Source organism: Strix uralensis, chromosome 26, assembly GCF_047716275.1.
Source record: "Strix uralensis isolate ZFMK-TIS-50842 chromosome 26, bStrUra1, whole genome shotgun sequence".
In the NCBI taxonomy this organism is placed as follows: Eukaryota; Metazoa; Chordata; class Aves; order Strigiformes; family Strigidae; genus Strix; species Strix uralensis.
The window spans coordinates 2,156,779-2,219,643 of record NC_133997.1 but is presented as its reverse complement, the minus strand read 5'-3'; the positions used below and the strand labels follow the sequence as shown (position 1 = coordinate 2,219,643).

The 62,865-nt window shown below is 45.3% G+C and overlaps 2 protein-coding genes across 5 annotated transcripts; both read left to right on the top strand.

Moving 5' to 3' along the window:
- Nucleotides 1–3,097: 3,097 nt before the first annotated feature.
- BCO2 (beta-carotene oxygenase 2) lies at nt 3,098–23,125 on the top strand. Of its 3 annotated transcripts, XM_074851080.1 has the most exons (13): nt 3,098–3,245; nt 4,881–4,973; nt 9,578–9,782; nt 10,872–11,083; nt 12,573–12,688; nt 14,948–15,050; nt 16,251–16,379; nt 16,518–16,678; nt 17,247–17,414; nt 19,899–20,036; nt 20,716–20,898; nt 21,937–22,047; nt 22,428–23,125. In XM_074851080.1, exons 1-13 carry the CDS (start codon nt 3,137–3,139, stop codon nt 22,539–22,541), a joined length of 1,842 nt encoding a protein of 613 aa, XP_074707181.1. In that variant the 5' UTR covers nt 3,098–3,136; the 3' UTR covers nt 22,542–23,125. The 3 variants fall into 3 exon arrangements, with proteins under 3 accessions (XP_074707181.1, XP_074707179.1, XP_074707180.1); XM_074851078.1 differs by lacking the exon at nt 4,881–4,973; XM_074851079.1 differs by lacking the exons at nt 3,098–3,245; nt 4,881–4,973 and adding an exon at nt 5,859–5,871.
- A 3,219-nt stretch (nt 23,126–26,344) lies between these two features.
- PTS (6-pyruvoyltetrahydropterin synthase) lies at nt 26,345–31,177 on the top strand. Of its 2 annotated transcripts, XM_074851146.1 has the most exons (6): nt 26,345–26,475; nt 27,251–27,330; nt 28,725–28,747; nt 29,774–29,830; nt 30,151–30,221; nt 30,749–31,177. In XM_074851146.1, exons 1-6 carry the CDS (start codon nt 26,402–26,404, stop codon nt 30,888–30,890), a joined length of 447 nt encoding a protein of 148 aa, XP_074707247.1. In that variant the 5' UTR covers nt 26,345–26,401; the 3' UTR covers nt 30,891–31,177. The 2 variants fall into 2 exon arrangements, with proteins under 2 accessions (XP_074707247.1, XP_074707248.1); XM_074851147.1 differs by lacking the exons at nt 26,345–26,475; nt 27,251–27,330; nt 28,725–28,747 and adding an exon at nt 28,757–29,634.
- Nucleotides 31,178–62,865: the final 31,688 nt, after the last annotated feature.

The following is a 62,865-nucleotide window of genomic DNA, read 5'->3' as shown; positions in this document are numbered from 1 at the left end:
TGTCATTGCATGTTATAATTTAGACTGGGGTCTTTGTGGTGGTACGGGGATTTTAGAATTTGAAGAGACATTGGAAGTAAAGTCAGTACGTATGGCCGCAGTAACTGAGCTGAGATTATCAACAGTGTGGTTATGCTTGTTAAAGGAAAGTAATTCATAGCTTTGTAAGATTTTGAAATAGGTGTTTTAAAAAATCAGTTTTAAATTGCCAAGAGCATCAAATCTTCTGTTTTTGCTGCATGAATCTATGTGAGGATATATAAAAAAATAACTACTGACCAAGTAAAATGAATAAAATACGTAGTTTTATAAAGTTCCAGCTTAAAATGGTAAGTTCAGAAATTTTAAAACAACCATTGAAAAATAAACCAGTCTCTTTTGAAGTTAAAAAATACTTCAGCGATGGAAATACCCACTTACTGTTTGCTTTCATACATAAATATCTTCCTGTTTAAAAGGGAGCCTTCCATAATTATTTTGCTGGCTAAAAATACAGAGTTTTTCTGTTGTCTGCCCTTCAGTGTTCTGCGCAATGTCTATATATATGGGAATACTCATTACACAGTTTTTCTTCTAAACCATTAGAAAATTTTATTGTTTTCCTATTTGTCTACAGTTTGTTTACCGTGCTGAAGGTGTTTCTGCACTGATTGCCTCTCATGTATTGTGGTATTGGGAGAAACAAACCAAATTTTTTACTCTCTCCTGATGTGAAACTGAGAACTCATTCATTCCGTCTCTGAGGAATGAGCTCCACGTGAAATCCAGCTGGCACCCATCTCATCACTGTCTGCTTTCTAGTTTTACTGAAAGAGGTTTGAACAGAAAATTAATTGGCTTTAAAGCTGCCAAATCTGATAAGCAAAGCTCAGCTGTTAACTACGTTTTCTTTAAGCATCTCCTCCTGTTCTTTAAGCTGAAGTGCCTTAGTAAATTAACAAGAACGTCTAAGATGACAGATCAGTAACAGAATATAAATGGATTTTTTTTTTTCTTAAATGTGGAAACATCTTAGACAAAATTCAAGTCTTGAAGTCAAGGGGATTTTTGACAGTGACTGTCTTTGGAATTTCTGAGCTTGCTGGTGAGTACCTCCACAATCTGGAAAGCGTAAGTGATGAAAAACTAATACTCCATTCCTCTCATTGCTCTTTTATTATCTAAAAGCTAAAAATGGAAAATAACAGATAATGCAGAGACAGCTTGGGTATTCAGTGAAGAGAATTACTCCCCAAGAAAAGGCTAATTGTGATTTTATTTAAAATGAAACTGCCTTTAGCATAGATGTAGGAATGTGGATCATAATAGAAAAAGACCAAATCGAGTATGGTAATAGATGTGTTTAAGGCTCATGACATTCTGTCTAGAACTCATCAGAATTCAATTTTACTAATCATAGAATCTTTATGCTTTGTCTTTGAAAACCCGATGGTGCAGGCAGCATTGGAAAAGAGCAGAGTGGGTGTTTTACATCATCAGGGTGAATAGCCAGAAAAAAGGAGGGCAAAGAATGATAGAGCAATCAGCCCATCTCCCATTCTGTAGAGAGTCTGAAGTAAATTTCTTAACAATGACTTTATAATCACCTGGGGAACAATCAATTAAAAAAAAAAAAAAGAAGGGAATTCCCTTATCAGAATAGTTGACTTAATACGAGAAAATGACAGATGAGGTATAGCTTGATGCAAGATAACTGACACCATCCTGTATGATACTATACAAAAATGAGAGCCATCAGGACGTAGGGGCTACATGAATGAGTTAAAAAGTCAGTGAAAAGAATACTACTTTTTTCTGAAAGGCCTAGATGGCATCCTACAGTGATCTGCTTCAAGCCTTTCTTATTCCATATTATCCTGAATGATTCAGAAGGAGGACATTAGAGAACAGAATTCATTTTTTGTATGGCAGCAAGCTACCAGGGATCGCAAATGCTAGCAATAGCACACATTGAAAAGTCACTATGATCTCAATAAGATGACAGGCTAATCTGAAATCAAGATAAAATTCAAAAAAGACAAGGGAAAAGCACTGTGCTTAGCAAGGGGAATCATATGTTACTTACAAACCAGAACAATAGCTAGAGTCGGTATGATGTTATTGTGTGGTAAGAAACCAGAGCTGTGTTAGCTGTAGGATAGCAGATAAGCCATAAAAGTGTAATTGTTCTCCTTTACTCTGTGCTAGTTTGATCTTAGTTGGAGATGGGTCTGCTTATTAAAAGTGGGCAGAGTGGGAAACAGGAATAATAAAGGGTGAAGAAAACACAATCTGTGAGGAAGGGTTGAAGCAGTTGAGTTTGTTTCATTTAGAGAAAGCACAAATCAAGGGAAGGTGTGATAACAGATGAGTTATAGAAAGGAGAGCAGTCAGGTGTTCACTGTGTCTTGTAGAAAGGACAAGAAGAAATCAGCAGATTTAGGATGAGTAATAATCTGTCCCATTTTAAGGACGGTGGAATGGGCTACCTAGGGTACTGTGTATGCTGCCTTGCTGTCTCTCAAGGGATAGGACAGATTTTAAGAGCTGTTTAATATCTGCAAACTGCTAGCAGCTTCCTCCTGGCATCCTGAACGAAAGGGTCCATCTAAGTTTGACACAGCAGAGCATGGCCTGTCACTGGTCCTTCCCTATCTGATCTGATGGTCTAATCAGGTGTGGCAACCAGTATTCCTGAAGACTTGAGATTCTTTGGGGTGCCAAATGGTTACTCAGATTTTGAAACAAAACAAAGAAAAAGCATTTTTGACAGGTGAAAAAGACAAGGTGACAAACTTTTTAAAAGAATTGCCTTGAAGCCTGACTTCCTTAGTACATGGCTACATCTCCTCTTCTCCCCTTTCTTCCAATTTCTCCAGCTACAACTGGCAAATAGCGATAAAGCATTTTTTGCACCAATAGGAATGTCTATTGGAGCGCTTCAGCAACTCGCCTGGCTCAGCTGCCCAGAGGGTCCCCCTCGCCGGAGCTGTGGAGTGGAGTGGAGTGAGTGGAGGCTCATCCATCGTGCCGTGCTAGGAGAGACATTCCTGGCTTTTATTCTGAAGTGATGATGTCTGCCAGCTCTCTGTAGCCCATCCACCAGTGCACACTGTCATCCTGGCACCGGCACCTTTGCGTGACAATCTCCGATCGGATGCCTCCTTCTGAGCGGAATATGTTTTCCAAAATCCTTTCGACTGCCATCAGCCTCCTGCTTGCTAATTTGCAGCATTTCCTCTGCTCTTTGATGCAGTTCATTCCAGGTAAAGTGCATAAACAAATCCTTCTATCCCATCGTCTTGGAAAAGGGTTTTCTGTTGCTGTTAAGAGCTGCTGCTGACACAGGTTGGTAGAGTGATTTCATTTCTGTTGATCAGAAATTAGGAACTAAGCAACTTGAAGTGTTTGACAGAAGCCGAAAATTCTTGGTTATTTATTGAAAAGATAAACAGGAGAGGCACATAAATATATCGCAGAGATTCCCTCGGATTACTAGTATATACTGATGGTTTAGAGCTGGGAAACCAGAAGACAGCAGATTCTGCACGGGAACCTGCTGTGGGACGTGTAAGCGGGCTGTGCAAGGGAGAGGGTTGTTTGGAGCAGCGACATTACTGAAGCTTTGATCTGAACATACAGGTGGGAAACTACTGCAAGGGATCTTGCATCACCACTGAACTCTGCAATCTGTGCCATTGTTGCCCAACTTGAATTTTTTTTTTTGTCTTGAGAGTGAGATCTGTTATCACAAAATAGGAACCAATAAAGATCATGACTTCATTTAGCAGAATCTCTGCTTTTTAATGGTAGTGGTGTTTTTCTCCCCTTTGGAATCAAAGGATTGTTTCTGGGGTATCCAAAGATCTGAAAGGTTCTCAAACCTGCCTTGTTGTGCCACCAGAACACATGGATACAAATTTAGGAACAGTCCAGGAGGTTTCTTTTTCGCTGCACGTTACTAAATTGGTGTGTGTGTCATCAACTACATCTGTGAGATGCAAGACAGAAAATTCAGTGGCAGAGTAATTAATGCAAAATAAATGACCAAATACTAACTCTAGCATTGGGAATGTTATATGAAACAACCCATGGAATTAGCATTTCAGGGTGTGATAAGGTACTTTCCTGCTGGGAAAAAAGCCTATATGCACAAATTTATAATGCTCTTTTGATCTGCTAGCAGATTGCAGCAACTGTATAATCTTGTTTAAACTGGGGATCTTTGCTAAATTTCAATTCTCTTGCACTCTACCTCTTCCATTATGCTTTGAAGTTGAACTGCGTAGGAACATAAAGAACTGTGTTTCTTGTTTTGATTACCTGAGTGACATGAAAAGCCTGAAAATTTCCTTGCCTCATTTTCTGTATCTTTTTGAAAATTATGGATTTTCCCTGCCTTTTACTAAGTTCTTCTTGATAAAGCTTGCTGACACAGCATTGTCTCAATTTAGCTAAAGGTGAGTGTTGCATCATTAAAAAGAAACCCCTCTATTATTTGTTCAGGCATTTGAGTGAGACAGTGGTAATAAAAAAGTGTGAATAAAATTTATTCCATCCGATATATTTCCTGTGACACTGGCAGAGTTTTCCTACCTCACCAGTTCATAGAGCCTGTCTAGGATAAGTGTTCCAAGGACTTGATTGTGTAAATCAATATTTAACAAAGAAATTACACTTTCTTTGTGTCAGAAAAAAAACACCCCCGAAGTGTAGAATCTGTTTCTACAGGTGACATTGGGAAATCAACAGATATTTCATATGCAAGAGGTATGCACAGTTCACAGTTGCTTTTCTCCCTTATCTCCCTTTGACAAGCCTTTCTCCACTCCTTTTCTCAATTTCTTTTTCCCTGTGTTTTCTGTCACTTCTTTTATGTTCTTTCCTTCTTTGCCTGTTAGCAAGAAAGTGGGTGGCTGAGCCCCTGACAATGGGAAATCAACAAGCTAGATGGAACAAGGAGTCAAGTATGGGGACTTCTGAGCAGACACAAGGCAAGTGCAACAACTTCAGAAATCAGTGTGGGCCACTCAGGTGAGCTGAGGGGTTCAACCCTGGTGAAGGCAGAGGGTGTAGAGTCTGGATAGCACAAATCAATAGCTACAGCAACTCCAGTTTGGGACGGGGGGATGGGGAAAGCTCGTTTCCTTGCCCTGTTGTTCTAATCTGTGATTTACAGGGACCATAATGGGGCCTGTATCTTGTGGCAGAGGATTTCCAAATCAGCTGTAAGGTTACTCTGAATTTGCATGAATCCTCAGGGAAAACAGAATTCTTGCTTCACCCTCCCTGCTTGAAGAATATCAACTGTGAGCGTTCTGTTTACTGAAATCTGCCCTTAAGTCTGCTCCTGGATGTCCTTCTGAGTCAAGCAATTAGACTGCAGTTGCATGTAGAGACAAATGTTGGTGGTCCCCGTGCCTTGGATTTGAATACGTAGGTTAAAATCAAAGTGGATTTGATATATCCAGTGTGATTTCAATTTCATGCCTAGCAAATGCCTTCTGTGTTTCCTCCATCTGCTGTTAAGATTTTTCTGTCCCACTGTCCTGGTTTCAGCTGGAATAGAGTTAATTTTCTTCCTAGTAGCTGGTGTAGCACTGTGGTTTAGATTTAGTATGAGAATAATGTTGATAACACAGAGATGTTTTTAGCTGATGATAAGTAATGTTTATACTAAGTCAAGGATTTTTCAGCTTCTCTTACTTTGCCAGCAAGAAGGCTGGATGGGCACAAGAAGGTGGGAGAGGACACAGCCAGGACAGCTGACCCAAACTGGCCAAAGGAATATTCCATACCATATGACATTATGCCCAGTCTATAAACTGGGGGGAGTTGGCTGGAAGGGGCGGATCGCTGCTCGGGGTCTGGCTGAGCAACAGTCAGCGAGTGGTGAGCGATTGCACTGTGCATCACTTGTCTTTCTTGGGTTTTATTTCACTTTTTTTGTTATCTTCCTTTTCATTACAACAACAACTATTACTAGTATTATATTTTAATTTTAATTTTTATTTCAATTATTAAACTGTGCTTATCTCAACCCAAGAGTTCTACCTTGTTTTGATTCTCCTCCCAATCCTACCGTGGGAGGGTGAGGAGGAGTGAAAGAGTGGCTGTATGGTGCTTAGTTGCTGGCTGGGGATAAACAACACCCACCCATTGCTGTTTAAGAGCGATTTAATGTCTGATTCATTGCTACCCAGAGCAAGGGGGGTAGCTTCTTCTGTACAGAAACTTTTTCAAGATCCTTGTCCTTGGTTCCACTTTTTCTGGATATAAATAATCAATGCCAGGATGTCAGCTTGTGACAGGCAGAGAAATCATGGCACACAGCTCTTTGAATAGGAACAGACAGTGCCAGGGTATGAGAACTCTGTAGTAATTGCTTACAATCTTTAGAAAAGATTGTCAATGTAACAGCTTTTAGTATTAAACTATGATTAAATTTGGAGGGTAGACTTTATTAGATTTTTTTTTTTTTAATAGGGAAGAAGTGTAGGATGTGCAGCCACGGTGGGGTTTTTTTTCTTCTTTTTAAATACAGCTCTGGTCACTCACAGATTAGCAACAAAAAGATTTCCTTTGATGTGTTTGTTCTGTATTGTACTGTCCTGCATATGTATTGCAGCAGCTTGATTTTTTTGGAATGAGTGCAAGCCTTTCCTGTGCTGGCGGGGGAATGAGTTGCACTAGGTCCTTCTGGTCTTAGCTCCATGTGCTAATTAGCCTGTGGTATTTGCTGCTGCTGATCAAATCTCAGTACTTTGCAAAGGTAATGATTCCTTAAAAAAAGAAAAAAAGGGGCAGGTTGCATAAAGTTCCTGCAAAGAACCTCTCTGACCACACCCACTCAACCCCCCTTGCCTCTCAAATCTGCACTGCTTTGTAGATGACAGTCACTAAGGCCCTCCCTGACAACGTCTTATTTCCAGATTAGACCAGAGATCTGCAATAGTGAGGCAGTTTACGTAATGCAAGTAAAAGATCCATTTTTTTGTGTTGTGCCAAGTTTAGAGGAGGTCATTGCTTATTTTTGTCTTCTGTTTCTTGTCCTGAATCTCCTCAGAAGGAACTCACCAGAGCAAACCTGGTGGGTTTTTTGGCTTGTTTGGTGGGGTTTTTTTTGGTTTTGCTTTGTTTGGGTTTTGGTGTTTTTTGCACCCTTCCCCTCCTCCTGGCTTTTCAGCTTTGTCCTAGAATGACTTACCATGTTTCTAAAATCTTCTGTTTTGATTCATCTGGGTATTATGATTTGATTACATTTTGCATGCATGAGTGTCAGCAGCTTCAGGTCATTTGAGTAGTTCCCAGAAGGAAAGATAGTACATTATTGTGCTAGGCTTGTTTCTTTCTGGTCTGATAGGACGGAGTATTAACTTACACATTCTTGTAGTATATAGCCTGTTCTCAGACACTTTCCGGACTATGTCTTGAAATGAATCCTAAGCAGATGAATTCTAACTAGATCAGATTTCAGGAAGGATTACTAAGATGATCATGTGAATGGCAAGGTTATCACAGGGGAAGGAAAACCAAAGGAACTTCTCCTGCCTGGCTTAGGAAGTGATACGATTCCTTGCTCTAAATACTTGTGTGGTAAACACAAGAGGGAGAAGTACCAAAGACACATAACAGCGCTGACTGAACAAGGGGGATAAACTGTCCTATGAATAAAATCCTTCTGTAAATTCAAAGGATTTTTCTAATCATCTGGGCAATGAGCAGTCTTCCAAAGAGGGGATGAGTGCCAAGAAACATAGGAACTTTTAAACCAGAGTTCATATATATATGACTTCTGGTGACAGCAGCTGGGAGGAGATGACCCAGGAGGGCTTTTCCAGTCCAGTTCAGGCTCTTTTGTGAAGTTTATCTTTCTAAATTCCTCTGTGTAATTGCACTGCTCTCCAGGAAGTTTCAGTGCAGTGCCGTCCTTGGTCATGCCATCTTTGTTTCGGCTTGGATGCAAAAATGTCTCTTTGGGGACATGTTGCTTTCATTTTTTCAGTATATTTTACATCTTTACAAACTGTAGCTTGGCCTACTAAAGCTGCATTTCTGCAAATACTGTCACTAAACCTGCCAGGTGTTGGTTGATATGAAAAGCCTCTACTTCCTTATGTCTGAGGAAATACTCTGAAGCACTACTGTTGGGATCAGATTGAGTGCTTCATATAGGATTTAATCAGAGCTTAGTTGAATTTTAAGAGGGAGAGGATGTTGGTGGTTTGAGGTTAATTACGTTAGTGCTGCAGCCTGAATTCTTTATCTAACTGACTTACCATATTAGAGATCTAAAGAAGGATTTGAGGATTGGCAAACCAGAGAACTACATTGAAGGAATCTTGCAGTTTACCTTCCTGCATGCCTAATACCCATTCTGTCGGTGGCTGTTCTAAAGAAGCAAGTTTAGAAAAATGCTGTCTGCCAACTCAGTTCTTTTGCAGGTGTTCTCCTGTCTGAAATAGCAAATTTCCTCTCTAGATGTGAGCACATGGTTTCAGAGGCTCACAGGTAAATTGTGCAGCAGCTTCACGTAATCACCTGGATAAAAGTATGTAGGCTACAAGAAGCAGTGGTGAAAGTGACAGTATGACCAGGACAAATTGCCACCCCAGAAAACCAGAAGGAAGTTCAGTATCAGTCTGGACTCTGTTCAGTGTGTGGTCTTGTCTGTACTGGACCTGGTTCAGGAATGGATTTCTGTATGCCATGCTGTCCTTTTTTTATCAGTATTTCACTTACACCTAAACCTTCATCAGTTCTACTTTAGTTCAGGGCTCAGTGGTCTTGTGGTGAGGATGGAGCAGTGTAGCAAAGGAACTCCACTGACCTGTGGACATGAAACCTGTGATAGATGAGGAGGTGACAGCATTGGGAGGGGAGGCAAGAGCCTATGTACATTCTAGGTAAATCCACCTCTGCAGCTAAATGGATTGCTAAAACAATCCTTGTGTTGATGAGGCTTTGCACGCCAGCCTGCTGGAGCCAGTAACTAACTGTGTGCTGTCAGCACACAGCATTCCAATCAGTTCATGCTTTCTTGGTGCTTTTGTCCTGTAATTATATAAGGGGGATACTTCATTCAAGCGAGGCTCCATCAGAAATTATCCTTTTCTGTTATTGTGTATTTACATACCAAGTAAATCTGCTTAATTTGTTTTGTGCTGTCCTGTAGATGCATTTCAGCTCAGTTTCATTTGTGTTCTTCCTGACTTTCTTTTTTGGGGGGGTGCGGTTATTTTTGGTTTTGGTTATTTTTTGTGCAAGGGAAAAAGTCAGTGATTGCCTTTTTGACCTTTAATGAAAAGAAAAGATCTGTTCTTTCCTATCATCACTTATTTTATTACCTCATTTGGACTGCAGAACAGGCGTCTCTAATGGATTAACTGCAGTGGAGTCAAATTCACTAGATTTTCAGCTCCCTGTGGATGTGTGGGGTATTATGGGAACAGAGCTTTAGTTTAAACATCCACTACAATTTGGCTGCTTGCAGAATGCTGAATGCTATTCTTGTGGACATCCAAGCTCTAGCAATTTTCTGTTTATTCAGGTGAAAATCTTACTTACCTGCTTTATGTTCTCACTACTTTCTTTGCAGGTTTAAAGAATTTCCTGCCCAGCCCATCAAAAGAGCAAATCACCTTCCACAGCCCCAAGGGTTTGCAATGCATCTCACCCTTAATTCAAACGGTAAAGGAGACCCCTCAGCCCATCACAGTGAAGATCAAAGGACATATTCCCGAATGGATTAATGGCAATCTTCTGAGGAATGGTCCTGGGAAGTTTGAATTTGGTGAGGAGAAGTAAGTCCGGGTTTGGTGAGTTTGTCAAATGATTCTGGCCCGAGCGCTACCTGAACCTAAAAGGGACCCCCCAAATGTCTCACCACTGTTTGGAGCCCCTTGTAGTTTCTTTTTAAGTAAGGGATGGAAGAAATGCTTATGTTGTCATTCTTTTAAGACAGTTGCTCCCTCATCTGGAAACTCCCAGTGGGCTCTCTTGAAAATAGGAGCATGGTTCACTTATTAAGGATGGAGAAGCTGAGTCACAGAGAGGCTGTGACTTACTCAGAATGATATAATGAGGGAACAGAGCCAGGGATTAAAATATCCACAGTCCTAGTCTTTCATCATTAACAAAAGTCCATCCCACAAGCACTGTAAAATCCGGGGCAAGATTCGTAAAGTTGATTGCACTAAATTGTGAGAGTTGCTTTAGAAGCAAATCCATTTAATTTAAAAAATAATATATTAAAATATTTCAAGAAGGCAACTACTGTCTTTGCCTTGGAATCTGACATTCTAGCTAATTGGCAAACCTAGCTCTTCCTCCAACAAAGCTGATGGCAGCAACTGGCCAAAGGTGATAATCTTATCGTATTTCCAGAGACCATAAGGTTTTCTCAAAGTCTCAGAGATCTCTCGTTTCGGAGAGGATAGCATCCTGCAAACAGCTGAGAGCTGAAGGCTCCTTCTTGTGCGGTTTGGCTTTCAGTAATAATTGCTATTGTTGTTGTACAGTAAAGCCCAATTTCTATTTCCTGTGCAGAAGTCTGCAGAGTGACTGGTTTACCAGTATAGATTATTTCCCCCAAAAGCTTTAACATTTTCGGAAGTCCCTAAGGTCCACTTTCAAAATTAATATAGGGAGCCCGAATCTCACTCAAAGTCAGTGTCTAACTTCAGGTCCCACAGCTGCAAATACACTTGATTTGTTCCACACAATTCAAATATTTTCCCAGACTCATCACAAGGCTATGCATGCTTAAGTGTTCATGGGATCTGGACATTATCTTTTTACAAACAATAATAAAGCTAAAGGCAAGAGGGAACAGTATAGCAGAACATCATATAATGCCCAACTCTTGTTCTCTTATTTATCTCTTCTTGAAGATTTAACCATTGGTTTGATGGCATGGCCCTGCTGCATCAATTCCAGTTGGAGAATGGCACAGTGACATACCGGAGCAAGTTTCTGCAGAGCAGTTCCTACCTGACTAACAGCCAGCACAACCGCATCGTGGTCTCAGAATTTGGGACGCTGGCTATGCCAGACCCATGCAAGAGTGTCTTCGGGCGCTTCATGTCACGCTTTGAGATGCCACGTAAGAGGGTTTCTAAGAAATAAGAAATGTTCTGAGATTTTCTTGGGGAGCTTGTGGTTAGGTTTAAAGGGAGACATGAGGAAGTCTGGTAGGCCTATTCCGAGCCCATATTTTTCTTAGAAGATGATTCCTTGGAACAACAACAACAACAATGCAAGTTGGTGTCAGACTTAGCTGGGAGAGGCACATTCGGTTTAATGTTTTAGTGCCACTTCAGCTCTCTCGATTCCAGAGTTTGTTGCAAATTTCCAACAGAAATCCTTCCCCAAAGAACACCCTGTGCAGTCCTGATAATGAGCATTACAATCTGACGTTCTACCTGAGATGCAGCTTTGCCCTTAAAACACCTTGCCTTGCTAAGCTTGTAGGGTAAGTGGGCTAATCCTTCCCTTCCTGTACTAAGGTGCTGAGTAGAGTGCGAGACGGTATTGCACAGGAATGGAAGTACCATTACCTATAGGATTCCGTGTATGTCAGGAAAGAAATAGGCTTAAATGCAAGCAAAGTGCTTTCCACTAAAACCAGAACAGACCTAAAGTTTGCAACTTGTTGCTCATGTGTGTGACAATCTTCTGCTTCTTATCTTCCCTGAGGAGATGGATCCTGTCCTGCCATGTCATCTGTTCTCTCAAAGGTGCTGATACATTCACTTCTGCCCAGCTCCCCAACTCCTCACCCTACCCCAGGTCTCTCAATAAATTTCAGAACTACCTACATCCCCCATCTTCTTTTCCAAGCTCCAGCAGGTTGGTCCTGCACACCCTTGCCTATCGGGCTCTTTAGACACATGTATTCCTCACTACAAGAAGGCCGGTGCTCCAGGCTTTTCCTGTATCAGCTTCAGGCTCTGTGTTCACCACACACACAATGTCCAGCTGGGGGGAATCACTTTTTTTTCAGCTCTTCGCAGCCACCTGGCTAGTGAGCCTCAGCTCCCCTAGGAGTAGCAAGAACAGCTCTGGCTGTTGTGTGTGTGTAGCTCTCAAAAGGCATCTCCTTGACTCAGTTTTAAAGACAAAGAGAATAGGGAAGAAGAAGCATTCCCTGTCCAAGCCGTGTCACACAAATAACAGCCCTGCCCTCCCCTGAACCCAAGTTGTAGCTTCAAGTCTTGCCTCTCTTGTTTCCAGTGCTGTAAGTCAAACATGACACTCTTCATGTGGTTGTCAGAGGAGACGACTTTGGCTAAGGAGGAAAGGGAGAGGGATATGAAGAAATAAGAGGTCAGAAACAAAGGGTGTATGGATTATGAAGATTATCTCGGCTTCACTGAAGTGATTTCCCAAGAACCAGTCCTTGTCCTTTTATCCTGATCTCACCTGTGCAGACAGTTTCCTGAGTGCCTTTGTAGATTTGTGAGATATTTCTAATCAACCACAGAGGGGTTAGTGACATTGCAAATGGGTTTATTTGTTTAAACAACTCTAACGTGCTGTAATGTCATGTGAGTTTAAACAGTGCTGTATACAACTCCAGAATTTCATTTCAGAACCAAGTGACAATGCCAGTGTGAACTACGTTGTGTATAAAGGAGACTATTATGTCAGCAATGAGAACATCTTCATGTACAAAGTGGACCCGGAAACACTTGAAACGAAGGAAAAGGTGTGGGCAGGTGGGATAAGGGTGTTAGCTTATGGTACAGGAGAATCACTCCTTGCTGTTTCTAAGAGCAGCAAGGGGGAATCCACATTCCAAAAGAAATGGTAAGTGCAGCTCTGGCCCATAGCCATAAACATCTCTTCATGGTGTGCTTGAGTCCCTGAAAAATCTACTTAGCAGTAAGGCAGCTTTCATGAGTGAAGATTCAGTCACTGCCCACTGCAGCAAGCAAGGGGAGAGACAGATATAGACTCATTTCCGTTTGGGTACAGCTGGCATTCTTCCAGTGTACTTGCTACTTGTCTGGACTTGTCTGTACCTACCAGTGTGTGAAGAATGAAAGTGCATACAGGAAGAAGTTAACATCACCCATCTGAGATCTGTATTCTTGCCCTGTCTCTTAATTCTTCCTATCTGTTCCCTTTATCTCCTTCTTACACCCACAGCTTTATATGCTCCAAAATGGCCCTTCAAAGTCTCGGTTAAAACCTCTGTTGCAAATGAGTGGTGAAGTCAATGTAAAGTCAAGTCAAAGTTCAGCTGCCACTTTATTTTCTCCCATGCTAGCAAATAAACAAAGAGTGGAAGTCTTCCTGTATGTTCTGTGCATCGTCTCACAGGACTGTGGCTGTATTTGAGGGAAGAATATGACCTGTGAAATGACAGCATAAGCTGTATGTCCCCCTGCCTGCACCCTTAGAGGGGATTTGGGTATTTGCTGGGCTGGGCAACTGTAAGAAGGACTGAGGAAGGATTCTACCATTCCTAAATCAGTACTAACTACTGCGCCTTTAATCCCACAAAATACCAGGTTCAGCGCACCCTCAGATCTCGAGGGAGGCATTCCAGGAGTCCCTCTCCCTACAGGATCAGCTGTGAGTCATGAAGACACTCTGTGAAGTACAGCATGCTACTCGCATATTGAAATGCAGAGTTTCGTTGTGGGAATTAAGAACTGGTAGTTAGCAAAATGTAAACTTGACCTTGAGGTTAGAAGAATGATTGTGGATAACTGAGGCAGCATTACGGAACGCTGTGTTGTGAGTGTCAGAAACAGCAGGCGCGTGGTGAGCGTGCGAGCAGTAAACAGACAAAACCTGAAGGTCAGTAGGATGTAGAAGTAAAAACAAACCTATATAAATAAGTGGTAATAAATTGGGAGCTTGCAGACAGTGCAGCTGCATTTGCTCTTGGCAGTGCTGCCCCTTCAACAAACTTGAGTGAGTTTGTCATGGTTCAGCGCCTCGCCCTGATCCCGGCTGGTCCGAGACTGGCCTTTGATGATTTGCTAGTTTATCCGATTTGTAAGCCATAATGCAGTGATGAAAAGATGTGTGGGTACTTTTAGTTTGAATGTTCAGCTCTGTTGAACCATCTTGTCATTAAAAACAAAATTCCCCTTGAGCTTCTTTTTAGATGTAGACTGGTGTTTTTTGGCTAAGTGAAGAAAAGGAAGGGATGATTTCACATTTAAACTCTCCAATTTGAGATGCCTTTAAAGGACCTGGTTTTCTGAGCTTCCGGTGGTGTAGCACTCTTCTACTGGAGCCTTCCAAAGGGTTGCAGGTTGGGTACTTGAAAGCCTTTTTTTAAAACTTTTGGAAAAGAAGCATATCTTCTATGCTTTAATGTTTCAGTGCATGGATTGATCTCCCTCTAACTTTTTCCTTCAGACTTTCTTCCCAACACATCTCCTCCACTGTCTGAGCCCAAACCACATCCTAACCCAGGAACTAGGAATACATGTTAGCAGTACTCTTGTGCCTTTGCCCTAACTGTTCCTTCTAGCTATAGACAGTGAAGCTAAACCGTTTTCTCTGGGACAAGAGTAAACCCTGACCATCAGTTAGCTATGTGTGCTTTCAAAAACCTTGGTGATTTTTTGGGGCAGTGACTGTCTCTTCACGCATGTCTGTCTGCAGTTATTACATGGGGCCCTCGCTAAAATGCTCATATGGGCAAAATTCCCACTGTGTCAGCATTTCCTGCCATTAGTAATGTTCATGTCTCCCAGAGAAATAGCTAGTGCCATTTGTCCCATTTTACTGGTAGTAGTAACACAGAGAGAAATGTCGCTAATTTTCAAGGATTTCCGGAATATTGCAGGCAAAATGAAGGCTGAAGTCCAGATCCCACGTTAGGGCTGTAATCATCAAGCTAATCTTCCTCAGACTTTCACAAAACTGACATTCAGAAAGACTGTGGCTTGCTACAGAGCAACAGGAAACTTCTATACTGACTGAAAATCTTTTGCATTTGCAGGTAGACTGGAGCAAATTTGTTGCAGTGAATGGGGCCACTGCTCATCCTCATTATGAGTCTGATGGGACAACGTACAACATGGGCAATTCCTATGGGAAACATGGTAAGACTGGGCATCACCAGGCCTGGTTTGTGGGCAGGGTACAGGCTGCTTCGTGCTGCTGCTCCAAGGAGCAGGTGTTGAAGAAACTTCAGTGTCTAAAGAGACCTTGAAATTGCGGTTTCTCTTTATGTCAAAGTAATGGCAAACAAGATTAGTTCTTATTGCAGGGTGTCAGTCTGTCTCATAAATACGGCTTCTCTCAGCAGTTAGTTTCTAATGCTTCTGACTTTGGCCTGTGAATATCCAATGGATTCCCCTCTTCCTCTCCCAAGCTCTGAGGGAAAACATGAGAAAGATTTTTAAAGTCCCATCCAGCGTTGAAGCTCATCCAAAGAATTTTGACAATTAGCCACATATTTTCCACTTACAGTAGTTGGTTTTGATAAGGTCCATAAGGGTTTATACAGGAGAGAAGATGGAATTATTACAATGACCTGGCTATCTTACAGCAAAGATGAATTTTCTGGGATATTTTTCTTCCTCCCAAAATTATGAGCGTTACATCTAGTTGGGATCTAGTTACATTGACATGGCTGCTCAGAGTAGGCATTCACCGCTAGTTACATGAGAGCCTTCTTTTTCAGATGCCTGAGGCCTGTGCAAAGAGCCACTGCCCTTTAATATGATACCTCAGGCTGGTAGCAGTTCACAAAACAATTGCCCAGTTTTGACCATTTTTCATTCTTGTTCCTTTCATTTCCTTTTGGCTTTAGCAATATCTAGCTTTGCAGCTCATGCTGTTTTCAGCTGGAGAGACTGAAGTGTAGGTTATTATTCAAATGTGCCATTCTTTCCTGCCCATATGCTCAGATTTATTAAATGAGCGTCAGTCATCACCAAGGCTCAAAATTTTCATTTCCTTTGATACACAAGCTATGAACTTGGTTTTCTTCCTGATCCTGTTATTACAGGGTACTCTAAGTTAACATAAGGAATGCATTCCAGTCAGTAAAATTAGATGGCAGTCTACCAGACTGAGAAGATCCTTCTACTTCCTTTCAAGCTTCTTTGTTTGCTAGGAAATCCTCTGTAGATTGTTCTGTTGACTTGATAACTGGCTTTTTGTTTTCTGCTCAGTTTAGCTATGACCATGGTTCCTAGTGTTCTAGGGAAACAGAAGGGAACAGAGCCTGACTTAGTTTTCATGCATGTGAACAGTCTCACATCTCAGTGGTATTGAACACCCTTTCTCCTTTCCAGGGTCTAGGTATAATATCATTCAGGTCCCTCCACAAAAGTCGAACTGTAATGACACATTAGAGGGAGCGAAAGTGCTGTGCTCCATTGCTCCAATGGATAAGTTGAAACCCTCCTACTATCACAGCTTTGGTAAGAATGCTTTCTATCTCAAACTCTGTGGATTTAGCTTACTGTGAGGCAGAAAAGGCTGTTCACTGCCGTCTGCCTGGAGATTTTTTATTGTCTCATTTGCCTAATGCTCGATGATATTTCCTTCTTTTTTTTCAGGAATGAGTGAAAACTACATCATTTTCATTGAGCAACCCATCAAGCTGAATCTGTTGCAGATTATTACTTCCAAACTCCGTGGGAAGGCCATTTCTGAAGGGATAAGCTGGGAGCCTCGGTACAATACTTGCTTCCATGTGGTGAATAAGCACACTGGGGAGGTAGGTGGATCTTTGGCCTGTCCAGCAACTGTGCAGCGGTAGCTGTAATCTTAGATCCCAAGAGAAGAGTGCTGGGAAGCAGCCACAGATAGCTCTATGAATCAATCCAGAAGTTACTCCAATATAGGCTTTATAAGCATGGGCGTAGGTTTGCTAGAAAAGGGATTAATTCTTGCATTTTCCTCTCTATTGATTCATTTCTTTGCCAGCCCTAAAAGAACAGGCAGAAATAAGCAGTTTGGGGTTCCTGGCACTGCAGCGCAGGGACTGAAATGCAGTTCCCAAGTACTACGGAGTATAAAAAGGTCAGTCATAGCCTGGGAATGATGCTGTAGGGATGGAGCCATGACAGCAAGGGGCCTATCCTAGACTGCTTTACATTTTGGCATTTCTTCATCTGTTTTTGCCTACTTCCAGGCTTAAAGCAGCTCTTCCGTAGTAACACAAGGACACAAGACAAATACCAAGGAATGAGTGGGGAATGAAATGGGGGAGAGAAGAGAAAACTCTTTGAGGTGTGGCTAGGATCTTTAGAGAGGGAATTTAGCCTCCCTTATGGTCACTGTAGGTGCTGCCAGGGCAGTGGTGCAGTAAGCCCTTTGCTACTTTCCATCAAATCAATGCCTTTGAAGATCATGGCTGTGTGGTCCTCGATCTGTGCTGCCAGGATGATGGAACAACTCTGGCTACTTACAAACTTCAGAATCTGCGGAGGAGCGGGGAAGGCCTAGACCAGGTAAGATCTCTGCATTTGTGTTGAATAGGATCTGATGGGGCCCCATGCTGGTTGAGTTACTTTTCTGAAGCAAGGCTCAGGTTAGTAGGATGGAGATCACTATAGGGGACCACAAGGCAGAGGATGTGAACTGGGAAAAGGAACCACAACTATATGAAAAAACTAAAATTATGATCTATTTATATGTTGGTATTTTTATTTCCATTTAGCAGATAATCTCCATGGAGCGTTTCCTTGAAACTTTTCAAACTGGTGTGTAACACAGATCTCCATCAGCCTGGCAGAATGTATTTCTGTTTTAAAATATTGGTTTTAATGATACTAATTTTCCATATCCCTGTGTAATAAAATTTTTCCCCCAAGAAGTATGCAAAATAAGTTTTTGCCTGACTTTTAAAGGGCAAAAGAAAAAGAAAACCTGTTGTTTAAAGGCATTACTTCAGAAAACCAGCCTTTATTATGTAAATCACAGAAACACAAACATCACAGAAACCCCTACATTGTTCCTCACATTCGCCTCACAACAGCATGTACTCATAAATCACTTATTATGGCCAACTCTGTCAAAAACACCGTTTAAAGCCATATAAGAGGCATTACTTTGCATAGGTCATACACTGGAAAAGTGGGGGTGCTTTCAGTTTCTTGTACTGCAGATGCATTTATTGGAAACCCACCATACTGTGGGTGAAGGGCAGGCCTTTCTACAACATGTTCAGACAAATCTGAACTTCCTCTGTCTATGTTCTGAGCTGTCTAGAAGCAAGTCAGTTCTGATCTGAAAAGTGTATAGTTGTGTCTCCATAGGGTCTTTTTGTTCCTGTATTGGTTTTTTGCAAAGATGTGGTGAACATGAATTCAAGTACAGCATAGTGTTTATATGACCATTTGCTTTGCAAACTGATTCCAGCTTTTGCTCGGCTTTTTATGAACACAAAAGAGCTATAATTTGATCTGTCTGAAGGTGTCCTTATGTCAACATTAGGCATGTGTTTCCAACACCCACATTCTTTAACTGACAAGTAGCAGAGCCATTAAACTGTATACACACACACGAGTGCAAGTCATTTCAAAACGGAATCTTAAATTTGTGCTGCACCGAAAGACTAAGGCATGCCTGAGCATGATTTGTCTGTTTTCCCCAACTCGTGTGTAGTGCTTTTGCTTGCTGACTAAACCACATTTTGTCTGGCAGAGTTCCTCAACCAGTCAGTTTACTGTGGCTACATAAAACACAGGTTTTGAAAATAGGGTTTCAAGATTGACACATATGATTAAAGTGAAGTTTCACATTGAACTGGTGAGTTACGAATTGAAGTAACTGAAAAACACCAAAACAGGGTCCTTGCCACCTATTTTATTTCGGAGGCTTACTATTTGGAAGTATTATGCGTTCTAAACTTGGCTTGTACAGAACTTCAGTGGCAACGGTGAAATTATTCCTCTCACGCAACCCACTGAATGTCTGCCACACTGGAGGCTGCTAGTTTGCTCTCCCCTTTGCTCCCCAAGTAAATCCACCACTACCCTCGACTTCCCAAACATGGAGCCCCTGTGTACCTGAGAACGGAAGAGGAAAATCATGCAGGCTAACTTCAGGCATTGAACTGCTGCTTGCCTCATCATCCAGGGGAGAGGGAGGCTCCTCCAGAGACTGATGTAGATCATTTAGTCAGATATTTCCAGTCATCCTCTGGACAAGCCCCTCCTTCCATTAATTTCACAGAGAGCCAACATTTATGCTCCAAGATTAACAGCAAGCAGTATGGTCGGTGTCCATATCATGTTGTCATCCCACAAAGATCTGAGACAGGCTACAGTCTGGCAGTTTTTCTTCTGAAGCTTTGTAACCACATGCAGTTTATATACTTAAAATTTCTTCTGCCATGCATGGTTCATATTATTTAAAATAATGTGGAAGTTTCTCAGTGCTTTGTTCAGCCTCAGGCTTCCAAAGTGGGACTGCCACTAGTCACCGTAGGGCTGTAGAGGGTGGGTTTCCAGCAGAGGTCTCCCCTCTGCTTGCTCTGTGCTACAGAGGTCCCATTTTGTGCAATTCCCCTATTAGCTCATGATCTTGGTTGGACAAGAAGGGCCTAAGTCACACAGTCAGTGGGGCATATATGGACATGTTGTAAAAAGAATCAATGTAAGTCTGTTTTAACTGAACAAAACACAGTGCAGCATATGTCCCAGTGCTGGATTTGGAGGATAACTGAGTGATTTGCATACCCAACTCAGCATTAGTTACTGTGAAAGCAGTGCTAAGCCATTTAATTGGTTGTCTTTTTGTTTTCTACTGTAAAGTACTGGAACAAGCAGAGCCCTTACCAGAACTTGGTAAAACACATAATAGAAAGAAGAAGAAGAATTCAGGGGTGGGAGGAATGTCTAAAACTTCAGAATTGCTCCCTAAAAGGGCACTTAGCCTGACATGCCACTCTCTTCTCTCTCCATCACCATAACTTTCTGTCTCTGCAATAGATTTATGACTCAGTATCCCGAGCTTTCCCTCGTCGCTTTGTTCTCCCACTGAATGTGAATTCAGACACACCTGTGGGGAAGAATCTGAACCCACTGTCTTATACATTGGCAAGGGCTGTGAAGGATGCAGATGGCAAGGTATGTGTTAAAGACTGCATTTATGGCTGTGGCAAGATTGCCTGCAACAGTTACCATCCTGTGCTATTATCTCTCAGATCTTGTCCACCAAGCAAGCAAGGTTTGGTCATTACTAAGATGTGACTTAGTGTTTTAGTACAAAGACTACCACATTTCCTTAAATGAGAGAGCAAAGACAGATTGTGACTTACCAAAAATGCCTAAGTGGATCATGAGCCTTTATGATAACTGGCCAAACTTCAGCTTCTTCATTGACAAAATCCTCCATGCTCTCACCTGGGTACAGAACTGCTTTTTGCTTCCAGCTCTGAACAGCCCTACGTAATTGCATTCGGTGGTATAGAACGTGTGATGTCCACTATGAGTGGAGTCATCTCTGTGTGCACTTTGTACATGAGATTGCTGAGTGCTGGACCTGGGATTTTCTGAGCTAGCAGTGCAGGAATACATGGACTTGCTGCTGTTTTTCACATTAGACTGATTCTTGAAGTTTCCGAGGTCTGTGATGGGTGAAACAGATAAGGAAGACAGAATTGGTGCTTCCACCTGCCTCAGTGCAACGTCAGGCTCATCTTTAAACGTTTCTTCTCCACAGTGGTTGTGCAGTGGGTTGGTGGGACCAGTCAGGACTGCCCAGTCAAAGCTAAACTGACACTCGTGTAATGCATACTTCTTCTAGGTCTGGTGCACACATGAAAATCTCCACCCTGAGGGCTTTGAAAAGGTTGGGGGCTTGGAGTTCCCCCAGATCAACTACTCTCGGTACAATGGTAGGAGGTACCGTTACTTCTATGGATGTGGTTTTCGGCATTTGGTTGGAGATTCTTTGATCAAGGTTGATGTGGAGACCAAGAATTTCAAGGTGAGGCAAAGTGAGATTATCTTTTTTCAGCAATGGGAGTCTTTCCACTGAACTGCCCTTGAAGATGTGTCATTTACTAGGCACTTTAGGGGTCTTTGTTCAAATGGGTCTGTGATGAGATTCCTAATTGCATGTCTCACCTAGCACCTTATGAATGCAGCACACTTACCAAAAAGGAGAGGATACCACTCCAGGTTCCTAGATAGATGATGGAACAGAAAGGGTTGGAGAAAGTGTGCATGTGTCTTCCAGGCTGAAGAAGAGTCATCTCTTACCAGACAGTACAGAAAATACCCAAGTAGCATAGGCAGTTGGAGATAAACTGCCAAAGTATTTATGACTTGGGCAAAAAACAAGGTTTAGGATATTTCTGAGTGCAAACACAAGCTGGGATTTTGCCTGTGTCTCCCTTAAGCAGGAAATAATGATCTCCAAAGCGTTAAACACTTACTAGTCAGAAACTTTCTTGGAGGCTAGAGAGAGTTAGGAATCCTTAGAAAGAGATGCCCATTTTGATTGTTCTGCTCCAGATACTCATTTTACAGTAAGAATGTCCTCCTTCAGCACAGCTTTGGGGTGCTATGGCTCTGCCTGCAATAGGAGCAGCAGCTATGCCCTCAGGTGGTGATGGTGATAGATATCCTCTCTGCTGGCATGGCACCTCTCTACACTGCCTGGGCACAACATGATCTGCACTAGGGTGGTGTGAAGGTGGCTGTGCCATCTAGGGTGGTGGTGTTTTCTGAGCTTGTGGCTTATACCTGTGCCAGCACAAGCTGTTGGATGAAATAAGTAACAGGAACCCTTTTCACTGCCTGTTTGCATGATGCCTGGCACAATGGGCGTGCTGTCACAACAATGGCACCATCATACTACTGGAACCAAAAGAATTAATTAAAAGGTTGAACTATAGATTTCTTGGAGCATAGAGTATGCCTGGGTATTTTTGTGGGGAGCACTCCAACTTGCAACTCTGCTAACTGTAGCAGACAAGTATTAATGAAATGAAACACATCCATATGTTACTGTGCTTGCTAGATTTGGCAGGAGGATGGATCCTACCCATCAGAGCCTGTGTTTGTGCCAGTGCCTAATGCTACGGCAGAAGACAGCGGAGTCATCTTGTCTGTTGTGGTCTCCCCCGCTGAGGTAACTTACTGCTACTAGTTCATCAGAGTCACATAGCATTAGATATACTTTCCAAACAACAAAACTGAATTTGAGGCTCTCTGGCAGATAGTTCTAGCACCATGCTCCCCAAGGTGTGTGCCTCTTCAACTGCCAACCACTGCCAGGCAAACTTCAAGTCGGAGTGGACCTTGGAATGTCACCATTTCTTGAGTGGCATCTGTGACTATTAGTGCTCCTGGCCAACTGTCTGACAGGTTTAGTCTGCATGGTCTGGTTGTGCCTGACTGTATGGCCTGGTTGTACACTTGGGCTCCTTTGTGTGTGACAGATGGACTGGGTTGGACAGCAGAATGAAGTGCAGCCTGGGCACTCACTGCAGCTTTCTTGTTATCCTGCAGAACCAAAGTGCTTTCCTGCTTGTCTTGGATGCAGAGACCTTCACAGAATTGGGGCGAGCAGAAGTTCCAGTGCAAATGCCTTATGGATTCCACGGCATTTTTACTTCCCACTAACTGAACGCCTTGTCACCTTCTATAACTCAGGGCCAGGTCAGGCTCAGAAAGAAGCCTCTGCTTTCCTTTACCTCCCGCCTTTGTATTATGTCCTGGATGAAGGAACTGCTTTGTCTCTATCATAACCTCTGAGTTACTGCTGTATTCCTAACAATATACAGCAAAGCATCTGAGGAAGGCAGAAGGCCCTCCACTCAAACAGCCCACTGCTTTATCTTAATTTTCTGACTATATTGATAGACCAGTTAGCAGCAGTTCACAAAGGCTGCCATGCGTAAGGCGTGCAAGGGAGGAAATGGAGACTAATATGACCATTACCTTCAGGTGGTGGCAATGCACTCTGAAGGGAAGAGAATAGGGGTGCTTAGGGCAGTGACTTTGGCTGAAATATGTAAAGCAGAAGAGAGGAGTAAAACCAGCGAGTAACAGGTGGGCCCAGTGAAGGGCTGTAATTTCACCCCCATTGCATAAAAATTGCCTTCAGTAAACTCCAGAAGGTAGATGCACCCAACCACAGAAGCTGTACTTGTAGTGCTTTCCTCTGTACACTAACAGTGACCTCAAATAAAACCTTGTGAAGTTTCTTCCTTTCTTTCCCTGCCCTCACCAGACCCATGGCCAACTTTGTGCTGTGCCACAAGAGGCAACAGGTGCAACCCTGACACGCACCTTATTATATTACATGGTCTTGTAGACATGCACAACACGTCTCCACCATGCTCCTGCTTAAACAGCCTATCTGGATACAGCTCTGATGGCTAACAGTTCCTGCCCTCCTCGTAATTCAACCAGTATGAAACGTGTAGAACTCCATTGCGGCTTTGATATCCCTTTGCTCTGAAGTTGAGCAGATCAAACTCAAACACCCTCTCATATGCTTGCTTCCTCACCCAAGCTCCTGCAGTTCTTGAACTCTGAGGTGTAGGTGGATAGGTGTGTTGAGGGAAGCCCTCTGTAACAGTTCACTTGCAGGCTCTGCCTTTAGGACACTGTGAAAAGTGAAGGCTTTCAGGAGAATGGATTCCCCTCCTGGCTTAAGGACTTTTTATATTGCTTCACTGTGAGGAGACTGGAGAATGTTTTGAACCATGTCCTTGAGAAAAAATGAGCCCTTGTGCCCTAGGGTTTCAAGGAAAGCCCTTGCTTCCTATTTGCAAACTTGCTTTGCTTTTTTTTTTTGGACTCCTGATGTTCTGGAGGCCAGCCCAGACAGAACAGAACCAACTCAGAGCTGATTCACGCTACCCAAACAACCCAGCTTTATCTCCTCTCTGGCCTTTCTTTACCTCACTTGGGAAAAGGTCTTGGGAAAAGACAAGGGAGAGAAACAAGGATTGTACACCAGGGCCGCAGCACTGGGAGAAGGCAGAGGGAGAGGCTCATGCCAAAGCTGATCCGACAAAGCCACTAGATGGCAAACACCTCCCGTTGCTGGTGCTCCAGGCCTCCCAACCGGCTGCCTCTACTGCAGCCGGCCCCCTGTCAGTAACTTGCCGTGTCAGCCAGCAGAGTTGCCCTCCTGTAGCCACAGCGGGAGAGAACAAACCCCAGCGAGGTCACATCCCCAGGACTGGAAGCTGAACGGTGCTAAGGAAGTGCTTAATGACAGTGGCCATTGCTGTTCTTTTTTAAACTTTTCTTGGTGAGGTGAAAGAAGGGGAAGGTGTCCCTGCCCATGACGGGGGGTTGGAACTTGATCTTTAAAGGTCCCTTCCAACCCAAACTATTCTATGATTCTATGATTTTAGGTGGGTAGGAATTAGATCCATGAAGTTTTTGCAGTGCCTTCAGGTGAGTATTGCTTTGTGAACTGTTTCTCTTTGGATTGCTGTGTAAACACAAGTGCCAGCTTTCCTCTGGCAGGCCCCCCCCCCCCCCCCCCCCCGGTGCACTGATGCATTTGTAAACACACTTCTTGCAATTGTCATAATATAAGAAAACACAAGCAAGTCAAACTGTCCCACAGGGTGAATCATTGCTAACATTACCTCTGCAGGATGAATGAGAGGATGAAACACCTTGAAAGAGGAACATCAACAAAAAGACAAAGGGCAGGATGCACAAATTTCAGGTCTTTGATCTGGTTCTGCAGCAAAGCTCAGTCCTGCCCTGTACAAAGCTCCTCTGCTGTCTGAGCTTGCGTTGTTTCACTGATGCACTTTTTTCGTTGCGCGTCTTAAGTCATTCTGTTTCTTGGCCTCGCATCCACTAGCCCAGGGCCTAGATAATGCAAACAAGGAACTTTGATGTAGTCCAAGAGAGTTTTGGTGTATGTTCTCTAAAGCAGAATTTGAAGTAAGCTGCAAGGTTAGCTCATAGGTACTCCACAGCATCACTTCCCCCTGTACCATCATACCAAGCCCACTTGGGCACAGATGAACAACAGTGATTGGAACTGGAAAATGCAACGCATGTTTTTCAGTCTCACATTCCATCCCTCAGAGCTGATCCTTCCCTCCCCTGGAAGCCCATGTAGAAATGTTTTAACAGCTGCTTCTTATCCTCATGCTGATTCCCATGATTTTGACTGCTGTTCTCAGGTCCAGTTTTCTGCATCACCCAGTGATTCGGTGAAAAGTGAGCTAGTGAACAGCTGGTGTAGGAAAGCACTAGCCACAGTACTGCAAGGTGTGATTTCAACCCAGAAGTCCTTTCAACAAAGAGACAAACACTTGGAAACATCATCCTTATAAGCTCAGCATTCCTTTCCACTAACCCCAGGAGCTGAGAACAAAATCACAGATCAGTGGGGAACTCACAAAAATAGAAAGTCAGTGATTTGAGCCTGGTTGTGGTTCTCTTCCGGGGTGGAAAAGCCCCTTTGTGCTCTTTTTCTCGCTCTCTCCCCCTTGTTCCCCGAGGCAGATTACAGCAATGGTCCATTGGAGCTGTTGTCATTTGGCAGGGCTGACACAGTGGCCTTAACAGCCTTTTTTATTTCCTCTCTGCATCACTGGCTCTTCCAAGATCGCCGCATGTGTGCAGGAGACACCGGCTGGGGACAAGGAGGCACGGCGGCCGTGAAGGGAAGCTGCTACAAGTATACTTGAAATTGCTAATGCACAGGGACCTGTAAAATAAGACATCTAGTTTTAATGCTAGACATCACTTATGTTTTACTAGCTTTTTTTTCCTGTATTTTTCTTGTATTTTACTGTAATGTATATAATTTCATTTATACTTTTTCCTAACTACCCTCTGTAGTCGTTATCCAGTTACCCACTTATGTTTTAAAACCTTTAACTTCTTGCCTAGTAAAGATAAGACAGACCTTGGATAGTCTGAAAAACTCCCTGAGTGCATCCCTAATAGCAGGAACCTAAAGAAAACAAGGGCCTAAGAAGACGCCAGTGTCAAGAGAAGTGCTGAGAGCTGGAACAAACAGGAGCTGAAGGTCGGATGAGGTAACTCTGTGACCAGAGATGGACACGAGAGCCCTCAACTTCACTAAGGGACAGTGTGAGAAAGGCTGTGGGGACCCCTGAGGAGGGAGAAGACCCTCACTCTATTTTTACTACGCACGCTCAGACTATGTAAATGAATTCTAAGAAGCCATTAGCATAAGACTGCCTTTTCTGAGGAATCTAATGCAGATGTACGCTTTTTTGTGTGTATTGGTCAGAGAGTTTTGTTAGTAAGCGCGGCACTGGTGGTGAGCGCTCCCCTGGGCGCAGCTCTAAGCCCAGGGTGGGCCCCGCCGCAGCGCCCGAGGGGCCGCGCCCCGGCCCGCGGGAAGGGGCGGGCAGCGCGCAGGGGCGACGGGCGGCTCCCGCGGGCGGTGCTGCCGAGCCGCGCCGCCCCCCCGCCCCGGATGGAGCCGGCTGCGCCCGCGCGGAAACAGCGCCCGGCGCGGCTCGGCCATGGCACCGCCCGCGGCCCGGCTGGCGCGGGTCTCCCGCGCCGTCTCCTTCAGCGCCTGCCACCGGCTGCACAGGTGAGCGGCGCCGGCACGCCCGACCCCGGGAGCCCCCCGGGCGGAGGGGCGCGGAGGGGCGCGGAGGCATCGCAGAGCCGCGGGCCGTTGGCGGCCGCGCAGGCAGCGCGCAGCGCAGCCCACGGGGGTGGACATCGGGCGCTTCCCGGGCCTGCAGCCTGTAGCGGCCGGTCCTGGTTTGAGACATCCGAGCCTCGCCGGCGCTAACGAGAACTGAAGGCTCGTTTTGAAGTGGGACGAATGATGCTTGTTGCAGTTTGTAAGCAAATCACTGCGTCCCGAATCTGTCGCCTTTTTCTCAAAACTTGTACTCCTAAAGAATGCCTTGACCTGAAATACTCCTCGGAGTAGGCACTTGAATTTCTTCAGAGGGAAGATTCAGAGAGGGGAGTTGTCCTTGCGCTTCTGGGAGAAGCTCTCCAAGCTTTGTGAGTTAATAAATAACAAGATGTCTAGTTTGCTCCAGGCACTTCGTCCTGGGAGCCCAGGTGGTTGAACACATGCGAATAGCTGTTGGTGTTTATACAGCAGTGGGGTTAGGCAGTTGTTATGAAACCTGCATATATACCTACAAAACCACCGCAAAAAACCCCCATTGTCATCTTTCCATGGGCCCAATGCTCCTCTGGTTCTGTTTGTGCCTCCTCAGTAGGAAAAGCTGGTGGGTTAAATTTGGGAGAGTGAATAGATGGAAGAGCTGGAAAGCAATCGCAGTTGAAGTGAAGCCGTGAACATCTGTAATGGATCCTGAAATGCCATTGTCTGTTTCTCACAGTAAATCACTGAGTGATGAAGAAAACCTGAAGCTGTTTGGGAAATGCAACAATCCAAATGGCCATGGACACAACTATAGAGGTAAGGAGCTGATTTCCATGCTTACACGTGTAGTCCTGGACAGAGGCTGCTCTCGGGCACGTGGTTTGGATGCAGTATAAGCCATGGGGGAGCTGGGCCAGTCCTATCTCAGCAGTCTGGTATGGCTTTTAGTGACTGATTTGGGGGTTTTTTAGAATTAGAAGGAATCCTCAGCAGCAGGGGGGGTTAAACCATGGCGTGGGTTTGCAAGCGATTAAGTTAAATAGATAATAAATACTTACCTCAAAACATCACTTCATGAATCAAATCTACTTGTTTATAATCTGCAGAATCATTGTGTTTTGAATGAAGATTTTACTAAACAAAAGACATGCAGTTTAAATGGCCCATAAACTTTGAGTGTTGTTTTCACAAGTTCTTCTCCTACCATCGATAGCCTGTGCACACAGAATCAAATCTCTGCAGTTACTAGGCTGGCTCCCTGTTTAGCACTGAGTATTGTAGGTACCCTGAAACCTCTGCTGTAGAGCTGCTAGCTTTACCAGGGAGGACAGGTTGACAGATTGCTGGAGTGAAGATCTGTTCCCCATTTTAAAGCTGACTTACAGGCACAACAGTTCTTGCTTTTTCATATAGGAAGAACGTTCCACTCTAAAAATAATTGCTGAAAAGCTGGGGAGATGCTACTAAAACTGTTCCTTGGGGAACAAGGGGGAGAGAGTGAGAAAAAGAGCATGAAGGGGCTTTTCCACCCCGGAAGAGAGCCACAACCAGGCTCAAATCACTGACTTTCAATTTTTGTGAGTTCCCCACTGATCTGTGATTTTGTTCTCAGCTCCTGGGGTTAGTGGAAAGGAATGCTGAGCTTATAAGGATGATGTTTCCAAGTGTTTGTCTCTTTGTTGAGAGGACTTCTGACACCTTGCAGTAATTCTAGTTCTTAAAGAGTTGGTGGCCACTTCATCCCTTACTTTCTTTCTCCGCTATTCTGTTATGTCAGGCTTACAAGCTGACTCCATGTCTTATGGTCTCGGGTGTCTGGTGATTGTATGGGCATCTATGGTGTCTGCACTGTCCAGAAGACTTTGTTGATCAAGAGACTCTGACCTGGAGTGTGCAGGGTACAGGCTGGCATAGGGAGTAGGTACTTGATAAGTCTTGTCTCTGCCTGCAGGGGGAACTTCAGGGATAGTGGTGTGTCTCTGGGCATCAGACCCTGGAGAATGACTTCTTTGACGAGCTGGGTGACTCCTGAGTCATTATTCTTTATGGAGTGGGTACCCATTTTATGCAAACAGTCCCACTTTTAAGTGCAGGGAGGCCTGCACCAGTCCTTGTGGATTAGCGATGAATGGGTTGTCTCTCCCAATCAGTAGTGTACTTTGTTGTTAGGGTTATGGTGTTATCGTGACCTGATATTTTCTTTTTTTCAGTTATAGTCACTGTGCGTGGAGAGGTAAGTGCGATCAACATTTTTTTTTTCCATTCCTTAGGGTGGCAGGAGAGATGGGTCCCCGTCTTCCACAGTACTGAAGTTCTAGCTCAATTGCTAGGTATCCCAGGGTGTTTGTGGAAACTCTGTACACATCACTATAGAAGGAGGTTTTCTGTAATCACTGTCCTATTCTTGCCTTGAACAAGGATTTGTAAGTGACCATATTTAAGTCCAAGGCTTGTAATCACCCTCTGGGCACATAACTGCAGCCTGCTAGAGCCTCACTGCAGAATGGCTCTGGTCAGATCTGTGGGGCACCTTTGGATGACTGGTGAGCCACGGGGAGGCTTAGCACTCACAGTAACTCATTCTGTCTGCTGTTTTATCAAGGTATTTTGCTGCAAATAAAAGGAAATTCTGCTTTTGCCGTTGTTTTTCACCCTTCATTCTGTCACTGTTCTGTGTATTCTGCAGAGTGAGTTGTTTGGATAGAACTTTGGTTTTGATGTTTTCCAAACAATTTTTTGAGGGTTTCCAGTTCATAGGAAAAGGGGTTTCTATTCAGAACTGAAAATAAAATTTAAAGTCTCTTCCTTCTCCATTCCCCAAATATGTTGTGAGCTACACAATCTGATTTTGTTCCTGTAGCTGTGCCTTCTCCAGATGGGAGGATGCCCTGAGCTCAGGCTGGTCTCTTGTTTTGTCCCTGGTTGTTCAACCCAGCAGATTAATGCCTGTTTTCCTGCTTATGGTCATGCTAGATTGTCGCTTGAAGACTGAGCGTTTCAGTGAGCTTTTCCTCCATGGTGTCAGCTTTTATGGGAGAGTGGAACCACTGGAGTTGTTTGTATGCTGTATTTAGCCTTTGGGAACATCACGGGAGAAGAGCTGGAACTCAGTGTGTGAAGGTGGAAAGATATGTTTCTTGTGACTCAGATGTCCTGAGTGCACAGATATTCACAGTCTGATTTGTACAGGCTCACGGCAGCCTTGGTAATCAGGACGTACCTAGGCTACTAATCTCCCTTTTTTTTTTTTCCCCTGCAGATTGACCCAGTCTCGGGAATGGTTATAAACCTGACAGACCTGAAAGAATATATGCAGGTAATAGCACTATTTTCCTACACATCCCCTGGGAGAACTGGTTAGAGCTTAGCAATTTGTCTAGTACCAGGGTGGAGACATGGTGAGTTGATGATGGTAGGAAATAAAGAAGAAATTAAGGAATGATTTAAGACTAAAATGCTTTAGCACTGTGATGTGAGGCAGTACCATGTCTCTGCCTAGGAAGTTAACAGGTGGATGTAGGGCTTTTATCCTTTCTTTACACTCCGTTGCCTTGCTCCAGCCCCACGCACGTGGTGATTTGAACCTCAACTCCACCGACCAACCAGGACAAGATGGTCACTGTTTTCTTTCTGCAGGAGGCGATCCTGGAACCACTTGACCACAAGAACCTGGATAAGGATGTGCCGTACTTTGCTGAGGTTGTGAGGTGGGTGATGGGAACTCCTCGTGGCATTGGTTGCAGGGTCAAGGAACAGTCTTCAAGGCTTAGTCCTGCATCTGAAAGAGCAGCCTTGATACCTGCGTGTGTAACACACCTGTGACGTGCACTGTGCATGTCGGGTGCTGGGTGCCCTGCCTACCGTCCAGCCCCGCTGCCGTGCAGCTGCCTCGCTGTGCCAGGCCAGGGGCAGGTCTGCTGGGGCAGCTACTGTCCCACATACCAAGGAAGGCACCACTTCCTCGCATCTGAGGAGCCTTTTGCAGACTAGCACTTGTCACATGAACCTGCTCTGTGGACAGCTTGGGGAGGCAGATATAACCTGTTAATTAGACCTTGTTTCGTCCACGTTTGCTGGCAGTGGCTCAAGCCTCACTTACATTCAGGGTGTCATCATGTGAAAGCTGCCCGCATGGCTCCCTGTGGCCTTTAGCATCCTCCCTGGCCCATTCTGGGTACAGCTTCCTCAAATATCATTGCTGTCAGTTCTGAATCTTCTTGTGTTTCACTCTTAGCACCACAGAGAACATTGCAGTGTTCATCTGGGAAAACCTCAAGAAGCTGCTGCCCATGGGAACTCTTTATAAAGTCAAAGTGTATGAAACAGACCAGAACATTGTCGTTTATAAAGGAGAAGAAACAATCTCTGAGAAGTGAAATGAGCTTAAGCTCAATTGGTCAGAAACTGCTGAGTAATCAGATCGGTGGATTACTTCAACCCTGCTGACTGTTTTTCCTACACCTAGACGTTGGTTATCTATTACGTAAGGACAAACACAGATGTTTCACAAGAATTCTTGCAGCAGTCTAGCAATTTGGGTTCTCAGAATTTGTTGAGTTGTCTGCTTTTTCTCAAGATATTCCTGTTTTGCAAACCTGAGCCGCCAAGCTGATGTGAGATTTACAACTGTGCCATGTTAAATAAAACAGCTTTCTAGAGAGGAGATGGCCTGGCAAAGTGTATGTCCTGTCCAGCCACAAAACGCTGAGTTCTGTAGGAACAGGATCAAACTCTCATCTTTCTGGAGAAAGCAGTCGGCTCATGTTACTGCTGCTATGATCAACACTTACTTGGTATTTTCACCATCAGAATCCCATGTTGAGAAGGCCTTGTAGACAAAAAAAGCACTTGCTATGCATCAGTCAGCAGGGCTGCAGGTTCCTGCTGTCATTTGCAGATTAGGAGATGCAACACTGTTCAGCATAGGTTCTTGTGAAAGGATGAGGCTATGAAATGAATTTAAATGAACACTAACCAAATTATTCTGAAGATTCCTGAAATTGTAGGCGTACTGTGAAAGCTAAGTGCTGGAAGAGGAATGCATGTAAAACCAGTTAGGGAACAGTTACAGCCCAACTCGTGGTTAAGAGCCGTAAGATCAACCTGTCTGCCCAGAGGTAGAAGTGATAGTGCTGTGTGTGATTCTTTATCACATGAGCAACGTCCTGAAGAGTAAGTAAGTATGGTCATGAAAAATAAAATAATGCATATAATGAAGAAAGTGATAGCCAGGGTAGTAATTCCCTTGCTTTACAAGGAAATTAAGCATTTGAATAATGGTGGCAAACAGCACCGTTTAGAAAGGTTTAATGAAGCTCGCCTAATAGTTCACCTTGGCTGCACTCCACTACAGGCTGAGGGTAGAGTATCCGTCTGTAGCTACCGGTTCTGCTAGAAAGTAGTTTTTACAGTTCCAAAAATTACTTTGACTGCTTTCTTTTAAACTGTGACTGCTTTATGAGAGGCCAGTTCTGTGCTGTCTCCTACCTTTATTCATATTTGCTCAAACTTTCTGGATGAGTTCTAAAAGCGAATCGTAAGAAAAGGCTGGAGATGAGGGATATTCCAACCTTCCCTCCTTGGCAGAGCAAAACCTCTGCCGTGGGAACTCCAGCACTGGTTTTTCTTTCCCTCTTAAAGGTAATGCTTTGGCTGAAGGTTCATTCCAGTGTCATGCAAGTAGAGAGTGCTCAGTGCATCAGAGGAAGGGAACACACTGTTGACACACTGTTGCCCCTTTTTCCCAGATGTGGAACCAGTCAGCTTTTTTCACTGTGGGCTCTGGCCAGGGAGGTTTTGCAGCTTATCTGAACACTCCTGCTGGTCTGTGGTTCACTAGTCTGGTATGTCATTCCGGTTTGCTAAAGCGATGTAAATCACACTGGATGATAGCTGATGATGATTCATGAAGCATTTGGTGTCTTCAGTGAGTCATGGAGACTAGAACGTATGGTGGTGTCTTTATCAGAAGAGTAACTTAGCTGTTGATGTTGTTGACAAAAACAAAGCAAACAAATAGTTACATCCATATAGCACAACCCATTGCTATTATTAGCATGAAGTCAGGTGCCAGGCCGGAAAAAACTAGCCCAAATTCCTGATCTTTTACTGCAATGCAACATAGCCCTGACAAAGTCCCACAATAGCTTGGGCATTTATATTTATTGCTGTGTTGCATGTTGGAGATATATCCTTTATTCTGATTGCTCCACTTTGAATGGCAGCAGATCTGGGGAGATGGAAATAAATTGCTTGACTGGGTAGTGGCTTGGGTGACGGGAGTTGGCAGTATCAAGCTGGAATTGTAATTGCCTACATCCCAAGAAATTACAGTGTATTATCTCCCTTATCCAGCTTAGAGGGGTCTTGATCTTTTCAGGTGTGTGTGAGCTCCATGTAGGGAAGTTTCTGTAGGAATCAGCCTCCGAATTCACAGGGTAGGGAGGGAGGGTTATACAAGAGAATTAACTCACATACATTGAGCATCTCTGTGCTGTAACTTAGTTACTGAGTGATGAAATTGTTTGAAGGAGAACTGTTCAGGTGATGGTGGGGTCCAAGACAACGATTAAAAGGTCAAAGCTGATCCCAGGAGAGCTACTGTAGGAGCAAGACTTCCAGCTTTAGTGCATGTAAATGTATATAGCAGCATAATGACAGCAAGACCAGAAATGTGCTGTGTTGTGTTTAGTAGGAACTGAGGAAGAAGACCCAGTTCTGCCTTCCTGTCACATGGAAAAAGAAATCATCGGGTTATATTGAAGAGGAGTAGTGCCAGCGCAGAGACCGAGTGAATGGGGAGACTCTGCGAGAAGCTGGCCGCGTTGGTTGCTTGCGCTGCACTTATGCTCGTGTTGTGCTTTAGCTCATGCGACCATTTGGTTCTGCCAGCTAGAAGCAAAGCAAAGTTTGAGGCTGCCCAGTTTCAAAGGAAAGCTGTTTAGCAGCAGCTCTTCTTTTTTATTAATTGTTTCTAGGGAACATTTTCCCATTCTGCCTCACTGCAAGGAGCAAAAGTCTTACTCTGTTTTCTGTGCTTGAAACAGAGTGATCACAGGAGGAGTCTGGGTTCAGCCCCAGCTTTTGCAGTGTGGGGAGTGGGAATTGATCATTTTCCTATGATGTCTGAAATGATGAAACAGCACAGAGCAAAAGGGACACCATTACAAAAGGATCAACAAAGCAAAAACCAGCAACTGAACCAGGTTCTGCCACTCAGTCTTGCGCGCTGCTCCCTGGGCTGTTACTTATAGTTCATTGTAGCCCCAACAATGACCAAGTTAATAAATCATCCAGGCATCACTTCTGATGAGGGACTATGTGTGGGACATGGAGGCCCCCCCAAAAGCTGTTCCTCTGAGTTCAGACAACCATCAGTCTTACGATTTCTGAATTGACATTTGCCCCTGCAACGTGGCTTCTTTGTGTATGTGCACAGTGCCTGGAAGGCAGCGCAGGCTGCAGGGATGTTCACAGGAGCTCTGCCTGCTTCGGTGCCAGGACTGGCAGTGCCTTGGGAGGTTGAATGAAGCAACATGGAACCCCCAGCTTTGTTCTGCAAAAACGTTGGGGAGGTTACTGTGAACAGAGGTGGCGGGAGACAGGGAGCTGCTGTCGGTAAGAGCTGCTGAGAGAGGGCCCATCCCTGTCTCTGCCCCAGAGTTCCCAGCTGAGAGCTCGAGGGCTCCCTTGCTCGTGAGGTCAAAGCCAGCAGCCATCCTGCATATTCAACTCGCCCACTTAAATGGTGGAGAGTTTCACTTAAACCAGTAATATTATCAGAGAAAGGCAGGAGAGGAGAGATCCTTTTATCCCATCCCCAGCACAATTTGGAGAGGACGGGATGCCAAAAGAGCAGAGAAACGAAAAGCGCAAAGGGTTGACGCAGGGGAGCAGCCCTTGTGCTGGTGGCCCCGGGGGCATCTGATGCTGGTAGAGGAGGATAATGGAACCTCTGTTGAAAAATCTGGCTAACAAAAGCATAGACAGGCTTGTTGGCATCATTTGTAACAAATAAGAGCCAGGTATTAATCACAGCTGTACCTTTTTAGCTATTAATATTTCAGACAATTCTGTAGGAGGAAAAAAAAAATCCCCCTTGAACCACAGCTGATGCCTGAATGCCTGAGAAATAGAGATGGTCGGGGACAATTTTTTCCTGTGGTGCCCAGCTCCTGTGTTAAGTTCTCAGGAATATGAAGGCTCCTCTACTGTCAGGTTCTCAGTGTTCTGGAGTACACCTTTCATCGCTTGGGAGTTAGAATTTATTCAACAGAAATAAGGGCTAATTGTAGGGACGTCACAAACTCTGGGCTTGTAAGGCCAGGTTAAAGCCAGATCTCTGATCCATGACCATTGAAATACTGTTACGATGTGCAGCTCAGTCTTCTGAAGAGGAACAGCAAGAGGATTAGTGGGGCAGGGATGCCTTTCTGACTCTACCCTCCAAAGAGCCTCCTGGCTCACCCTGTACAGGATTGCAGTGTTCAGGCCTCACCCTTATTTGTGCCTGTATGTGCTCATCTGTGGGGTCAAAGCTGAATATTTCACAGTATCCAGAATCATTTCAACCCCCCTGCCACACCACAATGAAACCAGGAAATAATGTGAGGTGCAAGACCCAACTTTCATTCCTTAATTTATTTAGATTAGTTTAAGAAAAAATTACTTTCCAGAAGTTTGAAAATTTCTAAATAAACACTATCCATATAAAAATAGAAACAATAGTAATAAAATCAAGACATTCAGTGACCCATACAATCTTGCCCTACAGCAAAATCAGCTGTTGATTAAAAAACGAGAATAAAAAATACCCATCCCGCCATTCCAGAAAGCCAGAAGGAAACCAGAGAAACTTTGTAAAGCATCCACTGAAATAACAAAATTTAGGGAATGCTGGACCAAATAATAACATAGAGCATAAATTCCCAAGGTCTGGGCCTTTACGGAGGATACCCTGCCAGCAGGATCTCCAGCTTGTCTTGGAGAGAGGGTCACCTCCCCAGGTGGAGGGTTGGTGGGTGTGCTTATTTTCTCTGTACTTGCACTGGAGCTTTTAAACTGGTTGAGGCGTGTGAATCCTAATTTCCCCTCCCAGTCTCAATTCTGCTTCCAGCAGTTTTGGTGCATATACTGTGTCAGACTGTCACTGAGGCACATACACACACATGCAGGTCCCAGGCTGCACAGGCTAAAGCAGACCTCTCTTCGAGCTTCTCAGCAGATCCTGGTACCCTGATGAGAAGAGGGCCTTTTCCCTCTCAAGCATTTTCATGGTTTTTTGTGCTTGGCAGAACCCCAGGTGATGAGGAAGGAATTAATTCATGCAGTGTTCCTTTCCTAGACAGGGTCTGCTATTGACCATGTTACGCTTTTCTAGCAGAAAATCTAGAACAGAATGATCTGTGACTTGCTATGAAACATTTCATCTTGCTAAGATTGCTGGCCCTGGGCGAGGGGAGTAAGGGGAGGATCAGCTCTGGGTCAAATAGACCATTATAATTTGATGTAGAAGTTCAGTTATCATCCTAACACACAGAAGTGATGAATAGTTTTCCTGAGTAGATCAGCTGCCTGCCCTCCCCTGCATACCACAAGCAAGGAGGAAAGGTGCAGCGAAGCTGGGTCATCTTTTCCTCCTGGCTTCTAGGAGAGCATTTTGCCTGTGACAAGGACCAGTGACAACTGAATGACAGCTATGAAGAAGGAGCTGCTCTGAACCATGGAGACGGAGTTGAAGGTGGTGGTTGGCGGTGCTGTGGTTGTTTCCAATTCTGAAATGGAAGGAAACCCCCAGGGTTGATCAGAAGTCCAGAGGACCAGCTGAGCTACAGACCTACTCCAAGAGGCTGCATTTAACTCTGATTTCTCAGAAATTAGGGGTGAAACCCATGGTAGGGGAGTGGGATGTCTGAATATATCCACTGACATCAATGGAGCATCATCAGTACGGGCTCAAGGCTCCTGGGTGGTAGGGGTTTCTCTGGAGTACCAGAAACATTATCTGTGATGGCAAAGCCACAATTTCCACTTAGTATCTGTGTGACATAGTGAATAGGGGAATGAAGCCTGTGCCAATACCTGCAGAAATAAATAAGCCTGTCCTCTTGTTTGTAGCTGTTTAATGTCCCTTAAAGCAAAAAGGAAGCTTGAAAAGGTTTTAAGTTCAACATTACAACCTGAAAAACCTCTAGCTAGCCCTAGCACTCTAGTGTCTGCCTTGTTTCCTGACTATTGGAGAGATGAGCTACTCTTTAGCTGGAGGTACAGAGTCCATCTTATCCCCTCTCCCAAAACACCAGAGCACAAATGAAACCCTTGCTTGGTGTGTCATTCACCTTGCTGTTTGAACTGCCCCGCTGAAGCTTATTTACCTTTGTTCAGAGTCACAGTGTTGAACTTGGCGGATTTATCAGTGAAGATGATATATGCCCTGTGGAAGGAGGGAAGAGAGAGGAAAAAAAATTCAAAGAAGAGAAGCTGAGTGTGTCATATAGACCCATGTAGGGATGTGAAGGGGACATTAAAAGCAGATGAAGAGACAGGAACTCTGAAGTCATTCTGAGCTCACTTATATTGCCCTCCAGCCATATTGCACTTTGGGGTGTTTTTTTAGCATCTGAAATACTGCTTCTTCATTATGCTTTGGCTGCTTTACTGCCCCTCTCTGGACAGGACGGGAATGACTTGTAACAGGGTGGTAATTTACTGTGACCATCTGCTCCTTGTAATTAGAATCACTATTGTCATGAACTATTGTGATCTTCCTTCCCGCAGATAAGGCCATTCAGGCTAATGGCTGTGGCTTCCTTTGGCAAATATTTGTCCCTGATGCAACTCCATCAGTGTTAATGGAAACAAGAGGGGTGTTCATTTCCACAGAACTAATCTACAGCCCTACTAATGTAAGCAAGTCTTTCAACTACTAGATAGTCCATGGGGTGACCTCTAGATACGACTTTGCAGAAAATGTTTCCTTGGTATTTTCAAAAGAAAATCTGAAGAAGGCTCAAGGGGTTTGTTTCAACCCCTGCTCTAGAGGTGGGGTCTTGATTCTGGGCATTGCCAGGAGTTTACACAGACAAGTATTGTCCCAACTGAATACTTCAAGGTGGATATAGTCTTACCTTATTTCCACGGGAGGTACATTACTGTCTGGAGATGTCCAGTTTGCTGAATTCTGAGTGTTGTTTAATACTGCTGTGTCAATAGAACTGCAGTTGATGCTCTTTACCCCCTTCCATTCTCCCATGGAGACATTTTGTGGGGATAAGGCTTGCAGTAAATACTTGGTGACGTTCTTGCTGTCAGTGATGTTTCTGTTGTCACTTATTGTAACTGGAAACAGAGCAAGTTAGACAAAATAAGTTGTCTTTTCTGTAAGACAGCCATCTCCAGACTCCATGCCTTCAGGGTTTTCAGCCAAGGAAGTATTTGCTGGCACAGTGCTCTCTATGTGACACAAGTGCACCAGAAGCCTTCAAAAAGAAGGTGTACTATAGTCCTCCCCCAGCCACAGGAAGAACCCTTATCTGCCCCCTCCCCAGTGAGGGACTAGACTAGGAGGAACTCCTCAGCCACCAGATCCAGCCCCTGCTGTTGTGGGTACCATATCTGTAAGTGAAACCAGAGCTCCTGGCGAGTAAATCTCTTTTGGACCCCATGCAAATGGCAGGGGTGGAAAAGCTAAAGGGCACAAGCTTTTGGGCAGTCAGTTCCTCCCTTCAGCCCCTAGCTTAGTGTCACAGACCCCACCCTTTCTTCGCCACGTCTCTGCTCCAGATCCCTGTTTCACAGCTGTGACTAGTCTGCGCAGTGCGCCTCTGTATCATGCTTTTATTGCAAGCAGAAGTTGGACAATAAACAAATGAATCAAGAGGATCTGCTTGTCAGGAACAAGTGACTCCCCAGCAGTGCCTCCCAGCCCAGGTTGCCTGTGCGTGCTGTACTGCCGTGGTCCCCTTGGTCCTCAGCACCCTTCAGGTCAGGACTGTTTCAAATGAAAGCTGTCAAGACTGTCAGAAGATACAGGAGCTGATGTGAGACAGTAGCTAGCATCAAACTTGAATTCTGTGCTCAAACAATGAAATAACAGCAGTGAACAAAACACCTCTATTAAAAAAACCCAACAAACTGCAACGAATGCTCCTTGGGTGAGATCTGAAGGAATCTCTGCCAATTTACACCAGCAGACTACCTTCCCCCTTGCAGGATGGGATTAGGATGTCTCTCCTCCACTATTTTCTCAGCATTTAGGTTTTGCTGAACCTTAAGGCAAAGGGAGATTTGTCATCAGGTCTGGGAAACAGGGTCAGGCTGCCATTTACTCTGTGGCTACATTCTTTGTAGTATTAAAAGCTATTTTCTATGATTGATGCTGAATATCTGTCAGCATCAAATCTCTTCACCTTTGTCTTTGCAGCCATTGCCACTGAGAAGGGCAAATTCTCAGGAGGAAGGAAAGGGAACAAAACCACAAAACAACCCCCCCCCCCAAATTCTGTGTTTTCAAAAGCATTCAAGTCCTTCTATGCAAGTTTAGGCAAAAAAATTAAGGGAGAAAAAAGCACCCTAAGGGAGGAAGGAGAATTTGGGACTGACCCTGTAGACATGAACATGAAATAGGAATAAAGAGGTAACAACTACTGCAATTTACCTATCTCCTACATGAAATTAAAAAAAAAAAAAAAAAAAAACACAACAAAAAAAGAGTGTTAAACCTCACACCTTTTAAACACATCTAAGAACACAAGAAGACTCAAGAAGCCAGCTGGGTTAGGGGCAGAGGAAACACATTTCTGTGCAGTGTGAAAACTATGAAATCTAGACAGAGATGGCTTACCTAGGTAGGTTGTGTTTGCCCGGTATGCCGCAGGTGTCACGGTTACAGTGAAATTGCTTGCGGTTGCATTCAGGAGCAAACTACATTTTTCTATCACTGTATATGCTGGGACGATTAATGTCCCAATGAAGAGGATTTGCACCAAGAAGAGGAAGGTTGTCATGATCCACTTTGATGTCTCTGCTTCAGGCACCTGCACCTGGGAACTGAGAAAGCCTCACACTTTCCAGCCTATTTATACTCTGTTTTTGATGAGGTAAATGCAAATATTTCCTCCTCCCCATCCAGCTCACATGTACACACCCCTGATGGGAGGTTTCACTCATGCTTTTAGAGATTACTTCCTTCTACCTGTTTAGCCTCTGAGTGAACTGATTAAAATAAAGGGGTGACCAGCTGAGAGGGATTAATATGGACGGTGTGCATGTCACTGAGGAACCCACAGGCTGGAAACCAAGTCTCTGCATGCCTATATCCCTTGAGCTGCTTTTGCATGGTGAACACTGTGTTGTGTGCTTGCCTGCTCATAGTCCTTGTAACCTCTTGCAGAAGCACACATTCTGGAAATGTGGAAGACCATATGCAGTTCTGTTTCCAGCCCTGGTCCAGGCTTTTCTTTAAGGTCAAACAATTCCAGAAAGTGTGGAAAACCCAGCAGGGGTACATCCTTGTAGACTTGTTCAAATGTAGCCTTTACTCTTGCTTGGGGAAAGCTGGGTAGTGAAGGGCCAAGAGCCTGAGAAGGGATGGTCTCTCTAACCCTGGACCATAACCCCCTTTCACAGCACTTCACTGATGAACACAGCAAGTTCTTGTCAGGGGGCAGATCACTTATGTGATTCTTCTTGAGTGGTACCATGATGAGTCATTTTGGCTGTACCCCTCGAATAATATTATATGAAAAAAAGATCAAGTTCCTCTTTTCACTCCTTCCTCTTTCCTGGATTTCCCCATTCTCCCCTGCAGGCCACTGGCTGGGGTTTGCAGAAGCTGATTTTGCAAGTTCTCTTTGAGCCGTTGGGGCAGTGCCGATGTGTGGTGAGTTATATCAGCACTGGTGAGAAGGGGAGCACTGCCCCATTTCTGCGAGCAGGAAGGGTTCCTCCTGCACGCCTTCCCTGTTGGGACAGGAGCAGCGGGTACAGTCCAGAGCGAAACCCAGTGTGTGTGACACCCAGTAATTAGAGACGGTGATGATGCTGAATCAGTTGCCCTGAAATGGAGATAGCTCCAGAACCTGACCCAGTGCTGATTCTGCTGAGGGCAATTATTTCCAGCAGTCAAAATGAGCAATACAGTGAAGGCGTAGGTACTCCCCATGAGCTGGATCCTCAAAAGGAGAAAGGTATGCCCTTTCTTTCCCCCCATCTGCCTTACACTTGCAGACATATCATTTGCAGCCCACAGGAAGCTCCCGTAGGCATTTTTTATGCCCTTTGCTGTAGTTTTGTCAAGCCCACCTCCTTCACTGTGTCCCAGGCTCTGCTGAGTCACCTGTGTGGCTGGGCAAGTGGGAGGTCTGGATTTCCCTCCCTGTGCTCATCTTCCCTTTTTTCAGCCCCAAATCACCTCACCCAGGCAGGCCTCACCACCCCACCAGAGGCCCGCAGGTTTAGAAAGAAGCTGTTGTGCTAAATGTTTCAAATAAAAGTTGAACAGAAGTGGGAGAAAAAGGGCAAATGCAAGAAAAGTAGGTGAGTTCAGGACAGAGCAGCAGGGAAGAGGTCAGAGAAAGAGAGGGTGTGTTAGAAGAGCAGATACATGTTCAGTGATGCTAACATTGGTCGGAGGTAAACTTTAATGCAGAGAGTGTGGAGAAAATGAAAAACTGAGCTTATCTGGCTTGTTAAGTTCACAGAATTGCATACTCCCACAGGGCCTCATTTCCTTATGGTTTTCTTCCTTGCCTTCTTCCCTACTGGGAGCTTCTCTGCACAGTGTCTGCAGCTCCGTTGATGCCCAGCATCAGTGAGCAGCACAGTGCTGAGTTCTGAAATGCTCTGCATGTTCCCCACAATGCAGAGAAGCAGGAGAGAGTGCTCTGAAGGGACTGCAGGGCTTCAAGTCCCCTGGAAATAGGAACTGTTCTTCCCTACTTATTGCACAACCTTTTCTGCAAGCACCTTAAGGAACGTGGAAAGTAAGTCAGCAAAATGAGAGCAAATGGAATGGGGAAAAAGCAAATAAAAATGGAAGCAGAGGATTTTGCAAGCACAACTTCACTTGTGATGCTATTTGCCCTTGGCAGTTTCATCTGAAGTCTCCTTGCAAAAGCTCTGTGCCATCTTTCAGGCGGTGAAGATGACTCAACATCATGTCACTGGAACAAACGGAGTCAAAAATAGGTGTGTTTGCCTCTTGGAGATAATTAATTTTGGAAAAGAAAAGGCAGGATGGGATTATGTCACATACATAACAAGGAAGACTCTGCTACAAAACTTATCCAGTGCAAAAGAGATCTTTGTAAGTGATGGTGGAAGTGACAATGTTTATTACACAATGTACGCTCAATGGGGCTTTTCAGTTTTGTTGCTCACTGGTTCTTGAAGAGGTTGAACTTGCTGTAGGAAAGTGGGAGCTGAGGCCTGCCTTTGGAAATGGAAATAGCCAGAAAGCTCTGTCAAGAGGAAGGCTCTGGGAAGAAATAAAATTAATATTTTTAGCCCAAAAGATGACTTCATAGTCATTAATTTATCCAGGGATAAGCCCATGTAATTGAAGCAAATCAAATGGGTGTGAAGTCCAGTGGAGGAAGGGCAGGGAGTAGAAATTACTATGGGAGACTCACATGTGTGTTACAAAGAGGCACTTGAATCACAGGACTCACAAGGAGTCTGAGCTTTCAAAGTGCCCAAAATATTTGGACAGACCATCTGAGAAAAAGCTGGCAGGGCTTAGACTGCTCAGCTGTGCTCAGAGCAGCATTGAAAAACGCTCCCAAGGAGCTGCAGGACCCTGAGAGGGGCCAGCAGAGGAGCCTAGCACACCTCGTGGCTCCTCTGGTTGTAACAGAAACAGACCTGGGGTGGGGAAAGCGGGAGCTGGCCCCTTCTGGGCTGGCAGCTCAATAGCCTGGTTTTCAGATGCCAAAATAAATACAGCCTCTGGGTAACAAGCAACCACTGGGCTCCCCAGCCACAGTTCTAATCGGTGGTTCCTCAGTAAACTCAAGGACGGTTTGGAAACGATTTAGGGGTGTTTCCCTGTCCCTCACCCATGCTACAGGGGTTACGCCATACGGAATGACTTGGGGTTTATTCCCTCTTGGCAAGCAGACAGAAGTTATCCTCTAGCACAGCTGGTGTGGTTCCTTCCCTATCCTGTCTTTTTGTGCATTTGTGGGCAAAGCTTAAGCTAAAGCTCTAATTTCCACAAGCTTCTTTCAAGGTCAAGTCATGGCCATTTCTGAGAAAATTTGTGCCATTCTCTGCTTCCTTGCAACGGGTGGTTTCTGCCTCCCAGAACCAGCAGGGACAGCCATCTGGAGCAGAGCCCTTTGCCTTGTTTGTGTGGGGAGACTCCACTCTGCCCAGCGTGTTCCTGTCGATGCCATGCAGGGGGAGGCGGATGGAGGTGGACAGGAGCAGCAATGAGACCTTGGGCTACAGTACTCCCCACCACCACTCATGTGCTGAGGGAACACACACGAGCACAGATGACTCAGACTCTGCATTGCATTTCTCTGTATTCCCCAGAGAAGTGACCCAGGGAGTAACTCAGAAAGTGCAGCCCCCCATGCCTCATGTCCTCCAGGGGCTTCCTGAAGGCCTGAGATGGCGATCTGGCTCTTAGGAGTTGGAAGGGGGGTGTCTCAACAGCTCCCTTGCTGTGTACAACCAGACTTCTGGGTCTGCGGGTCCCTGGGGGATTCCTGCTCTCTGAGCTTCTCAAAAGGCTCCATCTCTGCAGACCAGGAGCTCATGGAAGCCTGATGCATAGGAACGGAGGCACTGCAGCGTGGCTCAGCTCAGAGCCTTCTGTACTGACTGGCACAGAGGGTGTCTGGTCCTGGCCCCCATTCCCTGCAGCAAATCCACTCCTTTTTCTCTTCCCAGAGTTAAATGAATCTTCCTTTTTGTGGGTGGAGGACTGGAGTCCCCAGGCGAACAGCAGCACTTTGAATTCAGGGCTCTGCTTCAGGAATGGAGGTGAAACCCTTCAGCGTCTTGGCTGAGAGTTAATAGTCTGGGGATGACTAGAAGCCAGGACAGCGAAACCTCCTCCCACATGCAACCCAGTAGGAGGAGATGGCAAGTGAGGGGCTGTGTTGTTGGCAAAACTGCAGCAGTCTTGCAGAGAATAAACAATTGCATGCAACCACTGGCTTTGGAGCATGGAAATATGAGTCACAGCTAAACTGGGTCAGACTGTCTCTCTCTGGCACTGTGGCTGCAGCAAGCAAAACCATTTGGGTCAAGCAGAGGCTAAGCTAGGGCCAGGGCAGGGTGCTGAGGAAATAAAGGAACAGAGGCAGCAAATAGAGAGTCTTCTGTACTCCCTGTGCTAGTGCTGGGTTGGACAGTCTGGTCCGTGCTGCAATTACCCTGTACAACAGGGCAGCACAGCCTTGGCCCCTGCACAGCACTCTGTTCTGTGACTCGGGCATCCTCTCCACCTGGCTGCTGGCCCTGCATGGCAGAAGGGGACTATGCCCGGCTCAGGGCAAGGAGAGGTATGTTTGCTCTGAGGTCCTCCACATGGGTTTTTTTGGACTGTTTTCTCTGGTGAAGAGCTCAGGGCAGTAGAGATTTACTGGCCTGTTTTGCAAACAGTGTGTTTTGTAAATGTAGGATGTTTTTTACTGCTTGGACTGCTGAACTGGCTTTAAAAGATTCCTTGTCCTGCTCATGGTGTGGGGTGAATTACCACTGCTGGGATGGACCCTGCTCCTCTGGTCTGTCCAGAGGCTTTGGAGCTACTAGTGTCACAGCAGTTCTCTGTAGCTTGCAGAAAGCAGATGGAGGGTCCTGAGACACACAGAATACATCCATACAGGAGCGGAGACAAAAGCAGAGAAGGGAGGAAGTAGGGCAGGCAGTGCCCTGTGGCTCGCTGGAGCTGCAGACTGAATGAGGAATGCATTTTGCATCATGAGGGAGCTGGGAGCCTGCCAGTCTCCCCACATGTCCCAGGTTTGCTGCAGGGAAACACCTCAGTCCTGGTCCTCTGCCAGCTAGGCTCTCAGGGTGTCCCTGGCATAGGATGTCCCACAGACAAACAGCAGAAGGAACCTTCAGTTTTAAAGCACTTTATCCTAGTCTGTTAGCCCTGAAGGGTCTTTATCCAGGGTGGAATAAGAAAAGGTGGATTGTTCTCTGCATTTGCCTCTGAGGGATAAGCTCCTAAAAGCCTCCTTGTTATCTGCATCAGAAGGGCTGCAGGGAGAGGGAGGACAGGTTTGCTCTGGCAGTTTGCAGGGTAGGAATCTGGTTTGAAGGACAAACATTTTGCAAAAGGGCACTTCCCTAAAGTGGGCAGTTTAACAAGGGAATTTTCCTGCTTGGCCTCCATTGCTTCTTTGTACTTTCTCATGTAAACTTCTGGCCATTTGTCCTCTCCTCCCGTGGGTTTTATAGGTACAGCTTCCCATCACGTTGACCTTCTGCCAGCCTGGCCACCTTCTCAGCCAGTTCACCTTGCTCCTGCCCTAAACTCACAAGGTGCTTCCTCTGGGAGGTGATGCAGGATGGGATCGCCTGGGGAGGCAGGGAAAGGTAGGCAGATCTTAGAATGTCTTGACCTATGAGATAAAACATGCGTGAAGTTACATCCCCTCGTGCTGGAAGGCATGTTGCTGAAGGGTATGTTAAAAGGAGCCTGGTCATTCTGGAGCAATAGGCTTGTCACATCCTTATGCAAATAGTCACTGTTTGCTCATGCAAACCTGCCTAAGGCAGAAAGGTGCGACAGCCCAGGTGCAGGAGCTCTCCTGGCAGGTACGCAGAGTCACTGCAAATCTCTTGTTTAGCCCTGTGGGCAGCCCAAGAAGTTTGGCCCCCAAACGATCCTTGATCACAAGAGATAGGAGAAATAGCAGCCAGGAGCTTGCTTGTCTACAGAACAGTGGTTGGGTTTACTTGCTTCCTCTACCTTTTCTCTCCCCAGAATGGAGATGAGGTCTCTGCCGTCGCCTACAAACTCCCTTGGACCACAGTCATTCCTGTCCTCTTCTTACATCTGCTGAGCCTTTCTGGAAAGAAAGCCCTGTCGGTTGTCCTGGTGCTACTACTGCACTCCTTCCTGTTTCAGCATTCGGATGGTTTCTGGGGGTTTCCACTACAGTTCCTTCTATCCCAAAACCCGTCCATGGGAAAGGGAGAGAAATCTGTCCAGAGCAGTGCAGGTGTTTCGGTGCCACCTCTAGCAGGTCTGGTATGAGGGCAGACATCAGCACTGGGGTGCGGGTACTTACGACACCTTCTTGGGGAGCGGAGTTTGCCTAGGTGGGATCGAGCCCTGCACCACCAAAGGCAGCAGGAGCGCAGCTGCCACCCTGTCACCCTGTCACATGCTTTATTTGCCTTTGCGGGGAAGCGTGTTTGTACAGAAGCGTCATCGCGCAATGCAGAGGGTTTGCAGGGGTGATGGCTTCTACCTCGGTGCCACAGGCACAGGCAGCTGTCAGAGGCTCCTGCGCTGAGGGGGGGCTGCGGGGGAACGCAGGTAGCCCCGGGGGTCGGGATCTGGGACAGGAGCCTGGGAAAAGCAGCCGATGAGAAAAAGGTACCGGATGGAGACAGGCTGCCCAGGAGATGGCAGCAGCTTTCCACCAGCTGCGCCTGGGTTTGCTGTCCTGGTCCTGGTGTGTGCTGGCACAAGGCCGAGAAGAGGGGCAGCTAAAAACCTGCCCCCCCCTCTGCCTGCCCCACTGCAGAGGGGCTCAGCTCAGCTCAGCAACCACCCCAGCACACCTGGGAGCGTGGGCACAGTGTCCTGTGGGGAAGCATGGTGGATGCTGTCCCTAGAAACTGTCTTCCTCTCCTCGGTGGCTGTGTGGGAACCCACACAATTTGTTAAGTCAAATGCTAACCCCAACAGTGAGTCTCTGTTGCAGCTCAGTGAGAAGAGGTGTGGGGAAACCCGACCAGCCCCCCCGTTTCCCGCACACACTGTCTGCTCCCTCTCCGTGCTGCAGCAGGGCAGTTGGAGTGCTGGCAGGGAGTGGGGAGCAGGGTGAGCTGCAGGCAACCCGGGTGCCAGGTGGCACCATGGCTCTCACCCAGCCCCACTGCCTCCTGGAAAGCCATTCTCACATGTGGCCTGATTTACATTTAATGCACACCCTGTCACACAGTGGCCGGAGCAGGCACCGTTGGGCTGGAGGAGGCAGGGATTCTGGTGAGCCCAGCCATGACTGCGCACAAACAACCCTCGGGAAGGAGCAGAGGAGAAAGAGAGGATGAGAGGATGTCTCTTCAGCCACCTCTGCTGCTTGTGCACTCTTCTCCTCACGTGGGCAGTCCACAGCCCTCGCATCATCCAAATCCACATTTCCAACAGTGGCCAATTGCCTGGGGTGCTGAGTGGGGTGCAGGTGTAGCTGGGAAGGGGGAGTTCTATTTCACATTCACTGCAGACTCTGAAGGGTGCGGTGCTTGCGTGGGGGGCTGAAAGAGTTAAGAGGACTGAGGCTGAACTTCACAGGTGTGAGTGCTGCTGAGAATGTAAGTGGGGCTGGGGCAGACTGGTGCTGTTCCTACCCTTGTGAGGGTGGGAGAGCTAGAAGTACCGTTTCTTGTGTTGTCGAGGTAAAGGTATGGGGGAAATTTGGTCTGAAGGAAGAGGGGCTTTAAAGGAGAGGATGTGGCTGTGGTGCTCTGGGGACTGCAGTCTCAGGCTGGAATTTGTCTGGCTTGCTTCCCAGCCTTTAAGAGCTGGGGAGGAGGGTATCTCAGCTAGTCACTGTGGTCCCTTCCTGCATCCCAGGGGTACACCCACAAGTTTATTAACTTCCTTGATGCTTCAAGGTGGAGGGAGCAAAGAAGGGAGACAGGATGGGGTAGAAAGCTGTGTTCATCTGTCATTTTTCTGTTGAAAGAGACTATTTCTGGAGGTGGTAAGGAAGTGTCAGAAGGTGCTGGAGATGGCTCAGGCCACAGCGACCAGTTGTGGAGCTGTTATAGGTCCCAGGAGTTGGCCAGACAGCAGATTGGTCCTGCGGGCTCTGCCTGGGAGGCTGCTTCAAGTCTCGGATTTAGCAGCACGGTTGTACTGATGGCTTTAACTAGACAGCAGTGTCCTCTTGTGAGAGCTGTGAGGATTACAAACCACCCTGGCAGCTTCCGAGGTTTGCTCTCTCCAACCTGGGAGATGGTGGCTGGATGGAGAGCCTTCCGCCAGTGGCTGGTGGTTCTTGATTGCTAGCTGGCAAAGGCTTTGCCAGGCTGGACAGCAGGCTGCAGCCTGTGGAAATGCCTCACCTGCTAGCACGGGGAGATGGGGAGGACCACAGGAGTCTGGGAGCACTGTCTGGACCTGAGGAAGCTCTGCTGTAGAGACCATTGCCCAATCTTGTCGTTTTGGGTGTAAAACACCTGCTGAGATCCTGATCCTCTGCTTAGGAGGGAAGCGCATTAAATAGCTCTAGTACAAACCACCAATCCTGCATGTATCCCCTTGTATCTGCCTTTAGGAAGAGCTGTGTGAGCAACCACAAGTCCCTGACTTGGTTGTGCTCTGCCTTCCCTTTGAACAGTGAGCTCTGAGGGCAGGAATTGTCTTTCCAAACATGACCCTTAACTCTGAGCCCATTCACAGCTCCAGATTTGCCCTCTGTGGGCACAGATGTTTTAAGAATCTGTGAGGTTTTTATGCCTTGTTACCTTTCCTGGCAACACTTGATAGGGCAGATGGGACATACCAAAATCTGATATCTGAGGCAGGAGATTGCACCTGGAAGAATGCCTGATGCTACTGATACAGCTGCCAAATTGAAGGTGGGCAAGGAGCAATTTTCTTGGCTTCAGATCAACTCCAGCCAGTATGTGGGGTCCTGGATAAGGTATCTGCAACTTTATCCCAGGAAGGTGATTTCCAGCTCTCTGCTGAAACTATATTTATCTACCACTGCTGCCTCCTATTATACATTTGTCCTTCTGAAGTTTGTTAACAGGAAGGTGACTTACAGTAAGACTAGGAGTGAGAGAGGGTGTGTCCAATCAGTGGTACATGTTTAATCATCACTTTCTGATGGTATTTGGGGATTTCCTATTTAATCAGTAATTAAGTTGTCTGACAATTAATTCTGCAGGGCTCTTGGTCCCCTGAGCACTGCAGAGTAGATTCTGAGCAGACCACTCTTTCTTTTGGGAAATTCTGAGGAGTAATAAAGTTGCTGTAGTGAATTGCAAAAGATACCAATTTCTTTCCTGCTTCCCTCTGACAAATATGAATTTTTACTTTTTAAACCAGGACATGTGCATTTCCCTTTTTGGTAGACAACCTGTAAGGCACTGCAAAGGAAGGAAGGAAAAGAAGCATTACAAAAAGCTGCTATGAGTGGATTTTGTCTTGCATCTCTCAGCCGTGACACTCCCCCATCTTTGAGGCACTTCAGAAGGAGATTTTTCCCATTTCCCCACCCTAAACCCCTGTAAGTAATGCACCATGTGGCCTGTGCTTGGCTGCACGAGGGCGGCCAGCTGGGCCATGCTCTGACCTTGCAAGTACTGAGGTTGGCATGCGCCTGGATAGTGACTGATGAGCAATCTGATCTGCAGTTTTAGCTGCTAGGAGCCTTTAATAGTAAGTAAATGGGTTAACAGGCATGGAGGAAAGGGCTTGTGGAAGAGAGAGAGGATTATGTAATGTCTATTGAGGAAAGTGCACATGTAAAAAAAGTGCACTGCAGAACTTGGCTGCTTTATTCATGCTTTGATAAAATGCTTCCTTCTGTTTCAGAGCACCTTGACCTGAATCATTTGTGGTTTTGGCTGGCAACTTTGCATTGATTAGGGAGAAGAAAAAAATAGAGGAAGAAAAATATTTAAAATACTTCACTTGAGTTGGAGATTCAGCACTGTCTTGGTTTACTGCCGGCTTCAAACACAGCAGCAGAACCTCTTGTGTTTAGCCCCAAAGGAGTCCCTAATTAGTGGAGAAACTGCAAAGCTCTGAGCATGTTTGGGAATGCTTTAGTGCAGTGGCCCCCTGAGGTTCATTAAACAAATGAATTCAAAGCAGTCAAATAGCTAGGATCTTCAAAGTGACAAGGACCTCGGTCCCAGAGAAGGCAGCACAGCCGTGAAAGCAAGCTGGCATTGCAAATAAAGTGTTTTCTAAAACAAGTGGAATAAAGGCACCCAGATCTCTGCAGCATGCCAGGGGCTCCTGGACTCCCAAGCTTACCATGCTGCTCAAAATGAGAATATATATCAAAAGCCCACTTAGAAGATCACTATTCAGTCTTAGCTTCTCCTTCTCCTCCATCAGAGACTGCCTGGCCATGGAGCTGTTTGTGTTTAGGTACAAATATGCTCTAGCAACAGAATTGATCCAGAGGTGAGTGAAGGCATATTTAGATGCAGATTGTGCTTACACACATGTATTGATACACGTACACCCATCTGCCCAGATAATGGAGAATATCAAGGTCACAGGGCTGGCTGTGAGGGGAAGCACAATCCCTGCCCATCTATTTTAGCAAGAGTGGCAAAACACTTACTGTCAGCAGGAGCCACGGTCTGCGCAGACTGGTACAAGCAGCCTGATTCTCTGTGTGCAGTGGGATGGGCTCTGGGGGATCTCCCTTGTTTGAGGCATGACCTGTCCCACAGGGGTGCCCTGACCTTGAGACTCCCAAAGATGATGGGGAGCTGTGGCTCAGTGAGGTGGATGCCTCGGCTGACCCCAGCATGGGCAATCAAGCTGAGGGAACTGAAATGTGGGAAAGGATGCAGCACTCACCTCAGTGCTGGTCTTTGTTAGGAACACAAATCAGATTAATCCTCATTTAATTTACTTAATTGGTATAATAATATTGTCCAGCACTGCAGTGATACTTTTTTATCTGTAGAGTTTGAGGTGCTTTACAAAGCAGTGAGCACGAGTCTTCCCTTTTTACAGCTGGTGAAGCAGAGGCAGAGAGACACCCAGCACTTGAGACAGCACAAATCCCTATCAGGCGTGTGTTGTTCATGGGTCCGTATGATCATACAGACATCAGCGATTTATTCTGATGTAACCAGATGGATTATTAAATGGCTGAGACTAATCAATAGACAGGCCTGGACTCATAGTCTTGCCTGTGTTTATATTCAAAAAGGTGTAAGAAGAAAAGAGGCCAGGATGAGGATTTACAGATGCATAGATAAAAAATTCTGAGACAAGACCTAAAGTCTGTGCAAGTCTGGGTCTAGTAACGCATGTGACAGGTATTAATGAAAATGTCACTAAACCTAAAGTCAAACCAGATGAGGAATTGCTCACACTGACATACAAACAGAAAACAGAGCGGATGGATCCATAGACAACACAGATTTCCTGAGGTGCTGTTTTGCTCACAGGGAAGGGGCATCAGCATTTACAGCCCTACCTACTTCCTATGCCAGGTGGTTTGAAAGTCCCTGATGCCAGCTGAGGCAGTGGGAGACAAGGGACAGCCAAGTCAGTGAAATGAGGGGTTACAGGCAATTTGCTAGCAGGACCCCAGTGGCGTTGGTGCAGTCTGAACTGGAGAGCTGCGTGGGAAGCAGGAGCCTCACAGGAGAAGGGCAGTGCTCTGGGACTAGTCAGAAGGCTGCTCAAAGATCAAAGACTTTGTGGGAACCTTACACCCTGCTCTCTTCAGTAGTTCTGAACAAACACCTTGCACATGACCCAGTTATTTAGAAAATAGAGCCTGTTTCATAACGAATGCCCGTTCACAAATGGTCTCATGCAGAAAAGGCTTGGGCAGTCAGCGGTAGTGACATTTCTAAGGCAAGGTTGCAGCATTATGTTTGCATGGTGCAATATGAAGGGTTACCCAATTACCTCCAAGGCGCAAAATTACTCTTTTAGTCCTTAGCTCCTACATGAGCTGGGATGTCCATCAGTTGCAATTAAATATCATTCAGATGGAGTTTAAACTGTGTTAGGATGGAGAAGAGTAGGGGGAGAAAAAAGAGAGAAAGGAAGTCAGCTTACAACTAGATCAGACTTGAGTCAAGAAGGTGCTAGATTGTGCTAGATCTGCCTTATGCCAGGTTTGGATGCAGACTTCTCATCCACTCTGCTACCTGCAGAGTTTAAAGGGTATTTTCACAGTCTAGGGATGGAAAAACATGAGTGCGGGGACTGGAGTGTGGTCCCTATCTGTCAATGACTGCCTTGTCCAACAATAGCATGGAAAAACTCAGAAGGCTGCAGGAGCTGCAGTGAGATGTAGCACAGGGCATTTCACAGGGTTGCTGTGCTTGTGGCTGTAGCCACGAGAAGGCTGAGGTGGGTTGACTGCGTGCAGCCTGGTCAGCCTTTCCCTTTGCAGCCTGTCTGATCGCACTCAGGTCTGGGGTGAGCTCTCCCACACCAGGCTCCAAGTGCCTGGAGCATGCACGAATGGCGTGTGTGACTGCGGAACGGGCTGACGGTATGGACAGATCTGCTGAGCTGTCAGTGATGGATGCAGGCCTAGCGTGGGAGAGACACCATGGGAAGAGATCCCTCAGCAGGGGGAAATCAGAGAGCTGCTTTTGTCTTCAGTAAATCTCTATTGATCAACACCAGACTGTTCAATGTGAGACATCTTCCCCCAGGGATGTTCCCTCAGCTGCTGTCCCAGTAATCTTTTCGGCCCTGATATAAAGAGATGTGTTTACTTTCTTCAGAAAAAATGCAGCAGTTTCATATCCTTGCTTGCTTCCTCCCCTCTTTGAGACAGGATTTCCCAGCATCTCTGACTACACATCCCTTCTCCAGATTAAATAAAGGAAATTTTCCCCTAGGGCAGCAGGAAGCAAAGTGCAGATTACAATACCCGATGGTGTTTTGGAGGAGTGCTACCATGTTCTTCTCACCATGCGACAAGGTCATTATTGGTGCATGGGAAGGGTAAGTAACTGGATTTCTGCAGGGAGTAGGCACATGGGCAAGCTTGACCCTCCAGGGCTGCCCATCTGCTGCACGACAACCTGGAGAGGTGATGGCACTGGGGGGAGCTGGCTCACCACAAAAATACCCTCAGTGGTACCACACAGATAAAAACCTCTGCTCTTTGCTGCTGGCACCAGGAGCTCTGAGGGGCACAGAGAGTTGAGAGGAGCCCCAGGTCAGATTTGGGGCCAGGGAGAATAACCAATTGAGTGAAGGTAAATACTGCATGGACTGTCCACCTCTGCTCCTGTTTGGCCTTCTAGGGTGGCTATGGGACAGGGCTAGAGAGTCCCAAAACAACCATAGTGATTACTCAAAATTATATTAAAAGAGTACCCAAATTATAAAGATATGGATGAGGTTCACTTTTTCGCAGTACACAACAGCACAAACCCTTCGGGGATATACAAGAGCGAGCTTTAACCGGATTAGCCCAATCCCTGGCAGGGTTTGCAAGGCCGAGTTTACCTTCCTGCAAACCCACAGGCAGTCTCTGTGTGGAATGCAGTGCCAAGTGGAACGAGTTGCAGGAATGTAGCTTCTTTTATGATTTGGCTAAAGGCATTTCAGCTGATGAAAGCAGTCATTTCTTTAAATTGTAGTTTAACCATGAGTGGCAAATCAATCTTCAATAATTGAAAGTCCAGCATGGGGAACCAATATCACTGCAGTATTTCTCAACTCTCTTGTCTGCTGCACGTCTCTTCTGTTTCCTGCTTGGGCATGCAGAGCCTTTGACAATATTGATTGAGTAAATTGTTGAAGCAGAACAATGTGTGCTCCCTTTTCCAAGCAGAGAACACCTCTGCTCATTGTTGATAAATTACATGCAAATTACCTGCTATTTCTTAGGTGCTAACATTAAAAAAGGTACAAATATACTCTAGCAGCCTGGGAATAGGAATGAGATGCTTCGTTTTCTCAGGCTTTAAACAATGATGTTTGATGAAGGCTCATTTGAGAGAGATGCTGCGTTCCAGTGATACTTTCAGTTACACAAATACAGTGAGGGCAGGCTAGAACACCTCCTGTCCCTCTCCTAGAATTTTGCTTGCTGTGTTTACTTAAATTGGGCACCCGTGGGGGTGAGGAGCAGTTTCGCTGGCTATTGGTACGGTACAAAGCTCTTGCAGTACTAATCCCTGTGCTCAGTGCCTGGGCCAGTACTTTGGTAAATACCTTCCTCTACATTTGTTTATTCACTTTCATTTATTCATTCTTCCTCCTCTTTCCCTCCCTTTATCTATCAGCACAGTCCAATGCTGATGAAGAGAAGCAGCATGGGAAACTGAGAATTAATCCAAAAGCCTTTCTTGATCCTCAGTTACAAGCAGTGAGAGGCAGATGATGTGCTACAGTAGGCGAACCTCTGATCTCTGAACTCCCTGAATGTAGGCAGCATGTCCAGTGAGTAAAGAGGAGGTTTATATCCACAGAGCAGCAGTTATGCCCACAGTTTTGCTATCTTCAGAGGGGAAGCCAGGGCTCTCAAGAAGCATGAAGCCTGTCAGGACTCCAGTGGAGGAGGACTCCAGGTGCAACAGACTGAGCTGGGCAAATTCAGTCATAAACGGTAGTGATGGGATTTACTGGAGTAGAAGATGTGAAGAGGGGTGCGTAGAGTTTGTTTTTCAACACCTGACAGGAGAGCACAGTGGGCATCCTGCTCAATTCACATTTCAGCTTCCTACCGTGAACAAGAATTTTATCTGTTTCTGTATTTCCTTCTGGGTTGACCTGGTTAACAGTGAGCACAGTATCCTAGACCTTTATGGAGACCAGAACCCCTAAAACTTCCTGGCAACCAATGCACAGCATGAAACTGGCCCTTATTAAGCAAACCACTTGTGAGACATTTTGCAGTGTTGTACTTCAAGAGTGCAGTGCTTCCAAAGAGCCCAACGTGATTTAGGTTTAAGTCTTTAAATTTAATGTTCCTTAAAACGGCATGTACTCTGATAAGCAGGCTTTGTGGATTCTGTGAATGTCTACTTTGTCATGGAGAAACTTTTTTAAAAAATGTTTTTATTCAAGAACGCCCACCACATCAATGTATTCTGCTCTGTGAGCTCTGCAAACGCCTGGAGTTGTGCCAGTGCCAGCACACACTGATTGAGGAAATAAACAGAACACAGCTGCCTTGTCCTGATCGGGGAAAATGAAGTTACTCGGTTTGCCCTTTATCATCACCTACTTGTATTATTATGGTAATTGTGAAAAGTCTCTCCTGAAGTCACTGTGTTAGCCGCTGTCCTGAGAAAAATAAGTCTTGTCTTTTCATTTAAGTGCTTCCATCTGAATAGGAGAGAGACAAAGGAAGAGAAAATTTCTATTCTCACCTTCTTTTGCAGGGGTGGAAGCATGGGGCAGATGGATTAAGTGATGTGCCATGGCCATAAAGAGGGTCTATAGCAGAGCCAAGAATTGCTTCTAAATTCCCAGACCTGTGCTTTAACTGCACAGCCAACTTTCAGCTAAGCTCTGAGCAACTTTAAGCACACCCAAGGCAGCTGGCAGTTAACCTCAATGGTAACAACCATGAATAAGAGGGAGCTCTGGCTCAGGAAGAGCAACAGAGAGCATAAAGCCAGTAAACAAATACCTCCACATTTTGTACAAGAGAACGACCTGAGCTGACCTCGTATGAGAAGGACACTTTTACCACTTTGAAACCTGGTGAATAATTAGGGGAGGGACTCCTGCTTTTCACTGACTTTTGGAGACTGGGGGATTCCCCAGCTTAGAGACTTAACCTGGTCTCTCTCCTGCTGTTTACCTGGCACAGTGTGATCAGATTTTTTGCTCCAGTTGAGCTGCGCTGTCCAGTTGGAGCTGGCTGTGGCTGATCCTTCTGCTTCTGGGTAAGATTTAGCATCTTCCCTGAAATAGCAGCATCCCGGAATGACAAACTAACGAATGGTGCTATTTGGAGAGCACATGTGGGCACCAGTGCTCAATTTATCAAAGGTGAAGAGGGACCAGAGTTAATTATATACCAAGAATTATATTAATATAACATGAAGGGCTTTAGTTAAGCCTCTCACAGCCTGGTTGTTCAGTGTGCAGGTACTGGGTCCCGTTAGGTCCCTGGGATGCAAATCTTTCTGACTTGCTGTCATGTCCTAGAGGTAAGTAGAGCTTGCCTTGTCCCAGGTTTTCTTTCCTGTTTGCTTTGGCCCATGGATTTGCAAGTAAACCAGTTCTTTCTTACTAGACATGCTTATTTAAACTTTAGCTCTTGTTATTTCTTCGTGTTTCCGTGATCATTACTAAGCTGCTGCTAGATGCAAGCTTGTTTCTTGGAAGTTTTGTTTAAGTGCAACTTCTGTGCTGAATGCTCTGTGACTGTTTTCTCTGTCCTTACAGACAACTTGTCTCTGTCTCCTGGCCTGGCTTACCCCTGGCACTCGTAGTGACCCTTTTTTGAGGATAGTGGGTTTGTCTGACAGTTGAGACTTTCCATTTCTGCTGGAGCTTATCACCCCCCAGGCTCACAGTGAAGTCACACCCCAGGGTTAGCTCTGACCAAATACTAATTTACTGTGCCTTGCTGTTTCTGTACAGCTCTAATACAGGCTACTGTAAGATTCCTACTGGAGGATTTAGGGAGGAAGATATTGTTTCCCTCAGAGGGGAGTGATTTCCCCAGATGAAAATCCTTCAGAGGAAAGGCTGGGGCACAGAGCCAGAGATGTCCAGCTGAGTGAGTGGAAACCAAGGTGTCATCCTGCATAAATCAGTCATATTCTTAATCTAAATGTACACAGTACTTAAATATTGCAAATCCCTGACAATCCGTCAATTTTATAAACTATGTGGATTGATTTTTCCAATGAAATCCTCCCACTGCAAGATCCAGGTTCGTTCATATGAATTATACAGTGATTTATTTAATGACCTACTCTGAGTGCTATAAATTCCACAGTGTCCATGCATTTTATTATTTAAATGCCATGTAAATCATGCAGGACAGAGAAAGGGGAGAATGTGCGTGGAAGGGAATAGCTGGCGCAATGCCCGACCAGGAGGAAAACAAGGCATGGAGTCAGTGGTGCATGTGTGATGAAGCGCTCTGGGATTTATATAAACGCGGTTGGTCCCACTCAAATGCTTGTGAGTGGCCATCTGGGCTGACATGGAGATGATACTCATCACATGTAATCCAGCTCTAGGCCACTTGCTCCTCCTGTAGGGGTTTTCAGTATAATCTGTTTTGTATTTGTGTGCCTTTCTCTTTCTCAGAAAACCTCTTAGTTTTCAAGCCACTCAATTTGCTCATCCATTCATTTCTCCTGCCACTCTCCCTCATCTGTTGTCCATATAACTCTCTGTACTATGCAGATTTCTTATACCTATATACTGCCCCAGACTATCTGCTAAGCTACACAGGACCTGGCATAGCTCCTGTTATTTGCAGTGGGTGGAAGACTTACCCTAACGCTGTTTGGCAAGAACAGATCCTAAATTTACCTGGATTATATCTAAGGTTTCAAAGGCAAGCTTCCTCCTCTCAAGTCCTTTGCAAATCCAGTGACTCCTTCCTACACATTTTTGCACATCCGGGCAGGCTGAAAGCAGAGGTAGGCTCCTGCCAGGTGCTCTGGCTATGAGATGCCACTGCAGATTCAATGCCAAGCCAAGTATTCTCAGGAGCTACCAGAGGAGAGAAGTGGGGCTTTTCTTATGTGCAGAAGGTCATGATGAAAGCATAAAACTGTTGATAGCCTCTTTGTGGTAAGTGTATAAGAGGAGGAGTATGAGGAGAGCTTGTGCATGGAGGGCCTGTGCACAGAAGAAGATGCTGCTTGAATGTAAATATTTTTTTGATTGGCTCAAGACTCTTTCCTAATGCAGGAAAGGGCTGAAATCAGCATGTTTCTGCACTTGTACTGAGATGTGAGTCAACCCATATTCCCATAAAACAGCCTGGCTTAGCTCCTGTTTCTTGGAACAGCTTCAAGAGGAATTGTTTGGGAGATTTCTTCAGCTAACTACATTGAAAGGCATTGATTTACTCTCAAAGAACCTTAATAGTTAGTGAGCGTGGAGCACTAGAGAGGAGCCCACAGAAGAACATCGAAAGGCAGTGTATGGTCTCATCTGAGCTGTATCTGAACCTGTTTGCCATCCTTCCTCTTTCTCTTTCAAAATGTGAAGGTAGGAACACGTGCATGTGCGTATAAATCAAATGAAAGAGCTGCTGTCAGAGATATCTCATGTTAGCAGTTGTGTGCTGGAGGAATGACCTCCATCTAAAGGTGTTCGAAATTAAACAAAGGTTTTAATAGTGTTCATTAGTTAATGGTTGCAAAGAGTTCTGAAAATGCAAAGACCCCTGTAAATGATGATGATGATTGTTGTTATTATCAGGTCTACAGAGGTGAAGCACACATAATTGGTGGTTAGGCTCCCCAGACACAGACTAATCCACTAAATTGTATAATCAGGATCAGTTCAGCTCAGCTTGTGGGAACAGCGGGAAGGTTGAAGCATGGGGATGTCAAAACACTGATGCTCCGTTGGGTGCCTTTGGTACCTGGGGCCAGACCTCATTCTCTTGTGTGGCACCACCTTCTTTCTCCAGGAACATTAACTTTACTGTTATTTGTTAAGATACCTCCTTTTATGTACCAGGTCAAGAAAGGCATCAGCTTGGTTTTTTGATTCATGCATAAACTCATCATAGGAGGAATTTTATGCCCTGAAGACCTCACATTCTCAGTAGAAAAGATGAGTGGAAGAGGACTCAAAACCAATAATGAAGAACAGCCTGAACATCGCCTCCTATGACATCCTCTGTGAGTCCAGTGGACACTTTCGGACTGTTCAAAAACTCCGTCTTGAGTCAGCTGTCCATGTGTCTATTCATGAGCCTATCTGCCTTTTTTGCCTGGGCTGCTGTGATGAGTTTCCCTTCCTGCCAGATGACTGCCAGTGCCCTAGTGCAGGGATGCTTGGCTGCTTCTGTTGCGGGGGATGGTAGAATGTGCTTCAGCTGCTGGAAATTATCAGGCATTTGTCATTGAAATAAATTACATCATTTAAACATGAGTACATTGCTGGTAACCACTGTCCCCATTGAGCTGTGCAGCCCCATTCATCTGCCCAGATGTAGCGTGAAGTGGTGTATATCTGAATGAGAACCTGAGGGAGTGGACGTTGGCAAAAGCCCATTTCGTTAGAGACCTCATATTTAGTCCTGTCTCAACAATTCCTCCTTGGCATGCATTTCTTATCAGCTCACAAAGGGCTTAATGGCACGGGGAACAATCTTTGGCTTCGCTGACTAATTGTGTGCCTTGTAATCCTGCCAAATGCCAGGCACAGTCTGCGTGTTCGCATATTGCGGTGATGTGAAGACACGTTTACCCTGTTCTCAGGTAAGTAGGTTGCTGATTAATGTTTTCATCACACCTGTCAAACATACCTTTTTTGTTCTAAAGACAAAACAAACATTCCTTCTTCAACCAAGTCTCTGTGGTAACTTTATACTGTAACTGTTTATCATGAGATCAGGGAGGTGGGAAGACACGTGCTTAAAAAGACCAGAGAGAAGCCAGAAGCATTTGGGGATTTTTCAGCCCTAATAGGCTTTTTTTTGGTAAACATCAATTTGATGGCTAGAAGGTTTTCCTGGAAATGTATCTATTGTAGTAACTTCCATCAAGAGGGTTTCTCAAGTCCCCTATGGAAAATAAGCAAATAGTTGTGTATACACACCCGAATTCAGGATCTGGGCTGTGTCATGCTCCATTCATGTTGGGCCAGTGGCTTACTCCTGAGTATATGCATTGCCGTGTCTGGACCAGCAGTTGTATGAGTGATTGCACCTTGTGAGATACTGCTCTTCACTGACAGGGGATTGTATTTTCAGGAAAATGGTTAGTGAACTGGATAAACAGTAGGAAGTGCAAAGCCAATAACTGTTCAACTGTGATATACAGCTCTGTGTCTAATAGTAAGCCCAAGGACTTTTATGAGGTCATATTGTGCTGCAGTCCCCAGGATGCTAGAGGGGTCTTCACCTGAAGCTGACTGAACTGAGAGACTGACACTGAGACACAGGTCCTGGCCTGTACTAGCTGGGATGAATTAGATTTTAAGACACTGGACAGGGCTTCTTCAGGGGCAGTTTCATGTCCAGCTCATGGAAAGCATGTTCGGTGCAGAAACAGGGAAAGAGGGAATATAGAGAAGACCACACAAATGAGAGGATACATCTGCACTGGCTTCCATGGACCTTCAGTGCAGAAAAGCATGTCCTTCAGAAACGATGGGTGGAGCGTCACATGAACTTGTCTTTCAAGCCCTCTGTGTGCAGGATGCAGCTGGAACTGCACTGTCCGTGGCAGAGGTGACAGGCAATTATTTTTGATAATGGAGGTGAAATCACTTTCCTAAATGGAGCACGATAAGAAGTTCTTTTGTGATTCTCTTCTGTCTGCATAGTCTCATAATGCAGCAGCAAAGTCTACTGCAGATGAGGGTCAGTTCTTGCTGAACAAAATGCCTCTGAATGCCTGTTTGCTGTGATGAGATGTCACGTGGGCAGACGGGAGATATATGGCTGACATGTAAGCAGAGGAGATGACATTGCATGGAACTTTCCCTCGGGATCTTCTCTTAAACCATGGAGAAGGCATTGCGGATGTGCAAAACTGTGACCTGCAGAGTCCCAGGCTGATGGAAGACTGCTGGGCTGAGCTCTTCTCCAGACCCACTGAACATCCACTGTGAACATTCCAATTAGTTCTTCCCACTGTGCTCCCCTTGGCTTCATGGCCAGAAAGAAAACGGGACAAGAACTCCTTACTCTTCCCTGGCTGAGTACATCAACTTCTATTGTTAAAGGAAACAACCAACGCAAAACCCAGGGTGTTTGAAAAAAGGGAGGTAATTTTTAAGCAGCAGCCTTAAATACAGGGGAGAAACAAATTGTGTTATCTGCTATGTCTGGGATGGATGGATGAGAGTAGGTCTGGTCGGTCTTATGCTCTAGTCACAGGTTGGCAGGCTGAACTCCTCTGCTGCAGCTGGCTCAGCTTTTTTTTTTTTTTTTTTTTTTTTAAAGCTCTGGCAGTGCCTGGCTCATCCTGAGGTTTGTTTTCTGGGAGGTCAGCCATGATAGTGGCAGCCTTTTCCTGAGAGTGCCCATGTTGATGCACCTTCCTCTTGGTTCAAGCTGTTTTCTGATGGAAATTATACCACACAGAGAAAGCTTTTGACAAAGTTAGGTTTCCTCAGAACTGCATGGTAAACACCCTGATGGCTTTATTGGTGTTCATTCCTGGAGACAGGACCTGGGTTGCCAGCTCCAGTCTGATGTAGATTTTCAAGACAGCCCTAAACTATAGAAGTCAGGGTTTCATCTCAGAAAAAGAGAGATGTTTTCTAACTCTGTGGCTGCTCCTACCTGCAACCTGGAAGAGACAGACAGCTTTGGATAAACTCTATGTGATTAAACCTTCCACATCCCAACTTCCCAGCTCTTTCCAGAGTGTCTGATTTCAGACTAAGAGAGATCACTGAGTGATCTTGCTGCTCATCTCTCACACAAAACACATTAAGTTTCAGGCTCCAGGTATAATAACTGATCCAGAAGTTTTGGAAGATAAACTGTCAGACTGTCTGTTGCTAGGGCAGTGCCCAGTGCTCTGAAGTTGGGCTTCACTATATTCAATAGACAGGCTTAACTTTAAGCAGTCATTTCAACTCTGAGATTAGAAGCTGCTCAGAATCAGTATTCTGTGTGCAGCTGGTATTACCTTTCCACAGACACAGTAACAAATAGAGTCGCTGTGTCTCCTGGCATGGCCCACAGCCTGATTAACAGGATTATAAACAGTCTTGTCAATGACAACGGGAACAAGCCACCCGATAAACCCAGGGTAGGAGCTGCCTGTGATCTGGGCCTCAGTCAAGGCTCTGAAAGGAGGGGGTATTTGGTAGAGATGGAGGAATGGGTAAGGAATTGTTTTAAGAAAATAAAAACAAAGTGGATGTTAGCTGTTTTGGGTGTGTGTGTGTGTGTTGTTTTTCCAGTTAACTGTATGACTTTTGACAGAAGAATTTGATTTTTGTGACTCATCTTTCTGCTGTAAAGAAAGGGGTGATTGTGGTTTTCAGAAATAACACCCAAATCTCAGGTTATTTCTTTCTACTTCCCAGTGGAAATTTTCACCCCCCAAGCTCCCCTGAGAAACTGCCCCCCCCTTTTTTTGGTAGAACTGATTTAGGATTTTTCAATCTGCTTCATTTGGGACAAGAAAGCCTCTGCCAACCACAGGCTATCGGTGCTCTGACTTATGGCTCGCTCATGAGATACCAATCAGTCAGAAATGTAGCTCCTTGGCCTCTTGCTAGTCTCAGGGTGTTTCATCTCCATCAGCCACATTAGTACAGTCCTGCTTTACAGTGGATGCTACTTAAATACTGTTCGGCTGTTGCAAGACAGAGCACAGGGCCATCACAGGCATAGGCAATGCCAGTCCTCATTTTTTCAAGCTTTTCACTAATTTAATCTCTTCCTTACAGATATCTCCATTTTTGGTAATGTGTTTGGTGCGAGGAGAAGGAACTAGTCCTGCTTTAACTGGAAAAAACTCCATCCCCTCTACTAAAGCCCCACCTATCTTCCTTCAGGAGAAACTATTGACCCAATGGAGGTGCACAGCTATGAATCCCAAGGGATGGGCATCACTAACTTCTCATTTTTTGAAAAGCACTTGACAGTCGATGCAGGACTCAGACTAGTCATGCCTCTAATGCTATGGGCTGATCAAACATCACAGAATAAATAGTATCTGTCTCGAATGTACAGGAAAGCTGAATGCTGGAACCTGAAAGCAAGCTAAGCTTGCCTTCTTCCTGTACAGCTCTGCCTAGGTATTTCTAGCTATTTATACCAGCTCTCTGAAAGGCCAGCCTCTGAAGCCCATATTCCTTGTGGATAGTGCTCCACAAAGGCTGCACTGAGATCAACAGAACTGTTTTTGGACAGAGCTATATATGCTGCAGCACAAGGTTATGGGAACCAGGCTGAAATTCTGGCTCGTTGGAGTTGATGGGACTTTTGCCATTGATTTAGTTGGAGCCAGAATTTCCTGTCACTAACAGCGTTAAAAGCAGGCACCAATCCAAGGGCATGAATGCAGAGGTTTGCTAAAGCATTTATTTTAGCAGCATGACCCAGGTTTGCTGCTGCAGGAGCGCGCTTGGTGCTGGTGTAACTTCCCAGGGATTGATGGGATGGCAGTGGCATGAGCCAGTGTTCCCTGCTCACAGAGGACAGTTGGCAGTTCTGTTTGCAAAGTTCTCTTCAGGCTTGGATTTTCAGCTGGAGGCTTCATTTGTTTGCGGTGGAGCTTTCTGCCATGTCTGGGGACAGAGAACAACAGCATGTGTAGTGTGCTCCTGACACCCTTTACAGAGAAATCATA

Excerpts from the sequence above, each read along its gene's own strand:
- PTS (XM_074851146.1), top strand. The coding sequence starts at position 26,402 with ATGGCACCGCCCGCGGCCCGGCTGGCGCGGGTCTCCCGCGCCGTCTCC. Across the intron at positions 26,476-27,250 it reads GCCTGCCACCGGCTGCACAG|TAAATCACTGAGTGATGAAG; the intron begins GTGAGCGGCGCC and ends TGTTTCTCACAG. Across the intron at positions 27,331-28,724 it reads CCATGGACACAACTATAGAG|TTATAGTCACTGTGCGTGGA; the intron begins GTAAGGAGCTGA and ends TCTTTTTTTCAG.
- BCO2 (XM_074851080.1), top strand. The coding sequence starts at position 3,137 with ATGCCTCCTTCTGAGCGGAATATGTTTTCCAAAATCCTTTCGACTGCC. Across the intron at positions 12,689-14,947 it reads CACTTGAAACGAAGGAAAAG|GTAGACTGGAGCAAATTTGT; the intron begins GTGTGGGCAGGT and ends TTGCATTTGCAG. Across the intron at positions 16,679-17,246 it reads TGAATAAGCACACTGGGGAG|GTGCTGCCAGGGCAGTGGTG; the intron begins GTAGGTGGATCT and ends TGGTCACTGTAG.